Source organism: Pieris napi, chromosome 14 (genome assembly GCF_905475465.1).
Source record: "Pieris napi chromosome 14, ilPieNapi1.2, whole genome shotgun sequence".
Taxonomy (NCBI): Eukaryota; Metazoa; Arthropoda; class Insecta; order Lepidoptera; family Pieridae; genus Pieris; species Pieris napi.
The window spans coordinates 5,708,468-5,765,889 of NC_062247.1; the positions used below are offsets into that span (position 1 = coordinate 5,708,468).

Sequence of the window (57,422 nt, forward strand, 5' to 3'; positions counted from 1 at the left end):
AGATAAATATTCTCAGAAAACTGAATGCAGCCTAATATAGTTTTATAGTCTTCATTCTTTGTGATGTCACCTAAATCTTGGGCTATTATCGCCAAGTTTCGGGGGTAAGTATATGGATTGCGATATGAATATAAGTACATCATTAAACATAAAATAAATGGGTAAAGCTCCATTTACTGTTTGGCTACCTATCATACTATGAGGTTTATCAAAATACTTAATAAAGTCAGTGACTAGAAATGAACAAGAATAATTGATCAAATGGTTAGTGATATTTTTTTTTTAATTCATATTACAATTAGTAGCAATAGTTACAAAAATTTTAAGCTTACAGGGAGAGTCATGTAGGGGAAGGTGGGGACCCTTCGTACGGTTTTCACATTTTATTTTTTTATTTTTTTATTTTTCCATGAATCAATCACCTGATAGCTTAAATTTATAGTCTAACTATCTGAGATTCAAATAAAAAAATGACAAATGATTTCATCCGATGTTTCAACCATAATTATGATTTAAACTAAATCTGGAAAACGTACGAATCTGCCCCATCAACGGGGCACCTTCGTACAGTGTTGGGGGTACCTTCTTACGCTGTGGGGTAGTTCAAAATTCATTTATTAGCAATGAAATTAAACACAAAAATAAAGATTTAACTTCTATTAAACAAAAATAAAATACTTTTCTTATGTAAAACAAAATTTAATTAGTTAGGTATCTTAAATTTAGAATTACATTTTTTACTCTTTGGTGTGGATTACAACTTCTTATTTTCGGGTGTGGCAGTATAAATTCGTGGTTTTCCTGGCCGTCGTCGTCATTTTGTTTGTTTTATTACTTCTTACAACATGCGAATAGGGTCGAAATGCCTCTGGTGTCAAAACTGACTTCGAAGGAACTACTATTTGATGGATTGGTAAATTATTCACAGCATCTGGTTCACAAGCATCAAAATCAACCTTAGTCAAGATGCCTTAACAGTAGTGTAATATGTAGAAAGTCGAAAACTTAATTTGTATGAAAAAGACAGTTCGCGTCGACAAATTATTATACAAATTTAGTTGTACAATTCGTTCAAATGTGCCCCATCTAGTGCTGTCCGAATGTACCCCACTAACTAAATAACAACAAAATATAACTTATTTTAATATTAATAGGAAAACGTCATAAATTAAGTATTGGAGACGTATCTTAAGTATATTTTGCTAGTTACTGATAGAATACTCTACACGAAAACTTATTTTATCTACGGTAACAAGAGATAAAAACATAGATCAAAAAATTACTTACCGAGCGCGAAAACACGTCTATGCCTGTAACTTCACTCTCATCGGTGCGAATTTCACGAAACTTCGTTGATGTATAGTTGGTACCTCGACTCATGCACACATACAAAAGCAAGACTGTACTTTATTTCGTTCAAGTTTTATTTTGACTGTATCAATGTGCCCCGCGTACGAAGGGTAACTATCTTCCCCTATTTGTGATTATTCTAGGACATTGCAGGTAAAAAATGTATTTGTAGTTGACAACACTGCGTCACTATTGATTGTAAATTTTAATTCAAATAGTCTGTGGATCGTCTTTATGAGACGCCATCTTAAAATAAAGTGAAATAGTTTTGGTAGCGTAGAATAATAAAAATCTAAAGTAATCTCGATTTATAGCCTAGCATTTGAGCTTAGATATTTTAATTATTATATTACTTAGTGAAACGGACCAAGGTACTCTTCTATTTCCATTTCGTTGTTTAATTAAAAGCTATATGTATTAATTATTTACTATTTTGTACCTCTACATTAAAAGATTCTGTGTATCGCTAGTTCAAGAAAATTTGTGTCCTTAGTTGGGTTTGAGTCTAGTGTATAATTGTGAGATACTTGACCATAAAAATTGGATGTCATCGATCCAGCGTCCGTTCAACTCGCGGATGTAACACGTCAATATACTTGTGAGGGCAGGGCTCAAAATTGTTTCATCTCAGTGTTGTGAAAGTGTTATAAAGCTCAGTGGCCCACGCATGCTGATTTAAAATTGACCACAATTACTCTTGTGTTAAAAATCGCTACTTAAATAACAAATCTGGCTATTCAAGCGAACAATACATTGTGAAGGACGATTCTTTGTAGTGAATGTCAGTGAAGAAAAGTGTTAGAATTTAGTTTTTAAAGTTAATTGTGGTGGTTGCAGTTGTTGGTTGGTCCGAGGGTGTCCTCCTGATGGTGTGTACATCGCAGCATGTCTGCACTCTCGACGCCGGGCGGCGGAGGAAATACGGCGCAGAGCAAGCCGACGTCCGGCAAGCAAAAATATCAGAAATTGGACATCAATAGTCTGTATTGCGCCAACAGGGTAAGTGACCTACTTAATTTGTAGTTTGCTGCAAGATTTTCTTTTTATTGAAAATGTAATCAATAATCCAAAACAAACAATTAAATTAGTAAAGTTATATTATTACAAATAGTAGTCTATTTATTTATTATACAAATAACATAGTGAAACCTATTTTGTGCAAGCTGTGTGTTTAATTTATTTCAATCATTCAATGTAAGTTTTAATGAAAAACTATCAAATCTGAAATGGAAATTGTGTAGGTACAATACCCAATCTATGTTAAATATAAAGCATTTACTAAAGCATATGCATGCACCATACTTTTCTTTAAAAAAGAAAACAAATAGGTATTTTATACAGACTATAGACACTTACCACTTATCAAGAAAAGAAAAAATAAAGTTCATTGTCCTGTTGTAGAATACTATAAAGGTCAATAACTTCTTGTCTAGAGTAACTTAGTTCTTATCAATTAAAAAAAAACTTGATCGCACCTTGTATGAAAATAATTTTTATGTAATATTTTCAGAATGAAAATTCTGAACCGTCCTCTGTAAAATCACAACTAAGCCGCAAACATGGAATGCAAAGTCTTGGAAAAGTGCCTTCAGCTAGGCGTCCCCCAGCCAACTTGCCTTCTTTGAAAACTGAAACTGGTCAGGACCCAAGTGCAAAGTAAGTGTAAATAATAATTAGGTCTTTTTATCCTAAATATTTTTTTTTAATCTAGTACATCTATTATATTACATAATTAATGGAATTTGGTTAAATCAAATATAAACGTAATGTTACTTATATATGCATTTATAATTTGTACCTTTCAGCTCCGTTACTTCTGTTAGTACTACTGTAACAACTCCACCAACATGCACTTCACAGACTACGGTAAGTTTTTTATGAGTTGTAACAACAGCTAACATTTTGATTAAGAAAAACATTCCTTCTTATATTTTTGGTCTGCTTATAAATAATTTCTTTATTCATAAATCAACAATTGTTTTGCTATGAATCACTCTTAGTATGTTTTAATTAAATTCATTGAATAAACCACTCATAGAACCGTAACAACTGTAGATGCGGTCTTTCCTCAATGTTTTCAATGTTAATAATTAAAAAACTTTAATTCAGATGAAAAATTTTTTGTATAGTATTATTTTGCCAGCCTTAAAATATTTGAGTTTATTGTATCCAGTAAAAGATGGTGGCTGTATGTCAAATTGAGATGACCATACCCAAATTATTTCTGTTCATATTATAATGTGCTAAAAAAACCTTGACCATGAAAGTAAATATATATACATATTTTTTTCTGGGTCATGCAATTACTACAATGATTTTTGATGTCAAGGCAATATTATGTTCTGCTCATTAAGTGTACAGTTATATTCTATGTTCCTCATAAATGATTATTACATCTTTATATATATAATTCTTCTGTGAGTGTGTATGTCACTGAACTTCTCTCAAACGACTGGACCGATTTTGATGAAATTTTTTGTGTGTGTTCAAGGGGATCTGGGAATGGTTTAGATTCACAAATCAGCCCGCCAGATGGCGCTGCAGTCGGTACTTTCATACTTTGCTTTACATTAGTAAAGCAAGCGATTACGCTTGAAATATCATGCAGGACAACGTCTGTCGGGTCCACTAGTATCTCTATAATTCCTACAAAAACCTAGGAATGGGAAATATTGTTAGTGTCTGTTGATACAAGTTGTGAATGGACAGTCTAGGTCAACAGCCTTCTGTGCCTGAAAGACGTCGATTTTTGGTTTCCTGGTTACTGTCACCATATTAACATGATAAAATAAACAACAGTTAGAGAATACTGTATATACTAGTAAATAATGTTTGTGCAGACAATATCGAGCGTAGGTGCGGGTGCGGGAACAGCGTCGGCCGGCGGATGGGTGTCCCTACCGCCCCCCTCATCTCCACACTTCCGCACAGAATTCCCGTCATTAGAGGCCGCTGCTCAACCTTCACACCGTTCTACAGAACATTCTGCATCCCAGTTGCAGCTCAGACCACAAAGTACATATAAATTATTAGTATAATATGTGGGAACAACCATGATCTTCAATTATTAAAATGTTTGATTGTTGTTAATTCACACTTTAAAAATACTACCTGAGATTATATAAATTAATTTTACTATAATATATTTAACATGTAGTTGTTCATTTGCGTACCGTTGGTATAATTATTATGGAATGCATTTGGTTTTTTTTTTTTTTTAAATTCTCAAGTGCTCTAGTGATTTAAATAAAGTTTTTCGTGTCTATAGCCATAAAAAAAATAATATATAGAATAGAATTCCCGGCCACTAATTAGGGTTTGTGTTGTAGCGGAAGGCAGTTGGACGTGCGGTGGAGCTGGCGCTGCAGGGAACGGCGGCGCGCCCGCCGCACAGCCACAGCCCACACCCGCTTACCGCGCTATCGTGCCCTCCTTCGTGAGTATTTATTTTTACGACATGTAAAGAAAATAATAGATGAGTCCCTTTCACATTTAAGAAACTTACTCCACTACTTTCATATCACCGAACATTTTTTTCATTCATATTTTGAGGGATAAATAATGAATTTGAAATATTATGTTACTTTTTTTACGTTAAGAATTTGCCATACTCTTAAACTAAATGAATAAATGAAATGTAAAGAATACTGTGAATGTAAATGGTTACATAATATCTATCAAAATATTATGTAACCATTTTCAATACTTATTCCTTACAGCTGATGAAAGGTAGCCCTGGCAGTGGACTTGGAATGGGATCCTTGAACACACTTCGTGATAATAGGAGTAATGCAAGCAGTGGAGGGAATAATTCGGGGCCTCGGACTAACACGCGGCCCGCCGCTACTCCCCGAGCTGTGGAAGTGATTACAGCGAGACCCATCCTCCGCGATGAACAAATATCGTCTCTTGACGATATTTCGCGAGACGCCGGGTGGGCGCAGCACGATGATATTGATTATGAGTGAGTATACGGTCAATTACTATGATTTTCATGTAAAAATGAGTTCAATATTAATGTCAGATTTTGTCTAAAAATAAATCCAATCCAATCTTTAATTAACAAGCAAATAGTATATTACTAATGTTTGAGGCATGCCAAGTGATAGCAGATTTTATAGTTTAATCTGATTTATGAACTCTTATTTAAAAGGATGACATTTTACTCGAAGTAATCGTAAAATTATTTTAAATTTCAGTCAAAAACTGGATTTCTCTGATGGTGAATCTACACCTGCCCCTAAAACAATTAGCAAAAATAATAACCGCCCCAGTATTGAAGTAGAACGTATTGATTCAAAAATACAAGATCCCGATGAGGAGCAGCTCTGGGCCGAAAGAAGGCAGAAGCAGAGTAATGAAGTAGCTCAAGCAGTTGCCCGCGCGAGACAACGAAAGGAAGAGGAACAACGACGACAAATGAGAGATGTGTCCACACAAAAAGATTATCGGGGCAGACCTGATAGGAATCGCAATGACAGGGAACTTGATAATCGGGAAAAAGATAGACTTGACAGAGATAAAGAACAAAGGGACAAAGATAAAGAGCGCTTAGACAATAGAGATCGCGATCGTGTAGACAACAGAGATCGCGATCGCGTTGACAACAGGGATCGCGACCGCGTAGACAATAATCGCTATGAAAGAGACCGTGATCGTGAAGGACCAGTTGAACGTCGGAATGAAAGAGAACGAACTATTGAAAAGGAAAGAGAGCCACGTGATCGTAATGATAACAGAGATCGTAATGAAAATAAAGATCGTAATGATAACCGAGACAGATTTGATAGAGAAAGGGACCGCAACGAAAGAAATGATCGCGACCGAGAATTTCGTGATCGTGATAATAGAGATTACAACCGAGAACGCGACCAATCTAACCCTGCATTTTCTAAAACGTTCCAAGCAAATATACCTCCTAGATTTTTGCGACAACAGCAGAATAGGCAGCAGGATGACCAAAAGGGATGGGCGTTCACGGGCAAGTCTGCACCGAGAAGACAAGAACAGCCTGGATATAATGCGCCTAGACATACTCCGAATAATGGCCGGCGTTCATTTTCAAGGTAAACCAATTTATTTATGATATCTTAAAAATTTCATTAGTAATGTATTTGCTTTTGGTAAATATATTTTTCGAGATAAAATAAAGAGCCAAATCAATTTATTAGCTAAGGTAAAATGGTTCTCTTTGTTAATTGCCAAGTGCCAAAGATAATTTTAAATTGAACAATAATTAAGAAGTACCTAAATACTTATTTTCTTTATTTTTAGGGACTATTCTGATCGCGAAGATGAAGTTAGAAGAGACAAAGATGTTAGTTCTGGCCCACAATGGAGATCAGAAATGCAGGATCAGGAAAGAAATTCGAGAGATTTTGATCGGTCTACTTCTAAAGAGCACAATGATCAAAAGGATAGAAGAAATGATTTAGAAAGAAAACCATATGATGGTGTGTCTGAGAGTAGTAGAACGGCAGCTGAAAAGTTAAGTGAAGTCTTTGAACGTAAAAGCATAGGTCTGTTTGAGCCATTTGCCTCTTCAGACACTCCAGTACAAACAAAGGCACCTGAAAGAAGAATTACACCGCCGTCACATGGTGCTTCTCGCGAATCCTCTGAAAAAGATTTCGGTAAAACTTCATGGGCAGAAGTTGCTAAAGAAGATACAATTGCAAATACTTCTAAGGTACCAATTGATAAAAATGTGACTGTACTGAAAGAAACCGAAAAAGTATCGAGACCATCCAGTTTCGTAGAAAATAAGGACATTCAGCCTCTAACAGTGCCGGCACAAATGCCACAACAGAATGTCTCTGCACATAAAGTTGAGCCTGATGTAACACAAAACTTGGTTCATAATTACCCAAGTAATACTTCTTATAATTTAAACTATGTTCCTTCTAATCAAAATATTCCTTCTAATATTCAAAACCATAATAGTTCTGTCAACAATCCTCTTCAACCTTCTTTTACTGAAACTCAATTGTTTCCTAAGTCAATACCTGCTTTAAAGACTGACATTCTTCCTAATGTACCACAAGTACAACAATCTGTTAATGAGCATATATCACAGAATAATGTTAAGCCCAGTTTGAATCTACAAAAACCTGAGACGGAACATGAGTCTGAACCTAAATCTGTTGCAGCTGACCAAGGTAATCTCAATAATACTAAGATTATCGACCCAATATTTGCTGACGTCCAAGGAGAGCCTTTAATAAGAATCACGGATGATAAGAAAAATGAGAGGTTTAGTAATGAAAGCCTTAACAAAATTCCTCATAAAGAACCCGTTGAAAGAAAGTCTAGTGGCTCTGGATCTGAAAAAAAGGGCAGAGGCTTTGGTAGCGGTGGATATAATGTATATAATAGAGGTTGGGGCTCGAGGGAACCTCGCGGGCGTCGATCAAACCGAAGTTCGCGCTCCAACAATAGGGCCAGTGAGTCTGACGGCTCGACCGACGCAGAGCGGAAAGATCGACGTCGTGCCCCTCGTAGCCCCCGGGGACCAAAAAAGCAAGACAGAGTTGAAGATATTGCAAATGCCGCTCCTGATCCAAGTCAGATTTCTTGCGTAAATGATGTCATAGAAAACAGAGAGCCTTTTGCTCCTCGCGGTCAGCCTTCTCGTCGCGGCAGAGGAGGTTTTCAAGGCACTTCGAGACCTCCGGCGCCCGCTAAAAGGGTAACTGGCTATGGCCCTCCTAATACTAAAAGTCCCTTTAGCCAAGCTAATCGAGTTAAGGATAACGAAGATATTAAAGATGGAGTCCAGGATGATAGGGGACAAAGTAAACGTACTGGTCCATCTAAGGGACGAGATCGTCGTCCTAAAGGCTCAGGGCCTCACAGTGGAGAAGATGAGAATTGGGAAACAACTTCTGAACATTCCGAGAGCGGTGGACCGCGTAGATCCCTTGGGAGTAGACAATCTGGACTATCTCAAAGAGGAAATAGAAACCAAAATTCCAGTAACCGACAAGGGGGTCGAAACGTTCAAGGAGCTAAAAAAGAAGTTTTACCTGACAAAGGAGTTGATGTCACAGAGGCTATGTCTGATCTCAAAATTTCTAAAAACGACGAGGTAATCGATGATGGTTTTCAAGAAGTACGCAATAAGAAGAATTCGAAAGATTCTCGCGGAGCTTCTGCTAATGCAAAGGAGGAAAATCAAAACGCTTCTAAACAGCCCCGATCACGTTCTAATCAAGGTGGTGGAAGAAATGGGTCATCGACTCGAAATTCTAACGAAAAACCTAACCCACGGGGATCAGTGCCAGTATCTGGTAAACCCAATTCACAATATGATAGGCCGCGCACAGCTAATTTAGCTCCAAGGTTTGTGAAACAGAGACAGAAGCAACAAATGGGCCTAGCCTCCAGTTTTCTGCCAGATACAGGCGCAGCGCCACCTCCTCCAGCGGTTAATGCCTGGGATAAACCAATTTCGCAAACACTACGCGGAAATATTGAGGAACCCGTTGAAGTTGAAAAATCAAGTCACTCAAGTCAGAGAAGCTCCCCAGGTGATGCTCCAGTAGAGGCAAAACCATCTCCACCTACAGTCATTACTGAGAAAACTGGTGTTCTAGATGGCTCAACCCCACCAGTTGAAACAATTATATTTGAGAATACTAACTACAAAACTCCTCCAGCTGAGGCCTTAAAATCCAAGTATCAACCTAGTGTTAGCACAGTGAAATCTCAAGAAGAAGTTGCCAGTGAAATGGAATCGAGAGCTCTGCAGTTCAACGGGGATGTAAGAGCCCGACCAAGGTCCATTCAAGAGATAATGGCTGAGTCTGGTAGGCCTGTGACTGAAGCTGAAGGTTCTCTAAGTCTTCCGATGTCCTTTGATGCATCTCAGAAAGCTGAAGATTCATCTGACATGAAACTCGATTTTGCTTTTGATTCAGATCTTGGACAATTGACAGAAGACAAAGCTACAAAGTCACTAGGCTTACCGCGTGGCGTTCATATGAGTACATCGAACACAATATCTCCACTAGCAGCGGATCTGAACTTAAAAATTGCTAGTGTTAAGAAGGTTTGGGAGATGCCTGCTGTAGTTGAAGGTAGTGAAGAACTTCAGTTTGCTGGTTTTGAGGAAAATAACGCAGATACAGGAGCGCCACCTAACGTCTGCAAAGTTAAGCCAACTCAACAATTACAGTCACCACCGCCTCAACACTACAATCATGTCGGATATCCGGGAAGTTATGGTGGATTATCTGTACCTTCCCCACCGGCTGTTCTTTTTAACTCCTCCCAACAGATACTGGGTTCTTCACAGCAATTGCCACAACAAGGTGGATTATATGGAGCATTTTTGGATCAAACAAGGGGACAATTTGGTGGATTTCCGGCAACTCCCTATGGCGCGGGTTCAGCGACGCCATACAATTATCAACCACCACCAGACATGTTCCAGAGTTTACAGAGTCAATACCGAATGGTTAGTATTTCAATTATAAAAACACTAAAACCTAACGTTTACTATTCTCGTTTTCAATACTAAATTGTTAAATAATTACGTCCCTAACCACCAAATACATAAAAACTAGTTTTGTTCTTAATAACAGAAATCTTGTAATATGTATAGTAAGTAATCAATTTAATTTATTTTAGGCCGCGGCTGGCGGTGGGGCAGCTTTTGGTCAATCTGGTCAGTTGGGAAACAGTCCCAGCACAGTCCTTATATCGAGCAGTTCTAATTCTCTGATGTCTGCAACCGTCAAACCGTCTTCGCAGCAAATTGGGGCAATCGGTGGGTAGATGTTTCTTTATTATAAAATTTAACTATGAAACAAATTAGGCACAATTAATGTGACACATTGTTTAGTTATGTACTTATAATTTTTTTTTAACAATGATTTATTTATTTCAAGTAAATCAAATTTTTTTGATCATATTCGTACATTACTCAAGCGCGGAATGATTTTATAATCGTCGAAATTTATGTTTCTATTAAACTAATTGACCTCATTTTTAAGTGTATCCTTAAGTTTAATCTCCTATTGTTATAACAATTAAATAACTACAGGAAGCAAAGGAGGCGGTGTGAGCGGCGTTGGCGGAGTAGGTGGTGTCAACACCTTCCAGCAACAGTACCTGGGTTACTCGGGTCCGGTGGGCGAAGCGCCCTATTCCCTCCAGGGGCTACTGCCCAGACCTGCGCCCCCTGCAAACTCATACTACTCTCCATATCAGCCCCCAGCTGCCCCAGCCCCTACATATCCCTTACAGTTTACTCAGCCGGCCCAATCTAACGCGTTCAGCTCGCAATTCCTGTCTTCACAATTGCATGTTGCAGCTGCTGTACAACAGATGCAAGTAAGTTAAATATAGAATATTTTGCAAGGAAAAATAGTACTAATCACAGCATATTTTTTATTTACTTATTTTAGTTGTGAATTGTATACAAAATAAGAGTATATAAAGAAAATTTAGTCAAAATTAAATAGAAAATAATCCAAATAACCCCAATTCGCCCAATCCTTAATGACACGTTGTTGCGCATTGTAGTTCTATCACGTTCTCTTAACTTAGATTTATAAGAATCTCTCTACCGTACTATTCTGGCCAGCATGACTTGCATCATTATGAACACTATAATATTATTTTGTTTGAGCGGTTATGTTATTTTTTTGTTATGTTATATGTTATGTTTTTATTGAATATAATGATACGAGATTAGATAAAATAGTAATTATCTTTGCAGCAACAATACCGGGGTCCGATGCAGCAGCAGTACCCCCCACAAGCGCGCCCTCCACCACAACAACTCAAGAGCCCATTACATGAACATGCTAACGGCTTTGCCTCCCTTTGTGAGGCTGGCTCTCCTACCCCCAAGGGGGCAAAGCCAAAGCCCCCTCACTCACCCCCACATAAATACCACGCTCCACCCCCACAGCATCCTCCCCCTTCGCACACACCGCACCAGCATCATCATCAGCAACATCAACAACACCAACAGCACCCGCAACAACATCAACATCAGCAGGTAACAAACTGACTGGTACTTCTTAGTCTAAGTTTGACTAGATATTATGCTTAATAATTTTAAAGAATTTAAAATACTTGTATTACTTTCGTATATTTAAAAATACAAACCCAGTCACTTGGTGTTTGTTTCAAGTAGCCTACTTATTTATGGTGGTGGTTAGGTTTAGGTTTGCTTTATTAACAAAATAATTTTACAAGGCTTATTACAATATATTGCGTAATTCGCTACTATGTATAAGCAGAGCATCATTCTCATTCCCATAAACAGGACAATGAGTAGTTTACATAATAAGCAATCAGTATTTTCACATTTAAGCAACTCGGCAACGGCAACGGTCGGGGTTGCGGCAACAACGCCATGCGTACGATGCCGCAGCGATATCCGGCGCCCATACAGCGACCGCACGCCGCGATGCCGCTTTACCGACAACAGCCGCCGAGACACCACGCGCCACGGCATAATCTCTATTATCATCATCAGCCGCGCAGTAAGTAGTCCTGTATATCATACTGGCCTCAACCCATTCATACCATGCACCCTATTCACCTTCGAAACACAATGGATTTATGTAAGAGATAAACTCCAAACTGATGAAAAATCCTTGCATCTATTCTAAATTAGTGGTATATAATAAATAATATTTTCTTATTCTAATTATTGTTCATTATATATAACGTTTTTTATAAATTTTTAGATGGCAACGGAGGCGGCGATCAGCAGGCCCGATCTGGCGGAAACACGCCTTCTGCCACAGAGGAATCTGTGGAGGCTCCGCCCCCAGTCGACGCGCCTGCGCCGCAGCCGGCTGAAGTCAAAGCGGACTGAGCGCATTACGAACGACTTCTCACTCGACGCATGGTCACCTCTTACTTTTCATTCGATTGGCAGAATGAACGGTCCTTTAGAAAGGATTTAGTAAATGAAACGCGCTATTGGAAACTGCTACATCTGACGCACTGTAAAGGGTGTTAGTTTCTGGTCATATGATTGGCAGAATGAATGTCCAGAATTTATATATAAAACGTAACCGGGTGGTGTAAAGACTGCCACATCACAACTTTATGGATTTGTGGCATTATTTTTGGCCACGGTCACGAGTGTGTGGACTAATGAACTTTGACACTTTTATTTTATTCATATTTTTGACTTTAAATTAATATTGTGAAGTGCCGTGCACGCCGACGTTCGTACGCACGCGCTCGCATTATATAAATTCAGAGTTTCGGAGAAATCCCGGCCGGCTCCGGTGGCCAGAACGAAGGTGCTTCCTTTGTTTTCGGTTGGCAACATGGATCTTGAGCCTTGAAGAATTCTTCGGATGGTTGGAAATAGCGCAAGGCAAGCCATATGCTCTTTTTTCCAGCGCTCAGGATCCGCGCCGCTGACCTCAATGTAAATATCGGCAGGACACGGCTGTCTAATTTGACTGTTATTTTAAGTATTTTAAGTAATCGCAGGTCGGCTTCAAGATGCCGAGACCTCTCACTAGTGAATATGTAGCCACGGTTTTGCAACTGACGATGATATAAATAATGTTAATGTAATAATGGAGCAAAGCCGATTGCGCTTGGACATCAGGCCGGTGCGCTTTTGCGCTCCATGTATCATAATCGATTATTATAGTATGCGAATAAATATTATGACCGATGACATTTTATTATTTCCCCTCAGCGTTTATGTGTACTTATATTGTTATTAATTACTAGAATTAAATAAACAAAATACCTGCAAAATAGTATTTATAGTGATCAATTTTTAATTACTTTGGCACCTAAATGGTAAATGATTAATACTTTTTTTCGTCAATTTTAAGTTGTAAGACCGAAGTTCACCTATAGAAAATAGAAATCAATATTATGGAGTTATAATCTGTAATAGTCACATAAATTATGAAGAAACAAATTATAGCATAATATTGTACCTAAAACAGTACTTTTACCTGAATCCAATATTCCTTAATTATATATAGTACCATAATCAGTTGTAATTTTTATATGGACAACTTGTTGACTGGATATATGTATTTGTTTTTAAGTTGCTTGCAAATAGAATTTTCGACTTGCCTTACTAAGCAACGGAAGCTGGACCCTTAATTACAACTTAGTTTTTTATCAAGTCTACGAATCATTCTACCATTCAAATCAATTTTGAAAGCTACCATAACAAAATAAAATTCCCAGTTGGATCTTCGCCAATAAGGGAGTCCAATAACAACCCGAACGCCATAGTGGCGCCTGTTTACTATTAGTTCTTTGTTTGCGAGACAGTATTGTTGGAGTACGTTATCATTCATCTGGCATTTACTTAAATATTTTGATATCTCTCTTACAATCGTATTTCCCCCTTATAAATTGTTTTGTTTGTAGACGATTAATTCAACTTAAGCTTTACAAGCCGACTTCGACTCGAATCTTTAAAATTTACTTTCATACTTTTAATTAATAATAGGAGTTTTCTATTTAACTTATAGCCTTACAGTTTATACAGCATTTTACACCTCAATAACAATAGTAAGGCTATTCCCACGATGGCCTAACAGAACGTCATTATAAATATTATTTTCCTATTACAATTATTGGATTGGAAATATAAAGCTTTACTATGTACAAAATAATTTTAATTCTTTGACTTGATTTTCAGTAGGTATTTGATTAATTAGGCGTTATAACTGTCGACCACTGATTTACATTATTACAATCGTAAGCTAGACAAACAAGTAAATTTACTCCTCTATTTAAATTAATATCGTATCCTAAACTTGTCCTGGGTCAACAACCAGACGGGATGCAGTCGAGATCTTTGTTCATAGCCGACGCGTCGGGACGTTCACCTATAGATGCAATAGGTAATCCATAAAAGGTAATCGTTCATACTTGTTATAATGTATTTTAACCCATCACAAAAATTATTGCTTTTATTTCTAATATAATTTGATTAAACTAAATTTATCTCAAATCACTTGATAATATAATCACTTTAAATAATTTGATCATTGAAAACTGCACAATATTTTCTATTGTTCTAACTTAGAAGTTCACAGGTACCATAGTATAAGCATCTACTATACCTAACAACTAACAAGTAGTTTTATTCGTAAGGGAAAGGTTCCGCATTCTTTCAGACAAAAGAAGGGCTTTGACCGCTTCTAGGTGACCCAACCATATTTACGTCAATTGCTTTATTATAAAACGCGACTGAAATAATGCCAAAAACTTAGAACAAGTTTCAAACTATATAAAATTTAGTAGTCCAATTAATGACGTACCCACGTATTTTTACCAATATCTTGTTAGTTCTTATTTTATCCTGAAATGTAAAATTAAGAACAAAATATGTAATTTCAGTATTAGGTATATGATATGATCCAATTTTATCAGTCACCATCTAAAAAGATAAGGAGATCTAACATTGATCTTTCGTCAATTAAAACTATTTGTCACGTTATGTGACCATATCCGAAGGCCACACAATTCGTTCGTTTAAGGAGCCTATTTGTTCTCAATGCAACATGCGTCATTGTTTACTACTTTTAGCATTTTTAGACCAAAAGATATACATACATACATAATTGTAAAGTCGCGTTTGAGTAGGTACAAAAATAATGTTCACTCAGTTAAAAGTAAGTCTTAATTTTAGTAGGTTGTATATAGCACAATTATATTTAACTAAAAGTTTATGTTTACGTATAAATCAACTCAATTTCACTTAATAAAGTTTCGTTGACGGTCAAGTAGGTAACTCAAATGTTCAGTGCCCATGAAATTATATGGAAGAAAAGTTACTTCCTCAGTTTCGCTGTTCATTCGTAATAATTTCCATTGGAATCATATTTAATTAGTTTCAGTACTGACGTGAGGTAACAAGTGAAGTACATATAATTGGGCGATTGTTCAAGATTCGTCGCGGTTACTGGTTGGTCACTCAGACTGCGCGTCACAGGAACAAAAAGGACATACACATTACTAAACCAGACTCTGTATCTGTGTGCATACTAAACAACGAATCACTTGTATTATTGTAGAATGTAGATTGTCAGTAGTCAGTACTCAGTAGTTCAGTACTCGGTCCTACAAATTACATGCATCAGTCACAGCCCGGCCCTGCTCGACGTTACACGCGTTTCCGCACGATAACTTTTGCTTTCGTGAACGTAAACAATAGTTGGAAACAAAAGTTAAGATATCACTGATACAATAAGTGTTAAACTTCATAACGTCTGTGACATTTTTATTTATATTTTATCAGGTAGTTCCAAGTTAAATAAGTGAGGCGACGCGACGGTCATTTATAACTATCTCTGATTTAGTTCACTGAGTCACGGTTTCTGTGTAAATAAGATTAAAGAAAGTGCTTGGAGTACTATATGTTTTAATTGCAGTCGATACAATGGGAAAAGATTATGGTAAGCAATTTACATTGAATAGCCTTTCACTTTGCCTCTGCGTCAATGGCAAATTTTAAGTTTGAATCTTGAGGAAAAAGAGAATAGGTAACCTACTTCTGTAAATAAAGGTAAGGAATTCTATTATAGCAAAATATAAAACTAGTTATACTATTGTGTAGAAGAGTCGATTGTCTTACCGCCAAGTCATACAGAGCAAACTGTGTGTCTAGTAATTTAATTTCATTGCTAGGTATATGAAATGGGCAATTTCATACAGACCGGATTACGGATGTGGGCAGGATAACAGGATAAAGGTTATTTTTAAAAGATACCGCCACTGTGGCTTATTAGGAACACACAAGGGGTACAATTATTCATAGGTCCTGAACTTAAATGCTTATGAAATTATTAGTGTTTAGGGTTAGAAAATGCTAACTGCCAATCTTACTCAGACTTATGTGTTTGACGGGGATTGACGAATTTAACATACTTTATTTATAATACACAGATCTACCATAATACCATAAGACTGTTAACTAATTCATTTTTTTGTCGCAACTTATTAAGTATTTAAAAAAAAAAAATCGTCATCTGATTATTTTTATTGCTAGAATTATTTAAAAAAATAATAAACTTATTTTTATAATTTACTAATATATCTTACCGGAAGCAACTGATACCGTATTATATCAATTGCCTTATACCGACAATACTGTACCTACTGGGTAATTCTCAACTAATAATAATTAACCAGTAATTAAACTTTAAAAAAACTCTTTATCCTTATACAAAGTATAATTAAATCTTACCTGTGAATTTAGAATGATCCAGTGTCCCTTACAAAGTCACGTAGGTATAACGTAATACGTTGGTAGTACTAAACATCCCTTATAAATTCAGTAATAAAATAACAATGGACTATTTAAAAATCATTTATGATTCTTTATTAGTGACCAAACCTATACAAATTGTTATTTTAATTATTATGTTACGTATTGTCTTTAAAAAAAAAATAAACATTCATAATTTAAAGGCTTCTCTAGGCGTGATGCCGTTGTACCTAAAGGCCGATTTACATTATCTTAAGGCCGATTTACATTATCTTAGTGTTTATCAGAGTGCTTTAGTACAACTTGAAAGGCAAGTTCTTTAGCGTAGCATTTACTAAAGCAAGTAGCGTTTACATGTTTCAACTAAAGTACTATCCTAAAGCACTCTCCTAAACACTAAGATAATGTAAATCGGCCCTAAGACGCACCATGCCAGTAAACACGTGAACGAACGTCAAGTTTTTTTTAATGTGTGATATATCATTCTTAAATTACACAGATACACATATGTATTATATTAATTTTCTATCAAAAGCAATCTCAGACGAAACTAAACCAAAATAGTATTAGGATTAGACTGGTGAAGACTTTATTAACAAACAGTAGTGCGGTTTCTTTGTCGGTAATATTGCAAATTTCAAGAGTTTATTAGCATTCATTAAATACCACTTAGGTCTTAGTTGATGATAAGATAAAACAGTATCATGGGTTTACCTTATTGTGTCATAATTTATTTTTGATCTTTTTGTTGTGCTATAGTTAACATACCTACATATTTATTTCCTTTTTTAAAGTTGTAGTTGGAGTTGCTTTTAGAACTTTAAGCTAGTATATATATGTATATTTAAATTTGTTTGATATCTATAGATGTACGGATTCGATTTTAAAAATACTTTCACTGGTAGATTTAAACACATTCTTTCTACAGAAAATAGGTTTGTAGCATACAATGAATAAGATATTTAATTGTAAATAAAAATCGCAAACACACACTTATAATAAAACAATATCGCAGAAGATTTTTCACACAAACTGCTTACTACGGTTAAAGTATGTCCTTGGAGAACTAGATCGCAACAACACATTATGTAAACAAAACATTAAACTTAGATATGCAATTGCAACTAGCGTACAATTGCAAAACAAAAGTAGCAACGGGTTCGATTACATTATTCAAATTGTAAATAAGTTCTTGTAAGTTTTATATTTATTAAACATCTTTTGTTAAAATGACTTTGTTTGGGTATTAACTCTCATTTCTAATAAACAATGCATCGTTTTAAATACCTAATACAATTTTGACGTGTGTTTTGTTTGTCATTTTATTAGTCTACTGTGGTCTGTGTGTCAAAAGTGTATTCCGATTTGGCTATTAATTATGTATTATTATTAAGCCTTTATTCCTGACACCTAGTATAATATATTAACATTTATTTAAGTTACATAATAAACTTCATCTTATACATCATATGACCCATTTTTGGTAATCAGCGTGTTATGTGACACATACCTAGGCCTCTTCCAGCTGCTTCCATTCTTTTCTGATGTTAGCTCTTCCTGTCTTAGTTGTGCCTCCTATTCTCTTTATATCGTCTACCCATCTCTTGCTCTGTCTTCCTCTTTTCCTTATTCCATCGCGTGGTTGCCATTCTGTAACTATTTTTGTCCATTTCAACCTGCTATCTCTCGTCATGTGCCCGGTCCAGCGCCATTGCAATTGTCTTATTTTCTTTATGTCCTCTACTTTGGTCGTTGATCTTATCTCTTCTGCTCTTTTTCGATGTCTCAGTGTTACACCCCCCATGCTTCTTTCTCAACTTCGTTCTCAAGTTTAGAAGATATTTCTGAGATAATGCCCAAATCTGGCAACCGTATGTGACACATAGTAATATGCATAAGTTGAATACCTTTTTCTTAGCTACCATCGGGTCAGTCTTTTCGTCGTTTGCCCCTATTCTATAAAAAAAATATCTATCTATTAGAATATATTATTTTATTTACAATCAAGTATACAGTATTTACAATTTTCTTAACCTACAAAGTAATAATAAAAAAAACTAGTCCAATCACTAATTTCAAAGTTCAGAAATTGATTCTAAAAATAATGTGTGTAACGTATAGTAACTAAATTCATCTTGAGCTTCACGATTTTTATGATACTGGCATTAGGTCGTCGATCTTATCCTCGAAACTACAATATCGAAAGCCGTCAAGTAATAGAAAATTTTCCGCTTGTAATAAATAATAATTCTTGAAACAAACTTGAAACTTGTATCAGTTTAAAAATAATATTATGTTATAAGTGATTGATTTTACCAAACCAAATGATACAAAAATAAATAAGTTAGTTATTATATTATGCCGCTAATCTTAGTAGCTACTTAAACATCAATTAAAATCTAATACAAGGACCTAAATTTACAAGCATCACGAAATTCACGCTGAATTATAGGACTACGATAAGGACAAACCAGATATTTATTTCCTAGGGGCCTACCATGAACTTTCTTAAAACGATCCAGTTGAGATGCTGATAAGTTTAGGTACCTAAAGTCGATAGCATTTTATCGTACCATGACCGCCTATTTAAGCTGAAACGTATTGGCATCGCAAGACCGATAGTCCATTGAAATGTTACAATTTGAGGGCCAAACTGAACATTTGATAGAGGACTCAATTTTATTTATGGGACGTGTAGGAGGGGGTCAATATAAGCTTAACCCCAAGTTTGTGGGGTTGGCGCCTTTGTCCCCCGGCCGCCATGTTGGAAAAAGGGGTGAAAACACGTTTTTGGCCATATCTCCTAACCTATCCATCGTACATAAAATTTGAAAAGACACATTTTGTAGCAAATCGCTGTCCCTACAAATATGTCTATTTGAGTTTTTATTATAAATACAAAAAGTTATAAGTAAAAAAGTCCAAAAATTTCTTGCTTAATAACTTTTTTCTTTAGATTTTATCAAAAAACTATGTCAGAACAATTTTGTAGAGGATCTCTTTCAGAAGATGACAACATTCACGTATAGACAAAAATATTAAATATACAGCCCCCTACAGTTGTTTACGTAAAACTACCAAGATTCGAAATAAACCCATTTTGTTCGAGCTTAACAAAATGGGTGTGTTTGATTTTGTTTGAGAAGAAGTTTTCAGAGTTCTACGGTGTTCCTCAGAATAGTTTGTTTGTTCCGGCTATCCTACATTATGTCTATGAAAGTAAATGAAGTTGGTTTACGTAGAGACACGGCACAGACGGCTACTAGGACGGTAAAGTTCGACGATTCTAGGCCCTTTTTGTATTTTGTAATTGAAAAGACTACTGATACAATTGTTTTAAGTGGAGTCTATTCGAAGCCAACGGTTTACTAAATTTTATTTTCCATTATTAGTTTTCCTCGATTTACATGAAATAATATTTAAATTTAATGAACGTTAATTGACAACATGAATCTCTTATCAAATAGTTGGTACCTACCGAATTAATGGAATTAAATTGGGAAAAATATGCAAAATTTGTTTTCCGCATGTAAGTACTGATATCAAATTATATAACAAATTTTGATAGGAGCTTTCAATATTTTGGTGTTTACAAAATTTCAGTTTTATAAAAATAGTTTTACAAATTGTTTAACTTTGAATTGAATCAAACTCGCTGAATTGAAAGATTGAAATATATGAATATGTTTATATCCAATTTAACATTGCCTGAAGACATCTTTTTCTATCTTGACGGAGTCATCCCAACTAAATAAATACTGTTATTATAATATTTTGAAATGGCTTATTATTTTTCATTATAAATTTGAAAAATACCTTTAATTTTTTTAAACAACAAAAAGCACAGGAGAATAATACAATTCGTGAACATAATGAGGAAAAATTTAATTATAATAAATATAATAGGTACTACTGGTATGGCATTCTTATTTATTGTAAAATATGATATATTGGGGAATTATGTTTTTGTTAGACATGCCTAAATAATTAATTGAATATTATTGAACAGTTTGTGCAATTATTTGTAGGTACACTGAAATCTTCAACGAATCAAATACGATAATCTATAGCAAATTATAAACTCGATATCTACGAAGTCGGTAGAAGGGCATTGCCGTCTTGTTTCTCATCTCCCTCGATATTTTAATAATTTATGTATAATCACACTCTCTAAACTCAAAATATCCCAAAATATCCGAAATATAAAAATTATTTCCTATAGTAGATACATCTTATTATTTCAACTTTATTAACAAGTTTTAATTCAAATATTGAATTTAAAGGTTCTAAACTATTATTTGGACATTTCGTTACAAAAAAGTTGAACAAAAAGTCACTTTTTTAGAATCGCTTATTCTGTCATAGTTTGAAGGCGCAACTGTCAAATTTCGGTTCAGCCGAGCGGTCATGGTATGAATTTTCATAGAAATTGAACGAACGATATCTTATAACCGCTAAGGTCACGTGAGAACATAAACTGTCTCATTTTTTCGATGTCATGTACGAATTAGCGATGCATCTCAGGCCCCCAGTTCTTCATACGATTTACCTAAAAGAGGTGCTTGTTGATTGAAAGCATTTTTACCCTTGCAGCTTCTGGTCGTTGTTCCTTGTTCTGAAACGATTTATTTCCTATTCGTTTAGAAAAAACAGTTTAATTGTGTTTTTGTGATGTTTTGAAAAAAAATATCAAATCAGTTCTTCATACGTTTTACCTTAAAAGATGATTGCTGATTGAAAGAATATTTATACTTGCAGGTTCTGGTCGTTGTTCCCTACTTTTAAATTACATTATGCCATTAAACTTGTTAATAGGTTTCAATTGTCTTAACAGTAGGCTTAGCGATGCCTAACAAGATTAACTTCATTAAGTGCCTTTGTAGTCTTCTCACATTAACTAAAAAGATTATAGAGCATTTCCGGTAACTAATGTCCTACAAGTCCATAGACACGACACTTCACTCGCATAGACAATATTGTTATAAGTATGATTTATGAACGTCGTCATATCGTGTTACCTACTGTCGGACCTACACTTCTAAGTTATTATATCTATAATTCTATAATATCCAGTTACTGTCAAAGTCATGTTAATTTTTAAATACCAAGATTGTTAGATTCTTTTAGCACTGTAGCTACCTTAAATTCCCCGTCGTTTTTTCCACAAAGGCAGGGTCGATGGTACAATTACAATATTTGTTCAATTGTATAAAAAGTTACAGTCGAACGAAACAATTGAGTGTTCTTATTTCATAAGAACGTTTCTGCTCTAAGCTTGTTAGTTATATTTTTGCAACAAATGTTTGTTTGTTCGCTTCATTTTAACAGCCTTAATTAATCTTATTACTATATCGTTACATAGCAATAATATTAACTCCTTCAATATTATTGCTATTCTCCCTTCGAGGAGGGAAGGAAGGTTTTAAAAACAGCAAACTTTTATACAAACTATGGTGATGTCATACGAAGCTACATTTGTGTGAAACTATAGTGTACGAGATTTAATACAAAATCAAGGTAATGATACAATAAGTCCACCAGTATCGCGTGTGCCGCTCTCGTGCCAACTAACTATTGTGTAGTTTCGTAATATCCTGTATTTATTTTAGTGAAAACCAAATATTCATTAAATCTTATTGTAAACAAGAAGTTGTGTACAAAGAGATTAACACAGTGCTTATTTTCATAATGTTCCACGCCATTGTTTTAAAATTATTTTTTTTAGTAAATTTAAATTGTAATATGTTTGGGTATTTTGCCTTGCAAAGTCTGAATATTTTAAGGATATTAAGTCATTTGGTTTCAGCAAAAAGTTTACAACTTCCTTAACAATAGTTACAAAACTAATATAAGTTCGCAATGAAAGTAAAACCGTAATATCATATGATTTATACATCAGTGATCAGAGTAGATAGTGTTTGTTTTAAGCATTAAAATTTCCAGTGAGTTAAATGATTTCCTACACTTACGTAATATTCCATAGTATCGCTTATTACACAAAGTCTCAGTAGGTACCTAGTTGTTACTATTTGAACTTTGTCATAGAAACTAACATAAAAACACTGTGCTTAAGTTTTTTTTACCATCGACGCTTCAAGGCTTGGAGACCAATTGTCTTTAACTAATTATTTAGTAACTCAAGGAATTATCATTTATCAACCAAGCATGTCGACAATAATATATTGTAATTATTTTTATACTAGAGGTCTGTTCCTTTAGATGCCGATTTTATCTCCATGCTTGTATAGGTTTTGGAGAAATGATGAAATCGATTTGAAGATAAGATAGGAGATATTCAAAACTTTACCCCGAAAATAGAAATTCAAAAAGTCGTAATTTTTTCAATAGAATCAGCCTTGCTGAACTTCAAATGATTGTCGTAAGCTGCTGATAGGGGCTGGTACCCCTGAAAATGCATTACGCTGTTACTCTGCAGTATTACTTATGGCAAAGACAATTAAAGTAAAAGTTACTTTGTCTTTGGTTATTCCTTGAGCAGGGAATATCTTTGAGATTCTCTAAAATAATATAACTCGTAGATACATGGAGATTATTGTAGGATAATATTCAAACAACAAAAAAGATCTTATACAGTCGACTCTCGATAATTTGACACTCGTTAATTTGAATCTCTCGATAATTTGATTGATTTTTTTCCGGTCCCTTGAAAAACTCTCGATAAATTAAATAAAATCAATAGTAATTGGTCCCTTCGGTAATTTGAAGTTGAAAAAGTATTATCTTGCTCGCCAACATGCGATAATTTGAAATCCAGTCTTCCCTACTCTCTATAATTTGAAATCCAGTCTTCCCTACTCCCTATAATTTGAAGCGTTTATCATGCACGTACCTGTCGTTTGTTTACATACATGCACAGACTTGTCAATTGTTGCCGACACAAGTGACGATTACTTTGCAGCTCTCACCACTATCAAAAATTCTTTGGACAATGATAAACTGAAGTCACTCACTCAAAAAAAAGATTACAGACTTCTTTTTGAAATAAAAATTTGTGAATAATTGTTATATGTAATAATTATTGTTAATACATAATAAGAATATAGAAATAATAAGTAACAAATTTTGATCAAATTCTTATTTCCTTCAGTCGCCCCTCCCCCTCGTGCTTATTCAAAACACTTGTTATTTTGAACTCTTGATAATTTGAAATTTATCTATGGTCCCCTGAGTTTCAAATTATCGAGAGTCGACTGTATTTAGATACGACCTGTGCGTGTGGTCTTTGACAAACACGTATTGACTGCAACGTGTAAGTTTCCTACATGATATCACAGTTTAAACACTTTGCTACATTATCCCTTTAGAACTACCAACTCCTACAGAATGTTCCCCCACCAACTTCAAATTCCACTAAATATCGATTAAAAACCTCTAAAGTTTTTGGTGTAATCTCTCGGCTTGAGAGGTAATTTCAAATATACATATTTGCCACAAATACAGATAAATCATTAAAACTAACGCTGCAGAGGTAGCTAAATCATAAATGGAACTACAACATATATATATATCTGCATAAAAAAGTAAGAAAATAATTATTTTCATTTAAATAATAAAATGTAAATCGTATTCTCGGATTAGGCATTAAAAAGTATTATAAAATACATAGTATAAAGTTTCGATCTTGAAGTATTATAGCTCTTTGATATTTCAGTCATAGCCACGTTAAGGAGGGGCCTTAAATTAAAGTACCTCATAAAAACCTGGGGGGTTTTTAACATTCAACATTGAACATGTTGATTCTCCCTAAATTTGGAGGAAAACACCCCGAGTTGGCATGACTGCTTTAGAAGAATTTCTAAAAACACTTTCTTATCTATGTTTCTGAACGTTATCACGTTTAAACGTTCTGCGGTAATTAACAATAAATTCAATGATTGTTTTAATTAAATGTTATTCCTTCGATATTCGCCATTTTTCTTTTAAAAATATCTAAGTCTCTAAAGAACTCATACCATAGGGATTACTCGATTACGACTCAGTTAGTTACTTTTTTACAAATTAATTTCAATAATTTAAATTAAATAACTGTCCCTTATGTATGTATGTTATATACTTATCTCATAAGTACATACTCTGTTGTGTAAGGAATAGGTATATTTAATAGACAATTAAGGTGTAAACAGGAAATCTAGTTGGTTACGTCTACACGAAATTACTAATTTCCTTTTACTACTTACTCCATTAATATATCGTTGAAATAAGATAAGTAACGCAAATGATGTCATCATGATAAGGGCTCAGTCATTGATAGCACATAACATTGTGTACAAGTATATTTCTGACCATAACAAATGTTTTAAAATGTTTTTCGCCTTATAAATTAAAAAATATGGTTTGCTGTGGAGGTTCCTACGTATCACCTAGAGAATCACGTAAGTTAAAATGATATTATACTTCTATAGCTTATGAACAGAAATGTACTAGCAAAACGTATTGCGATTAACGTGTCTTTGCCCAAAACGGTGTTTTAATGATGAGGAGTAGTGTCGTCTCAAAAGAAACCAATTGCAAGTTTATGCCGTAATTAAAAACTTATATAAACTTAATATAAAATTTAAAAAAAAAAACCCTAGGTAAACGCATGTCAACTAAGCCACCAAATCGGTCGGGTTTTATTTACTGTGATGCATTTATAATTATGTTAGACAGAATTCTCATTTGAACACAGCCTGAACTCTTGATTATCGAATACTTTTAACTGAATTGATTTTAATGTTTGTATTATTATTTTTTTGTATTTGTCCTAATAGTTATCTGTGTTATCTTTCAGGAGAACCAATAAGGTATGACCCAAAATTCAACGGCCCCATTCACAATCGCTCCTGTACTGATATATTATGGCTGATTGTATTTGTGGTCTTCCTTGGAGGATGGGGCTACGTTGGATATTACGGTAAGTTGCGGCAAAAATCAAGTTTGTTTAGTACCTACTAATTAGAATTTAAATAATGTTGACCAGCCAAATTAGTATTCATTACCATGTGGTTATATGCTCTATTCTCAACCCTGAGGTCATAATATGTTAGAACCGCTTGTGCGTCAAGGGATTTTATTGCATTTTAAATAAATCGGTATGTCTAGGAACAACAATCTGCGACCACGATTAATTGGAGGGGTAAATGGTAGCTATTCGGCTTTTGTAGGTATACCTACAAAAATAATTTTGCACCTAAAAAACTAGGTTATTTGCTTTGAACCATTTATAAGACGCTTTGAATAGTTTATGTATTAAAACTACTTATAAATTCATTAAAAAATGTTTAACATTCTTGATTAGTTATCCGCGTTTGAATAGAAGAAACATTTTATAAACTTTATTCTAGAAGACGATCATACATCGCACCTAAATTGTATTCCTATTTCAGGTTTGACACGGGGTAGCATTGAAAAAATATTAGCACCAATCGACTCAAAGGGCCGGCGATGTGGGCTAGATTCTGGACTCGAAGAGAAAAAAAATCTTATATTTTTCAACATTGCCAAATGTCTTTCTCCTGGCACTCCAATTACTGGTTGTCCGACTACGCAGGTATTCTAAAAGTTTGTTTAAGCAATATAGTGTAAAAATAAAGTAAAGTCCTAACAGGGTAATCAATTGGACAGAAATTTGATACTTAACAAAATCCCCTTGATATCAATTGAGTAACTCAATTTTACTTTAAAATAACTCGGCGACAAAATAATGATCGAGAATCACGTGCGCATTTATAATGTGCACTACCGCCGGGTAGAGTTTTTTTAATTACCTAAACAAAACTAATATTAAAATAAAAATATTAAAAAATAATCCTTCCAGGTTTGCGTGGAAAATTGTCCGGACAATACAATTATTTTCGAAAAAGAATTGAGTCATACCAGTTTTGAATCGCTAAGATCCAAAATGGTCTGCACCGATGATGTCAATATAAATACAATGACAAGTTCACAGGCACTTCAATATATGAAAGAAGAAAAGTGTGCGCGATTCCTATTAGCCAGTCAACCAGGTATGTATTAATTTTAATTAATATCGAATGCGAGAATCGGACTGGCGAATGAACCACGGACTCTGTTCGCCTGTCTAGTGACATTCGTATTTGGGCACTTGATACTGAAAAGGTGGTGTCAAAGTTCAGTTCAGAACTTTATCTTTTGCCAAAATAAACCGAAAAAGTTTCAATCACTAGTCAATTTACAACTCAATATCTAATCCGAACAAACATATGGCTAAGTAATTGGTATAAATCCAATTACATATTAATAGTGGTTGTACACAGGCATTCCGTGTGTGTGTGATTGTTGTGTGAGAATGTTTTGTTTTAGTGTGTTGTCCTTAATTGACATAAAGAATGGATTTAGTAGAGACAAACAGCGCTAAGCTTATCTTTATGTCTATTGTTGGCCTGCTTTATTATAAGTACAAAAGTTGTGGCGCTTCAGTGTTGTTCCGCTGCATTGGTGACCTTTCAACCCTACAATGTCCAAAGACTAAAGACGGGATCCGAAGTGGAAACGAGGAATGTGTTCGAAACCCAGTCGAGGCCCAGAAATCTTTGCTGAATAGAGCCACAGCACTCGATTCTTACATCGGTTGGATTGCTGCAAGCTGGGTGACGTTTTTCACGAAGGAGAATGAACGAGAGGCGCATATTGTATGTAGTGCTACCTGCACGAAATTCTTCAAATGACACGTGAATGCACTACTAAACGCTTAGCATTTTACTGACTTGTGGCATGGGTCGATATTAATTCTAAAATATGCTTTTGACATTGTAACCATTTTAGTAACACAACTCGTTTAGTTTTCTAAATTTGAATGACGGTGTAAGTTTAAAACCAGCGAAGCAGAAATTTTATTTAAATGTATTTCCATGTAAGCATTGAAGAAACCTTTAAATTATGGTAATGTAAGGTTTTCTAGATGTTCTCACAATTCGTTAGTAGTTAGAACTCCTTACAGAATGAAACCTAAGCGGACTAATTGTTCTACTAACCTTATGATACTTTGCTACAAAATAGTTACTTTCGTGGAGGTGCGGGCATAAAATAACAATATATATTAAAACATTTTCAGCCTTATTATAAAAAGCTTACAGCGTTTGTTACCATAGATACCATTTTATATGGAAAAAACGTAACAAAGAACCATCTTTAGTCCGCATTTCATAAGGCCGTGATGGTGAGAGAGTAAAACGAAAGACGAAATTAATAAATCAATGGCGCTAGAACCTTTTTAGGTCTGGACCTCAGATTTCTGTATCTGTTTCATGGTCATTTGTCAATCTAATAGGCAAGTAGGTGATCAGCCATCTGTGACTGATCACACTGCGTCGACTTTTTGGATCTAAGGCATGCCGGTTTCCTCACAGTGTTCTCCTTCACCGTTCGAGCGAATGTTAAATGCGCACATAGAAATAAAGTCCATTGGTGCACAGCCGGGGGGATCTAACCTCAGGGATGAGAGTCGAACGCTGAAGCTACTAGGCCAACAATACTCTCTGCTATGTTGGACTATACGTGTATACTGTATATATAAATAAACAAGTTTCCATACAAACGGAACGAATAATCTTTTAGTTTTTCATATAGCATTCTCACCCCCGTGTTAATGACACTGTTAATTTAACACTATATAATATAGAAGTAACACATGCTTTTAACTAATGCACTGGTATCTGGCAGTTTTGGGGAGGTGCTTTATTAACGTGACGTCAGTCGTCGTGGACGTGTTAGAAGAAGTTAGCAATGGTACCTTAAATCTTGGCCAAGATGAAATAATTGACCAACTCGCCAATTTGATAAAGTTCGATCAGGTAGATAATTTTATTTTCTATATTACAAAAGTAATTTTTCCCATGAAACAAAACAACTTTTGCATATCAATTTGAAATACCGAAATACGTAATTTTTTTACTAAATCGTTTTTAGATTTTCAAATATAGTTTACTTTTTTAGTAAGCGGGTAATAATGGATATTGCTTAATTTCAGTTTTTAAAAATATGTATTTAAGCGCTCTTTCGCTTTGTAGCGTGTAGCCTGTCCGTAGCACTAGATACTATTTATTTAAATTCTAAATTCCTTGTTATTATTTTGTGCACAAATATATATTAATTGATATTGCTCTATGCGCATATTCTGTCGACCTATATACTACATTTGCATACTTCATCAACGTCATTATTATTAATGCACTGAAATCACTTTACATGAACACATGCATGACATAGAATTTCAATTTGCATGATTTAAAATGATTTTTATACATTTTTATTTAGATGTGCATTAAGAAAACTTAAAAACTATGTCATAATGCACTGAAATTAAGTTTTTATTTCAGCTTACGAGAGCCCGATCTTTTCTGTTTTATCCAGCAGATAGCAAAGCCATCTTTTTGCAAAATTCTTTAAAAACATATTGCTTGGTAGAGTTTATTATTAGGTTGACGTGCATCGGTAAAACATTTACATATTTAATCAATAAACAGCCCTACGATTCTGTAACTCACTTTTCGAACTCACACAGCGGTTTTCACATCGGCGGTCGCTCTCAAATCAGTCGTGAAGCAATCATTTTATGATTTGGCATTCTAAAAAGGTGGTCGAAAAGTGTGTTACAGAATCGCAGGGCTGATCTATACTTTAATATGGCTAAGTTACTTTGTGTATTCTGCACAGCTATCATCACAAATAGTTCAAGACCTGGTCCAGTCTAGATGGTACTTAGCAGGAGCGTTGGTTGCAGTCTTCGTGCTGTGCTTCATATACATTTTACTGCTGCGATGGGTTGTGGCTCCGGTCGTTTGGGTATCAATTGCTGGTCTATTAGCATTGCTCTGTTTCGGTAAGCATATGTTGATGTTACCATATGCAACATCCTTACCGTGGAGCATATTTTCAGTCAATATTCTAAAAAACATAAACTATACATAATTGTATGTAATAAATAAATTCGGTTTGAGTTATTAAATAACAAACCCAATTCTATTATATTATAAAGAGGAAATCTTATTGTTTGCATTGCATAAGCTCCAAACATATAAAAACTTAAAATAAAATATTGAAATTTTTTCTTTCCAGCTATGTATCTCTGTTACAAGAATTTTGAATACTATAAGGCAAATCCAGTGGGTCTATACCAAACCAACAATTTAAAGGGATATGCTCAATCTATATTTTCCAAATACCAAACGTGGCTAGTTATATTAATTGCGTTGGCGGTTATTTTCCTAATCCTACTACTAGTAGTGATATTTCTACGAAATAGGATATCGGTTGCCATTGCCCTTATACGTGAAGGCAGCAAGTGAGTTATTTTTTAACCAATATCTACCAGACGATTTGTATAAAAAAAAATTTGAAGAATGTACGTTTATTTTCTTTGATTTATATCCAATCATGTATCCACACAATATTACAAATATCTTACGTTCAATGGGCTTGTAAGATTTTACGTATTATTAATGCTCAGTCCAGTACTCTTATCATATTGCCTTATCGTATCGTTTAGTTTTACTTTGAAGTATTAGATTTTTATTACATATATTAACTAACCCCGAGTCAACGCCAAGTTTGGTTTGAAAGATCTCTAAAGTTTAATTGCGAATATTTAAATATAACTGATTTCAGGGCAGTAACAGCGATCAAGTCGACAGTATTGTTCCCAGTATTCCCATGGATCTTACAATGTGGTATTATAGCGTACGGAGTGTTGGTGCTGATGCTGCTCCTCTCGATCGGAGAATCATCATTCCAAGTAGTAAACTTACGGAATGATACTACATGTAGCTGTGCCGGCGTTTATACTCAGGTAAACAAAAGAAGGTTTTTAATAGCGTTTCTTTTTGTATAATTAACAAAAAATAAATAAATAATTAATATATTATGAATAAATAAAGATATATTTTTTTAATGAAAATATTAAGGTTTGTTTTTTACATTACAATTAAATCAAACTTTTTTATTACGTTTTCAAACTATTTATATAAAAATGAATCGCAAAATTATGGTGCTAAGCACAAAACTCGAAGACGATTGGACCTATTCATATTCAAGTAACTTCTTTTATTCCTTAAAGTTTGAGGAAGGTTTATTAGAACAAAAATTTGAAAAATAGAAAGAAAAATGAAAAATTTAGTTCTTGGTTTTTATTCCGGAAAAGCTAACAGCCTTCATGGGGTAGCATAGCGAAATGTTCCATAATATATTGCTTGCTAGCTAGCTACTATAAAAGTAGGCTAAATAAAAATCTGATTAAGGCAAAACGAAGTTCACGGTAACAACTAGTTAATAACAAGTTAGTATAAATAGGTTTGAGATTTTAGCGGGAGCGACCAAAATAACTTGATTTCCTTCGCTTTCAGGAAGGGCAATCGTGTAATCCAGCCAAATTCATAAGTGTCTGCCGTGACACTCAATCCGTAGGAGGTTTAATGCCTTGTTCTTTAGCCTCATGTCATTTTACGGGAATCGAAAATCCTAATAGTGTGATTGCGTTGCATTGTAAGTACCTATAGATTTTTTCTTTTATAAAGACATATCATACTATCTCAGTAGCCGAATACAAATGTAGCAGAGCATTTAGCCTCTATTTCTAAACTCTGAGTCGTACGTTTTGACCACGGCTCGAAATTAAATGGATTTAATATGTGTGCAATTAAATTAAATAAATAAGTAATTATATGCCGTGATTTCTGGTTTATGGTAAAAAAATATTATTCATATAATTGTCAGTAATATAAAACGATATTTAATAGGTGTTGTACATACAAAGTGCATATGACTTTTATTTTACTTTCTTTGATTTAATATTTTAATTTCAGTGGTCAATTTGCTTGGTTTCTTCTGGACAATGTTTTTCATTAGTGGTATCACTGATATGATGCTGGCGAGCACATTCTCCACTTGGTACTGGACTTTCAAAAAGAGGGAATTGCCATTCTTTACTCTCACTTCGGGAATATATAGAGTTCTTCGGTGGGTTATTCATATTTCTCCTCGTCTGATACATGCACATTAAGAAAGCATTTCATGTAGTTTAAATAACTTTAGCATTAATTATTAGCAGTTCAAACGCGAGTGGTCAATAATGACCTATTAAGTCTATAAAGACAAAACATTATATCCTCTTATTATTTAAGTGTACCTACCCCAAAACCGTACATTGTTTGTTAATTACGTTTAATACGAAAATTCACATGATTTAAATAGTTTGATTTATCTATTAAAAAGCGTTTTATAAATATATATGCCATGTAAATGATATTACGTGATAATATTTATTTTTAATTTAAAAACTAAATTTATCCTTTCATTTTTCAGCTACCATCTAGGCACGGTTGCTTTTGGGGCTTTGATTATTGCAATTGTTCGAGTAATAAGGGTTATTCTAGAATATATAGACAGTAAACTTAAGAAATTCGATAATCCATTCACTCGATGCATTATGTGTTTCTGCAAATGCTTCTTCTGGTGTTTGGAAAATTTCCTGAAGTTTATAAATAAGAATGCGTATATTATGTGCGCTGTGCACGGAAAGAACTTCTGCAGGAGTGCACACGATGCATTCTCGCTACTCATGAGAAACATTGTTAGAGTTGTTGTTTTGGATAAGGTAAGATTTTAAAAAAAATTTTTGTTTGTTATATAGGAGCAGGCGTGGCCAAAATGTTCCATGGAAAAAATATTGTAACTATTTTCTTGATCAAGTTTCTCAAGCAACACGTTCTATGCTCATCTGTATCGCTGTGTCGAACCCGAAACAAACATAAGACTAGGGATAGTACCCCGATTATACGGATTATGCGTTAGTAAACGACGAATAGTAACATATTGGAAATCTAACTATAACAACTTACCAAACGTATTTTATAACAGGCGTTTAATCATCAAAAACTTTAGCAAGTTATTTTAATCCTCTACAGGTAGCAGATTTCATATTTTTCCTATCAAAACTACTGATCTCAATCGGCGTTGGATTCGCGGTGTATTACCTACTTGAATGGAACTACGTGTACGAAATAACTAATGGCGAAAAACTGCACTACAACTACGTACCAGCCATAATACTGAGTGTAGCCACCTACCTTATTTGTACTATTTTCTTCAATGTATACTCGATGGCTGTGGACACGCTATTTCTTTGCTTTTGTAAGTTTGTATTGTTTACTTATAATATAATAATTTTTCCTAAAAAGGCTTTAAACAAATTCGAGTATTTTTTAGAATTATGAACGCTACTGTCGATATCATATACATACAATTACTGTTACCAAATAATATCACGTCTCTCAATGTTAATACCCTTTTTTAAACCAACGTCAATTGTTATTAACTAAAATACTGAAAATATGTCAAAATTTTACATACTTCAATTGGTATATTGGACTAAAGAATTAACATGTACTTAATTTTACAGTGGAAGATTGTGAGCGGAACGACGGCTCGCCCGAAAAGCCATACTTTATGTCTAAAAATCTATTGAAAATACTTGGCAAGAGAAATAAGAAACTAAACTAAGTCTAAACAACTTTAAATAGTGTTTAAATTCATCTATTATTCAAGAAATTTTAATCCAGTTTTTTAACTACCAAACATCGCGTTGAACCGGTTTTCAGATTGACCCTCTTGTCAATCTGAATGAATCGTCAGGAATCGACGACTAGACGTAGAACGCTGATATTTTGAATATTTACATTTAGAAGTATATCTCTACAGATTGATTTTCTATTGAACCTAAAATGTTATACAAAATTCATCGTAATGAACATAGTAGTAGTATTTAGTTTTAGATTTTTGGACACATCAACCGCAAGTGATGTCTATGTTAATGGATTCAAATGTTATTCCATCCACTATGTAATATCGTGCCAAAGTGTTGAAGCAGCATAGTTGTGATCTACAATAGTTTACCATTAGGTATTTTTATACTAATATTCCACCCAATTTGTACATATTTTAGAGTTTAAATATTTTGTAAGTTCTATTATTTGTTAAATACCAAATATTTACTAAGCAATATTGAAAGTCAAATTATTAATAGCATTTAGACATTTAAAATTTTATAAACATTTTAAAATCTATAAACAATTAGAAGTTTACTTTTTATAGATATTTTGAAATAAAGGTAATAAGAAAATCTAAGTCTTTTTATAACCTCAAAACCAAAGAAATCTAATAAATAAAAATAGGTTTCAATCTTCATCATAATCATTTATTCGATGTTGTGTTAAGAACGCAACATCTAGCATCGCTTCTGGGTCTAATAGATCTTTTACATTTAGGTATTTGAAACTTTCTTCATATGCATATCTTAAGCTATTGTCATCTAACATCATTTTTGAAGAGGCTAAAGCAGCTATGCAGTTCTTCATTCGAGCAATTGCTTTTCTTTCATGCTTGCTCACTTCCTGCAAAAAAATAAAATCATACTTAAACCTTGTTATTGATTTAATAGTATAGTAACAGGACTTTTCACTGCAATTAAGATGAGTGCAATATATTTTGTGAAAGGAAATAGTTTTTATACATTCCATACAGATGAAGTGAGTAATTTATATAATGTGATTTGAAATAAGGTTCAAGTAGGTACGAATTCACAGAATTGTCTTGAAATAAATATAAAAGTAGCTGATGCAGAATTGTGTATTGAGAATGCCTTATACACATTTGTCGTGTTACGGCAATATAAAAATGATCTACATCTAGACAATGTACAATTTGCTTAGGGGAAGCAGTATTGAGGCAGAGGGTGAGATCACCTCCAAAAAATAGTAAAATAAAAATTTCAACATCATATGAATAAAATTAATATTTCACACAAATCTGGGTTTAATGATAAAGGTAGGTTAATATTTGAAACATTTACTGTTACCGGTGAACTTGTATCAGCATTAACATTTCTAACTTCATTGGTAAGCTCCCTGGGGATGGGACTGATCCAAATAAAGCCATTGTTGCCTATGATCATTGATATACCGAAGGAAAAAACATGAAAGTGGTTCTTTCTTCTTCTGATCAATGATGGGAAAACTTTTACCATAACACCTTGTTGTAACTGTAACAAATTTTTGATTTTAAACATTTTAAAATTATTATTTTGTTAAACATTTTTTAAATAGCAGAGTACTAATTTTTTCAATTTAAAATATGACTACTCTGCAGAATCCTTATTATTTTAAGAAAGAAGTTTACCCATGCTCATACTCTCAATAATAGACATAATCATTGCCATCTTTGGATTTTTGTCCTGGGTTAAGTCTTGAGGAAAGGTAATGTAGAACTAATGCAACCTTAAAACTTACGGCAGTTTTGATAAAAACCTAAAGTTGGCTGTATTGATTACTATTATATTGTCTTCAACATTTTAAAGATGTTTTATGTAAATTAATTAAATGTGAAGAACTAAATAAATGGGACTTTCCTAAGCTTTTTAAGTTTAAAATTTTATTTTATATGGAAAGCAGCAATAGAATAATTGTTAAAAACATGATTACAGATAATATAACACATTTTAGGAACTAGTGTGACTATGTGGAATAATATAGAGATATATAAATTTACCTTGCCATACTTTAAACTTCTTGTATGTAAGGATAAAGAACCATCCGAGTATATACTTTGAACTTCTGCACTTATTAGATCTCCTTCTTTTAGAAGCTGTCGCATCATTTGTTCATCCTCCGCTGACCTTCTTCTCTTTAAAAGAATATATAATAGGATATTAGGATAGAAAGTATCTAATGTATACATATTATTACATTCTAATAAATATATTAATTTCTTACCAATTCACCGCCAGGCAGGTTCACAGATGACAATTGAAGTACTGAATCTAACCGGGAGTTAGTTTCCACTTTCCATCTTTTCTGTTGCACTTCAATGACACGGCCGACTACTACATCCCCAATTTCACCAACATATCTGCTTTTCAGGGGATGTATGCATATAAGTTTATTAACTTTTTGCATAACACCGGCCACTGAGGATTTTATGTTGTTATCTTCTAAGTAGGTGCCATGGCCTCTGAAATAGAAATAATACATCATAATTCACATTTTGAATCAAATCTTAATAATACTAGCAATAAATACAAGTATATAGGAACAAGCTGAATTTTTACAACCTTAACTATACATAGATACACTTCAAATGTAAACATGTATTGAGGTTATATTTCTTAGTCATAACAACTAAAAAGTTTTAAGTTATAATTTCACTGCATAGCAATTTAAATGGGAGAAACTAATAGATAAATTACGTTAACTACCGCATAAAATCTCCAAGACCACATATCACTTCTCCGGGTGTGAAAAATCGGGGTATTTCATTATTCGATGCAACGCTAGGATTAACTCTTTCAGATGCTAGTTTAATAGAAACATGGCCAGACATTTTATATTCTCAATGAAGAAGGATAAAAATAAAGTAACAGAAAAATTAAAACTCCAATGAAACTTAATGTTTTTAAACAAAAAGTAAGTTCTTAATTTTTAACAAAGACCAAAGAAAATAGAGGATATTTCCTTTTTTTTTTTTTTTGGAGTTTATGATCTTGGATATTTCTTGATTCTTCACAAAAACAGATATACCATAGATTCGTAACAAAAAAAGGCGGCGATTACAAATATTTACAACCCTTCTTTTACGTATATATATACCTGTTTAATTAGATTTCTTGAAAGTTTTATCATCTAGTACATAGCATAATCTCTTTGTGCACCGTAGCATTCATTAATCTAGTACTAAATTCTAGGCTGTTATTTAGTGTGTAGTAGCTGTGTCAGGTCTATAACATTAAAGTTTTATGTGAAACCTTTTTTTATATATTCGTGAAACCGATTTTTATGACCTTAGACCTTCAATATCTTAACCGCGTCTTAAGATTTATATATACACGAAAGCACTTGCGACTTTTGAGGCAACATTTAGAACAACAAAACAAAGGTTTATACCAATTTACAACTTTATCGTTCACTCCGAGGTGAAACCCCTAATATTACTGACGACTGGGCTATTAGGTACATACGTACATGTTCATTTGCACAAACTTGGTATCGTAACTAGGTACTAGTTACGATGCCTGTGAGTGTGGCGAGAGCTTTTCTGACCTGAATCATGTTTTCTTTTCTTGTCCTAAATATGACCATTCTTCCTTATTTGCTTCTTTAGTATCTCTCTCTGTTCCCCTTCCTACCAATATTTCTTTACTTCTTCGAGATTTAAATCCCCTTGTATATAGTATTATAAGTATATTTATTGTAAATAATAACATTAAACTATAATTTTGATTAATTTTTCCCCTTATGTAACTATTCTAATTTTGTTGTAAATTTAATGCGTTTTCAATCATCTATGTTATGTCGCGATTAGTTTCCTTCGTTTTTTATTATTTATAAACTGTACATAATTAAAACAGCGAATTATAAAAGTCTTATACTTGACGCTGGCTAATGCACAAACAGTGCTAGAGGCCAGAGCCATAAAGGAAGAAAAAAAAAAGTTTAAAATTTATCTGTCATCTGTAGGAAGTATTTTTCGAATGATATATTAATGAATTATTATTAATATTCCCAAAATTAATTATTATGAGTTTAGTGATTCCTTAAATCCTTTCAAAGGCGATTCATTAATGATTTATTATTATAATTCAATCTTGTGATGAATGTATCGTTCGTGTTCGTAGTACATTTCGCAATTTGCATTGAAAGTTGCTTATAATAAATTAGGTTTTAAAATAATTAGTAAAACATATTTAAGTAAAGTAGTTCGTTATAGTTCTTATAATGTCTGCCATAAATGCAGCTCCTATCACAGCAACTGACAGTTTGTCGCAGGCTTTAAAGGCTAATATAATACCCAACCAGGAGTATTTATTGCAGGTAATTTATGATAGTTAACTTTTGTAATTGTGTTAAGTTTTCTATTGCATTAGTATTAACTTACTGTAGGATTAAAAAATTAAGAAATAATAATATATATATACATAATGTATATGTGTCATTTGATCTCTTTTACTTCTATTGTTTACAATTAAAAAAATATGAATTATAGGGTTCAGTTCTTGATTCAGCTGTTGAAGTGTTACTCCATCGATTAAGAGGTCTTTGTGATAATGTTGATGCTGGACCAGAAACATTTGATGATCAAGAAGTTTGTTTTAGTTTGAGAGACCCAAATCAACAGGTAAATAATATAATGTTTTTGATTGCATGATTAAGATTAATTAAAGATTTAAATTTAAATTAAAGGACAGTTTTGGATAATTATGCACAGAAAAGCTATATAAGTTGTTCTGAAAATTAATCTATATCTATGTTAGATCTGTGATTGGAAACAGTAAGTTATAATTTTAAAAACTGATGAATGAAAATTTTACTATAAATATTCACAATGTAAGAAAATGTATCAACATTTTCAGTGGTTTACAAATTACTATCTCACTAAGTAGGAGATTCCATATACAAGAGTTTCAATAATGTACATCAATAGTATAGTAGATTCAGTAGACTTCATAACTCACTACATCATACAATATGTCCACAGCCACCCAATTAACATGAATTCTATTATGTTATTTAATTATTTAATACTCTACAAAGCCAGTTTAAACTCTGAATCGCTAAATTGGATTGGTAACTATATTTTTCCATTCCATTCCATTTCCATTATATTTATCAATAATTTACAACAATGTAAATTTGGCATTGAGTCTGAAACTAAAGGAAAACAATCTATAAATACTTAATTTCTTATATTTCAGGCTGTTCCTCTTATGTTGAGAGTAAGAAAGGCGTTGGATGCAAGAGATATGCCTTATCAACTACGATACATTGGTCAACCAGATTTAGGAGACAAAAATAGACCTACAGTTGTAAGATCTAGCTTAGATATTGCCTGCAGTGGAATGCTTATAGAGTTTCTAAATGAACTTGGCTGTAGAATTGAATTTGAATATAGTGTTAAAGGTAGATTTATATATTTATATCTATAATTGTTAAATTTTTTTCTTAACAACAAATGTTCATATCAAACAAACCTTATAATTTTTGCATAATATTTTTTTAAATTACCACTTTGTATCTGTTCCGTAACACCCAAAAAATATTGTCAAGGTGCCGAGTTCAGTACCCTGTAAAAAAAATATATAAATTGGAAGTGGCACATCATGATAAACAAAAGAGATGTGAAATAGTTTCCTCCATTGGGATGAGTTCAGAACAAAAATATATTTCAATTTAAATAAGAACTTTTTTCTATGCAATTCCAGGTTACATGTTTAGAAAGGGAAGAATGAAAATCACAGTTGCTAAAGTATTCAAGATTTCACAAAGCTCAATGCCACCAGAGCCAATATCTCAGAGTTATTTAGTTGAATTGTCTGTAAGTACTACAAATTATGTAACATTACATATCTGTTTTTGGGGCTTCAAAATTAAAAAAAAGCATTTTGTAATATTATTACAAAATGTGCATTTATGACTAATTGCTATTTTTGCCAAGAACCCAATCTCTATGACTATGATACCAATGGCAATATTGATTCATTATTATTTGAAATTACGTAAATGAGCCTTTTACTTTCTATGTAGAAAAATATACCTGAATGTTTCAGACTTGCTTGTAAGATGATTCAGTTACAGTACTGCTGTAAATTGTAATGAATATTACATATTTGCGCTTATTTTTTATTGTTTATTGTCAGCCAAGGAATAGCAATCTTGAAGCAAACGCTTTTAGAAATTTTAGGCATAGACAATCTGTAGAGGGTACTTAAACGTTGCTTAGGCTTTGCTTACAAGTTTAGTGCAATCTCAGGATTCAAATTTTATGTTCTTCTGGGCTAAGTATTGACTAAGTGCATGATAAAGCAAATCCTCAGGATTCTTTTCCTGTTTATTTTGATCACTTGTTAGAATTTTATTCTTTATGAATTTCAACCTAATGATAGAAAGCAATTTTATTCTTAGGTCTTGGCACCTCAAGGTCAAGATGCTATTGGAGAAGACATGCGCGCATTTGCAGATCAACTGCGACCATTAGTACAACTAGATAAGATTGATTATAAGAGATTAGGTCACATGACTGTAACATAATATAAAAAAAATATAGATTGTATGACACAATACAAATACGTTTTATTTAACTCTATTAAAATCTGGTTTTACAATTACGAATTGCGTTTTAACTCATAAATCAAAAGAACATGCAAATTGTGAGAAATAAATAATTCTTGATTCTAAAAGTTTATTGGGCACACTTTCACTAGAAACAATCTTATAGATTCGAATCTTTAAATTATGCGTAATATTTTTAAATGTTATTACAAATGCATATTTAAAAAAAAATACGGATGATTCATCGTGAATGTATTACATTATTAACTCAATATTCGAAATTCGGTGAAATTATAAATATAATAAAGTTGAAAACACCACCATTTAAAACGTCACCATCAAAATATATTTATTTCAAAATGATTAGTGTTTTCCTTATCCACTAGGGGCGCTGTGTGATTCTGTATACCCGTCACCGTAAAATTGTAAACACCGTTACAAATAGACGGTTTCACTTCGATAGATAACAATCTACCGAAAAATAATACGTTAAATTTTAAGCAGTACGTTGAGGTTCACAATCTTTCGACAGTTCATAATCTCGCGAGATAGATTACAATCTAACGGTGTTTACAATTTTACGATGACATACCAATATTTACATTATTTAATCACTTTTCGACCGGCCGCGGCGTGACACACTAAGGCTAAACTATTTGTATGGGAATGACATTGGTACACGCTTTGTCACGTAAATACCAAAGCCCAATCCGTTCGAATCGTCTTCATAAATCATAAGTCAATATTTAATAATAAATTAATATTCAAATCCTTTTAAGAAGTTTTATACTTATCAAATGCTAAATTAACACACAAAACACCATGTTACAAATAAAACTATGTGATTTAGAATACTTTTTATTCATACAAAATCTGGATTCTTTTTCGTATTTATTATAGCATACTGGTCCTCTTCATAGTCCATATCTTCTCGTTTTATTCCATGAACGTAAGCAAAGTTACCAAAGAACAAGCAATTTTCATATTTCAATGGAATAAATTCTGAAAATGGAATATTAATAATTTAACCTATGCATTCACAGGTCTAAAGATGTACCTGCATATGTACTATGTTCTTGGTCATATTATGGTAGTGTTCGAAGTACGCATGAACATTTCTCGCCTAAAATAATTTAAATCACGAAAGCATTCCCTATCGAGTAGCGCCAAACTGTTGCACCAGATCAGAATTAAGTTGACTGGATGGTACTTGGAGGCGGCTATTTTTTGACGTGATAACGTCTTTAAAATCGTTTTAGTCGGGTGACATGTTCAGAAACTTGTGTCACACCAAAACCTCACGAGCGCTATCGCAGGTATAACGAGAGAGAGACGGACCGATCTCCCGTCTCATCTCGAGCGCTGCCAGTCATTCCGTGAATGTATGAAGAAAAATGTATATCATAGTCGAATAAGTAAACTTGTCATTTTACACCCGAAATTTATCATCAAAAGTGTGAATAAAACGATAGATGTAATTTAAAATTTGAAAAAATTGTTATCTTCATTAATTCCTTACTTCCCAAAAACTTATATCACCAATAAGACGTTATCACGTAAACATCTCGATCGTAAACCTACTTTACAAACAACCAATATTTTTTTTTAGTGCTTAGATCTTTAATATCGTTAACATTTCTATACTGGCTGTAAAATGTATGTAAAAAGATTACGATTGCTAGCAATTACGAAAATCTAACTCAAGGTTCAATGAATTTACCGCCATTACATACCCGCTATTTCCATGAGCGCCATCTAGTATGTAAATTAAAAATACGTCTTTTTTATGGCAAGTTTTAACTTCATGAAATACAACTTTTTTAGTTTTTTAAGTTGAAATTAGTTATTAAAATTCATCTGAGAACGAATTCTTTGGTTTAATTTTTTATATATTTTGACCTTAACTATTTTTTACTCACATCTGCATAAATTAGAACAAAAATACAATTTATTTAATTAATACAGTTATTTACTTACCGCTACCGTGAATGCAGTTGTACAAATCCATAACACAGTGATTGTCAAAAATATATGTGGTATTTGCATCGAAGTTAAAGGCACAAATCTTTTGAAAATATGTAGGACAGATTCCGCATCTATAAACAGATGGTTTATGAAAACACGTTTGGAAAATGTTCTTCAAATCAAAACCATAAACAAATCGGTCACGTTCACAAGCTACACACAACTATAAAAGTGATATCGAATAAATCTAAGCTCATCATTTTGCCAAGTGTTCAGAGTTTAGGCTTCAATCGAAAACGCCTTTATCTAACGCCCAATAAATGTAATTACCTAGATGATTTTACATCGGTGATTGATGCTTCTATTTACACATTTTTGGTAATAATCGGGGCGTTACTTAAATCTTAGGGAAATAAGAGAAGATAATACTCTGCTACTAGCTGACAAGCTTTGAATAATAATAAGTCTAATTAGTCTTTTGATGACCCGTTTGACCCTCATTCGTTGTGCATTCGAACCATACCAATGAATTTTTCCTTCTATGTGCCCAATTAACACTTGCCCGTACGGTGAGGTAAATAATCGGGAGGAAGTTTTACATCCAAAATGGACGTGTTATAGACCGATGGTGTTAAATCCTTGCCTGCACATAAAGAAATATTATCAATGAAACAATCCATAAATAGGTGTAACGCCACTGAATAAATGAACAATACTTATATCTGTTACCTAATATTAGTAGTTTAAGGCCTTCCCCTATTTGGAGAGTTTTACTTTTTAATAATTCACCTGTGTCCATCCGGCGCAGGGTTCTGTTTATACTCAATGCCTGTATTGTCATCGTAGCTGGCGCATAAACATGTACCTAAACCAAGAACATAATATTTTTAAAATCATTTATTTGCTTATAAATTTGTTATGTGTCAATCATGAATTATAAAATTTGCATGATTTTCACACTTGCGGCGAAAGAATCATGACAGTTATTCTTGAATGCAACAACTTTATTTGAGATAAAAGAATGAAAATAAAGACCTCGAATGAAAATTTAGATCATTTATAGAATATCATAAGTGGCCGTTATAACTTTAACAAACATGTTTCCAAAATGAAACGATACTGGAGAAAGTTTCTGTGGGGGGTAGTAGCAACCTTGTTAAGTTTAACCCTACAAAGATTCAGGTTTGTTCGTTTTCTGCCAAGAAAGATCCTTTTGTCATGTCTCCTCATTTGCTCTCCTTAGCATTTCACACAGCCTCAGTATGCTTGGGGTTGGCATATCGAAAGGACTGGCTTCCAAAAGCTGGGTGCTTTGGGTAGGACTAAGCAATATTTCACTGAGGTTCCACGTATGCATCTCTACAAGTTGGTCAGATCTCTGGGCCGGTGATCCCAAATACCAGCTTCTTCCATATGACCAAATTCAGCGAAGGGCTTGTCATATTGTCAATCTCCAACGAATTACTGCTCGGCTTGATTCTCTCTCTACGCAGAGACATTGCGTCTCTTTGCGTTTTTTACAAAGTTTATTACGGAGAGTGTTCGGAAGAATTGTTTGGGTTGATCTCTCCTGCCTCTATTCAACACCGTACGAGCCGAACGACCTCTAAATTTCACCAGCATCATCTTGATGGTTGGAGGTCTTCCACTGTCCGTTTCACAGGGTATTTTCTTTTGCGAACTAGCGAACTGTGGGATCGACTCCCGGTTTGGCTCTTCCTTGAGAGAAACGATCTCCAACTTTTCAAAGTTAGATTGTAATCCTCCCTCAAAGGCCGGGAACGCACCCACTAAAAATGGGTGTCCATTGTCTACGATGACTGCCCTTTTTGGGCGTCATGTAGGCTCGTTTGCCCCCTATTATAAATTTAAAACAATATTTTAATTTTGACTTTATCTTTAAAAACATTTGGTTAGTAATGTTGTCAGTTCGGCTCATTATTTAGCAAAAAATTAAATTATCACATACGGAAACACAGCAGCAACATCTTCCATGCAATCCATGTCCTGGAGAACATTATTATTAAATCTTATCAAGGAATTAAAAAACTTATCGCTTTGTTGAACGTGTAATTCTAATAAAAACTGAAATTTTACTTATTACTTTTCCATCGTTAATTTAATTCGCGTGTAAGTAAAGATAGAGCCAGATTGTATTATTTTATATAACTTGGCAGCTATTTGCTCAAGAAAATCTATCATTTTAGTACACTAGAGGCCAAGCCTAGAGAAGTACTTAGATCGTAAAAGGAAGGCGCAGGCGCATATAAACGCGAGTAAGAACGTGGCACGCATCGCAATGCATGAGTCATGATCCAACTTATGGCTGTATATTTTTTTCCAAATATGCGGCAGACTTCTTTATCGAAACGGGAATCAAATAGTTTATGGTTATACATAAGTCTGTGAACAGGCTAGCTAACAAAAGGCGTAAATTGTCATTGTATTTTTATTCCATAGAAATACATCAGTTTTCAACTATTATTTGATAGATTTGATTAGGCTAGACATGGCGATATACGATAATGATTTTTCTTTCATTCATAAGGATTCATTTTTTTTTTAATCTTAAAAGATTTACCAAAAAGATCTCGAAACAGATATATTATGAGACACATCTATGTACAGCATACGTACCTACCGTATCTTTTATTGAGATAAATTGAGAGCACCTCAAAATCTTAATACATATATATAAAATACGCGTCACGTTGTTTGTCCGCTATGGACTCTTAAACTGCTTAACCGATTTCAATCAAATTTGCGGGTCCGGTAGTATTTTATATAAACGCTATTCGGTATAGTTTGGCACTACTTAGAGTAATAACTTTAAGGGTTTCTCCGTAAATTAAACAGACAAGATTGTTTAAAGGCAATTAGATCAGCACACTGTACCAACAAAGATATAGTTATTCGTTTGCTAGAAATCAAACATTGGCTCCCCCCTCTTGCACAAGTGTAAAACCATGGGCCATGTGAGCTAACTATGTAATAGGTTAAGGGAGGCAGCCAATTCGTATGTACGTTACCTAGCCACAAAATGACGAATAACTGAATTGACTATTGAATTATTTTTGAATTACCGAATCGTAAATATATACACCCATTCAATAGCGGCAAATATTCGGTCATCGGTTCGGTAGATTTTTTTTATAAGAAGCGCAAAGGAATATCAGAAGAGTCCTTTTTATAAATTCGCAGAGTTTTGGTATTTTAAATTACCTCAGCGTTAAATGTCACCTTCCAATTTAATAGTGGTGTACATTTCAAAAGTGACACGAATATTTTGAGCCAAGTTTCGGCGCGTCAAGGCGAACAGGTAGCGGAGCGCCACGAAGTCTGGTTGAGTCGCGGCGCCCACGACTTAACTGCTTTCTACATAATAATAATACATGGCCGCGTCCGGTCCTCATAGCCGTTATTTTATCTCTGGTTTCTAGCTTAAAATGTAAAGAAAACACGAAAGTACAGAACAAAATTCAAGGTATCATATTGTAAAGAGCTTCTTGGGTAAATGTGTAAAGAGCAAATAGTTCCGGTTTTAAATTAAAAAACAGATCCGTTGATAAAAATTTGGTATATTTTTTTATTAAACATCATTGTATAAGCAAGCGAAAAGAAGTTTTATAACAGTATACCATATACCGCAATATAGTTGAGTCTTATTCAATCAATTATTAAGGTTTGTCGTAGCATTTACTGTGTTATATTTTAAATATCACTTGTACTCTTCTGTGCATTAAAATTAACAATCGATATTTTCAAAAGAGAATGTTCCTGGTTTTATTACGTTTCGAATGTACTATTGTTTAAAATAACACCTCATCCCGAGTTTATTACTATTTTTGTAATAGAATTGCAAATATTTATTACACATTATGCTTTCATATGTTGAGTACACTGAAGCAATATTGTAGATAGGTATATAATTCAAGGTAAGCAGGGCCGCGCCGCCCATGTGTGCGAAGTGTGCGGTGCACACAGGCGCTAAGACAATAAGGGCGCCGCAACCGAAATTATTTATACTACACTACAATATTTTTACGTACGTTGTAGGTATCATTTTACGCTTTGGGTTTTAGTTTACATTAATTACTCTAAGATTAGCGAATCAAAAGAAAGGCCGCTGCGCCGTGAGTTTTTTGAGTGTGTTTATGTCTTATGATTTCAATAATATGCCGACATACCTTGATAAATCCAAAATGAACTAATTTCATTGTCAAATTAATAAATATTTTTCAATAATACTGGATTGTACTCCTGACGTTTTATACGAAGAGCAAATTAGTATGATAATAAGATTTGTCAACTTTAACATGGAAACTAGAAAGTTGGAAATAAGAGAGCATTTCCTAGCTTTCTGTCCAATCATAGATACAACTGGCGCTGGAGTAACGTCATATAATAGAATAACTAAACGAAATTAATTTGGACATAAACAACCAGGCTATGATAATGGCTCAAATATCCGCGGTAAGAATATTGCTGGATCTAAATCTCCGCGCTTTTTATGTACCGTGCGCTAGCCATAGTTTAAATTTAATAGTAAACGACGCTGCCGACGCTGCCGACCTCATACGAGAACTGGGTTTTTTTTAATATTGTGCAAGAGTTATATAAATATTTTTGTCCTCTACTAAAAGATGGGATTTATTACAAAGATATGTCATAAATCTGACCTTAAATACGGTTAGATATAACATCATAAAAAAACTATGTAACAATTTAATTCGCGTTTTATTTTTCACGGCAATTGGCAAGCGGACGTTTTACCTATTTAAGAAAATATTATTTAAGTAAGTATATTAAACTAAAGAAAATTTTACTTTCGGTCAAAATTAAAAAATAATAAAAAATACATTGAAACTTGAAGATTCGTAAAAAATAGGCCGAAAAATATAAATAGTTCCCTCAAAGGCCTGCAACACACCCGCTAAAAATGTCTATGGGCTGCGATGACTGCCATCAATGTCCGTCCCTCAGGCTCGTTTGCCCCCTATAAAAAAAAGGAGGCGCTTCATGGGTTTCGCACACAGGCGCTGCCGGGGGTCGGCGCGGCCCTGAAGGTAAGTGGAAGAAACCAACGCATATCTATATTGTAGAGTGTAGTGTATTTTAATATCACATTTGCGTTACATATTTCTTATAATCACACATTTTGATTATGGTTTAACAATTATTAAGATAAATAAACATACATCATTTAAAATCAAAAGAAAAAAAAACAGTATCGCTACAACCTTTTATGGTCTGGTCCTCAAATTACTGTATAATATGTTTCGTGATCATTTTATTTTTGTAAACAGACAAGTAGGTAATCACCCTGACTTCTAGACCTTCGTTACTAAACTTTAAATGTGTCCTTTACAAATACTGGTCTGGAGTTTACATAGTGTGAACAAACTCCATGTAAACTCCAGTACCAGTACTTATTTAACGTGAAACTAGCTTAAGCGGCGAAATTACTCGACTGGTTTGGTGGCTACTGTAATAGTAGGTCAAAAATTCGGTCCATATAACGACTACTCCCTATAACGCCGGAAGATACGCATTCCCTTTAGTGAGGCTAGGCTAGGCTTTACAATATTTGATTTCACTCCGAATTTAAAAATGACTGGCATTGACAGCTATGAAATAGAATTTTAAGTCACTTATCTTGTAACAACGGTAACATGGTTTCAAAAAGTGTAAACGTACTTTATATGATACTTGATTACAAAAGCCAGTACTTAGGTTTCCCATTTAAATACGCCTTCGAGCCACCTACACTATGTTTTGCTTGTTCTAGGCCTTTTCTGGCCACTGAATGGTTGACAGTACCGGCAAGCGACTATTAATTAACTTTGACAAGGATACTCAGTCATAAAACTATTTCTTAACTTTAATTATTGGCAAGTGATCAACGTGGTATATAATATATATATATGTCACCGTAAAATTGTAAAAACCGTTAGATTGTAATCTATCTCGCGAGATTGTAAACTGTCGAAAGATTGTGAACCTCAACGAACTGCTTACAAATTAACGTATATATTCTGTAGTTATATGAAATTGTTGGGAAGTAAAATTAATCTGTAATTGACCAAAGAAGTTTGAATGATAACTAAGTTAGTGTAGTACAATCTACCGAATAATAATACGTTAAATTGTAAGCAGTACGCTGAGGTTCACAATCTTTCGACAGTTTATAATCTCGCGAGATAGATTACAATCTAACGGTGTTTACAATTTTACGTTAACATATACATAATTTGGACTGCTCCTTGTAACAGTAAATAAGAAACTCATGAATTTAAATATTGGGTACTTTAGGGGTGCACAGAAAATTAATTTAATGAACAAGTTTAATATATTTTGCGTTCTATATCAAGTAGGTATTTTGTTGTATCGATTTACATAAACAGGTTTACAAGCTACGCTAAATCTAAAAGCTCTTTAGAATCACTTCTGAGAAATGTTATGTATAACGATGATGTAATAATTTGCGATGAAAAATAAGTTTGTAATTTTATATTAAAATAATTGAATATGTGTTTCCAATTATAAATACCTAGAGGGACCATAGAAGAAAAGTTTTGTTTTCATCTATACGACACCTTTAGAAACATACAGTCTTACCGTTCAAATGCAGTCACACCGATCATCAAAATTTTTCTCTCAGAATATTAAAAACCTCTTAAGGCCGATTTACATTATCATTAGTGTTTAGGAGAGTGCTTTAGGATAGTACTTTAGTTGAAACATGTAAACGCTACGCTAAAGAACTTGCCTTTCAAGTTGTACTAAAGCACTCTCCTAAACACTAAGATAATGTAAATCGGCCTTTAAGGCGTAGGCTAGGCTACGTATATTCTCTAACAAATAAAACCTGTCCTTTACTTCTAATTTTCTCAATCACCTCGACTTAGTTGATATTTTCGTAAAACACAATATATAAGTCCATACAAAGTGTATACATACATCTACTTAAGTGGAATACATGCGTTAGATAGGAATGTTTGCATGTTGTGTAAATCCTGCCCCATATAAAGACAAGGTCACCCCTTTACATTGCAGATTACAAGTTACTTGTAAAGAATGAGCAATTGCGCAGATATACTGCACAACAACTCTTTGTTTTAATTACTTGCAATATAGGAAAAAATCGATGAAAAGGTGAATTATTTCAGTCCTTATATGTAGATATCTGTTGCGTAGATCATAATACATACTTTGCGTTATAAATATTTTTCTTAAACAGATTTTGTTAAATTACTTTTAAATGATGTTACTGTTATAATAGTATGTTATAAATTTTGAAGAAATTTGACGAGCTTCGACGTCGGATATATTTTGGAGCCTATATGATTATTGGACGAATATGATGTTGCATTATATATAATTTTTGTAATTTGATTGGATGGTTTATTGGAGTTAATGTTTGTGTTAAGGTGTATTTAACAACGTGTATTTTGAAAGAAATCTTAAAATAAACGTATTGGATTAATAATACGGGAGTCACAGCGTAAGTTTCGTCTCTGAATCTGATGGTTGGTACTTGGTGTATTTATGATAACCTAGCCATGTCTACATGTCTACTACATGTCTTTGATTTATGCAAATTGTAATGTTGAAGCGTTGTTTCTACTAGGATACAATAGAATACAACTGTGCTCATACTTACACATACTTTTAAATTCTACTGAAAAAATTATTAGCAAAATTAATGTTAACCTACAAATTACGACGTGTTGCAACAGAATATTAATAGTTAATATGCAGTGATGTGTTCGTATAAAATTCGACCCACCTTTCTAGCGTCACCACTCACCAGAGCGAGCGGCGCTCACCAATAAATTATTTACTCACACTTCATATATCCGCTCGTTTGATGTGTGTGTTTGATAGAGTCACTTTCCGGAATATACACCTGGCTATAGTTGTGTCACTAATAAGTAATTGAATAAGGAAAAACGTTTCTTTACATCTTATTAATAACAAAATATTCTTCCTTTATAGCCATTTGGAAGACTTATGTCATTTCTCCATGTATTTTCCTGCTTAGACAAAATAATGCAGTAAGTACCTACTTCGCCTTTATCTAAGAAGTTATTAATTATAATATTATAAAACAAATGCGACGGCTTCATAAGATGCAATAATTTGAAAATAAAGCTTTAAATAATTTTACGTTTACTGTGAGACTTACATGAGACTGATGCATTACATTCTTTAATAATAAATCCATCGATTTTTAAATAAAAACTAGCTAATGATATCTCCCTCTTTTATTGTTTCATTCCCCATTTCATTTCCCATTTTAACGTTTCATCACAATGATGGACCTAGAATGCGGTATACTGTTTGGATTTTAAGTGGACCGGAAAAAAGTCAGTCAAATATTTAACTTTATAGAATTTTCTAATCTAAGACATGAGAAATTAAGTGTAAAGGTAGCTTTGTCCATACGAAGGACAACGATGTACCTACTCTTGCATCAGGGAAAGCTGGCTTGCGTTATCCTGATTGGCTGATTTATTATAGAAAATAGTTATAAACACTTTTTACGTACGTAGATATAGTAGATAATGTATTTTTATATATGTATTTTATAGTACTTGCGTCGGTAGACTGTAGGTAGGTACGTACGAACGAATGTGAATGGTGCACGCGTATAAACATAATTAATTTTAATTTTTTTGTCATAATTAAATGACGACGATGAAATAATTACGTACTACAAATGAATAAAATAGGCATAAAGAGGTGTGTCGCATTATGCCGTGAGCCACAACAGCATCGTGACAATAATTTAAGATTTCTTATTTCTATAATATTAATTTAGTTGAACATAAACTAGTATAAAATATATTATGTATGTGTGTACAATATATTTATATGTATGTGTGAGTTGGCACTTGGTTATTTGGTATCGTTCGGTGTCATTTTCTGAGAACTGCAATGGCGCGGACGCAGCGGGGGGAAGTGTAAGGGGGCAGCGCGCGTCAGGCCTATAATCTGCCGAGGACAGCGGGGGGTAACGGAGGGGTAAGGGGCAGAGGGAGGGGTAATCAGGCGCCGCTTGCTGCGCCAGACAACTTGTCGCTTAACTCACGAATGTTATTGATACATACATTGAAAATTATGTTAACAAAGTAATACATATCTGTTAAGGATTACGTAAGATAGTTTAGGTTTTCGTTATATTAAGATAGATTACATTTTAGGAACTTTAAGGCATAAAAAATAGCTAATATTATGTAAACCAAATTAGTATAAGTTTTTGTAGATGGGAAATAAGATAAAACTCTTACATTCTAAACATTCATTCTCTCTACGCAGACAATGGTATAATATTACCTATACTCTTTGTTGACTGGAAGTATAAATAAAATTGCAATACGTCATGATCTAGAATCTAAGTATTTTTCTCATAATATTCTCAATCTCACTCGATGTTGGTAAAAAATATACGTATATAAATTATGTTATAAAGCCTATCTTGTACATATTTCTACAATGACAAGGACTGACTCATTCTTTGTTCTCAATGTGGGTCATTTACTTATATGTATTTTGCAAGTTATTGATAAAATTTACTTTGGGAATTGCCTCACAATCTAGCATATTTGGAATTAGCATTAAAGGAGACATTATGCATATCTAGATAAATATGTAATAATGAATCACCTAATGAATTATGAAAAATACCAGTTGTATTAGATATTAGGTAAAGAACCTGAGCTGCAGTTTAAGAAAATTGCGGGTCTAATCGAATCACGTTGGTAAAAAAGTCATTCAATATGCGAAGTTTTCTTAGTTGAAGAATGAAATATTCTTCATGTCTATGAGAGGTTAATGGTAAGAGCGAGCATTGTTGAGACACCTTATTTATGTTCCATAATTTTATTAGTTGATTTTGCCGTCATTTTGAAAACTTTACATTAGGTAAATTATTATGTACTTATTATACGTCATCATGATGCAATATATAATTTTATTTGTGAAATCCTTTATCTGGTTCGAGCTATATTTTATCGTTTATCTAAGAAATAAGGATCAAGTGTGAGCTACTTTGCTTATCAGGGCTTAGTAAAGGATGAGCTCGTTGCGCCAGGGTTTACGAAATTACTCTGAGGTGGTCCAATCGCTCGGGTGGCCTTAATCGTGAAAAGTTTATCAAGAGGGCAACCGCCAAAACCGCAACGAAATTCGATACAGTGTGTGAAATATCAGCTCCAACAAATAAATGACAAAAGTATATATGTATTTTTAATGGAAGGAACTTTCAATTAACGCTTACTTTGTTATTTAAAATAAAGGACTTCTAGCTTGAAGCTCGCGAAATTTACAGAACGGATGTAACTTTTGCACTGTTGACAAACTGAATTTAAAGAATTTCTATCCATTAATAGTATTATTATAAGTATTTCTTTGATTTTGATTGATCATTTTACATAACGGGTAATTTAATTTTTCATAGTTTTGATAACCTCGGTAAAGCATGTTGTAAAGTCGATTGAATCCGTCAGTTACGCCAAGAATAACAACACTAATTATATTTTTTTTTAATATTTCTATTTGCACACATTTTTAAACCAGAAGGTTTTTTTAAATTCATTCTGATGTCCAGGTAAAAGAAAACACTGCAAAAGCTAGTAGCGGCATTTATATTTAGGTATTACGCCATCTTGGCAGGTAATTAGGCAGGCTACAATACTCATAGAAACTGGTTGAGTGACTTGTCACTTGACTTGCCTTGGCAATGGCTCCGCTGGCGTCATTTTCGTAAAAATCGGACGATTTATGTTACGCGCGGGAAAATGTTTCTAATGAATATAGAAATGATCTAATGAAAAACACGTTGGAACCTTTTGGTACTATTATTAAATTATATTATTCTGCCAAAAATTATATACTGTTTCATTGTTCTTCGTATCATTAAATAAACAGTTATTATAAATCTTTTCGTTAATTAAAAAACGTTAGTAAAAAATTATTTAGGCATTCATTTTAATCGTATGAAAAATTCATAATCGTCTCTTAGCACCTAAGTATTAGACGTAAAACCCTAATGTAAATGCAATACGTTTTCGACAATGACAATATATTAATTCTGTTAATGTTACTTTTACGAAATTGATGGATGGAAACGGATCAAAGTTATTCTTATTACCAAGTTTATTTTTACCACAAACTAAGAAATTATCAATATACAAATGGCTAGATATATGACCATTGCTTTGTTTAAAATTAACTAATTAGTAGTTATGATGCTTTTATGTTAAAATAGTTTTGGGACGTGTGCAACAAAAGGTGACAAGACAATTTTCATCTGAAATTCATGTAGTGATGATAGATATATTTCACGTCATGGCCGGTCGTTGTTCTTGAAATACCCTTGTATTATCATTTCGAAAGATTTCTCACAGAGAAGCTCTTTGCTTTTTATAACCTCTTTCTAGATCAGTACTTTACTTGTGCGTAAATTTTTCGTTCATCGCGAATAATAAAGATATAGAAGTAGCCTTAATCAATATTATAAATACATAGTTACTTATAAGCTCTTTACTCTTGTAAAGTTGATGAGATTGCAGGGATTTAATTTTCTAACTCAAAGCTGTTCATTCAATACTAACACCAAAGACACTACTACCAAAGACAATTTGATTGATTGCCCAAACCTTACTAACTAAGGCATCCCATAATCCTATTTGTCCCTCCATATCCCATGTCCACCGATACCCAGATCGAGCATTCTAATAAACGAGGTTTGGATATCCATAGTTGCTCCCCTCAAACTTTGAATCAATTTTCCGTGCGTTGTTACGTGTTTGTTACTTATGTTTGCCTATACGCGCTTGTCACATTAAATCTTGTATTTTATATTTCTTTATGTATTAGTGTGCCGAACGTTAGCAAGGTTTTTAAATAAAATAAAATTAATGTGGTTGTTTATGCGGTAAGTACATTTTTATGTACACACAGGTATGTTTTGTCAAATTCCTTCGGAGTAGGTAGGGGAGTAAGTAATTACTACCTACAAGATTGAATTTAATTGAACCTATTTAAAATGTTTATTACATAAATATGTATTATACAAACCATCTGAAACAATAAAGCCGTGTCCTATCGCTCACATTGAATGATGTCAGAGGGCGCGCTGATTGTCTTGTTTACATATACGTAGATCGTTCCGTAGAAAAGATCTTTTTGATCTTGCCGAATTGCTTCTAATTAAGGTGGTGTTTACTTTTGATAATTCCTTTTTATATAAAGCGAGATACAGATTTCTTGGTAAGGATTGTGGCTATCTGCCGCATAGGTTATCGGAGTGATCAATGCTCACGTAGTGGGTTTTTCAAAGCTTATATGATGTCATGCCAAAATGTCTCTGCTTACAACGTTGTGAATTGTAATTGCCGAATTTATTTTTTTAATTGATATTATTCTTCTCTATCTGTAGCTACTAACCTCTAGTTTATTTAAAAAGCGACTTAGTATTGCAAGTTACAAAGTGGAATTTGGCGAGGGCCCAATACCATACATATAAATTTTCAATAAATTAATTTATTTCACGTTAATTTGCGATCATCATTTTTAAGAAGTATGATAGTAATTAGTAACACGTATGCGATGTTGCACATACTTAGAATTCAAAATCAAAGACAATCCGTATTTTTTTTCATCTGCTTGAAATATGTAAGCGGTCAGTGACGTACAGCATATAATTAGTCGATGCCAGCGTGAGTAATGGCGTCGGAAATAACGCTGTGTTGGCGCCAAGCGAGTGGTCATCACGCTATCGCGGCCCGGCGTCGCTCTGTCTTGTGACTTGGCTATTTATGACGCTAGCTACTAGCTGATTTAGCTCTTTGCCCTCTACTTGTTGCTTGCATTGTTAGAATGATAGTGTTATTATTATCAGTAATACATTTGCTAAAGTTGAATACATAATTAGTTCTGGTTCAATATACTAAATGTTAAAATCGCAATTCAAACTTTTCTTAAATATAATCCAGAACGTCTAACCTCTAAACCCACGAAAGCCAGACTAACAAGAGGATTCGAAGATAGTTTTAAACATCTAAAATTTTAGATACCTATTATAGGTATATAAAATTTCCTAGTTACAATTTTATATAAGGACATGAACATTATATATATGTAAGTAAGCATTGTGAGCATAATAGTTAATCACGCGCTTTTGACCTTGAAGTCGTGCGTTGGAACCCCGGCTATACACCAATGAATTTCTCTAATAACACTTATTCGTACGGTGAAGGCAAACGTCGCGAGGAAACCGAAATGTATTGGCAAGGCACAGAAGATCATTAACTGGAATGGAAAAATAATCTATTAAGTACATCTACAAACATTTTCATATATGTATATAGATAAACTATATATCTATGACAAGTACAAAATTAAACATTATAATAATAAATATGTGTCAGTTTTTATGTACATGTATGTATATTTCTAAAATAAAACCCGTTTCTTAGAATTTCCCTTGCAGCACTTGTAAGGTTTCGTCGTGGGAGCCTTTAACGTGCTTTAATCTAATAAAGAAAATGTTTTATACTAAATTTAGCCACAGAACTGAAATATCATTTATAATGTATGATTCAGAAACGATAATCCAATACATTTTTACATACGTGTGTGTTGTTTCTATAGCTTACCGTAAGATAACCCGAAACAATAAAGAAATATAAAATTATTTAATCTAAATCACAAGTGCCTGAAATGTTATTTCCATTAAGAATACTTGTAGTCCCTAACTTGGCGACCTTCTTTATGAGAATCCGTTTAGTAGCCTTGACGGTCTAAAACGGTTGCGCATTGAGATGGCTGCAGACGGTTATTCTTTACAGTAAGGAGCTTCTTATCACTTGGCTACGCCCTCGCGAGCCCAACCATTATGACAAGGCGATAATACTGTATGTTTACCCAAAATAATTCCGTTTCTGACACTTATAAAGAGTACCACTGAATTATAAATATTAATCTCTGTTACAAATTTATGGGACTTCATTCATTGGACGTTTGTTACATCAAGGGCAATAATCAATGTGTCCTCAACTAGTAGGCCTTAGCCTCAGGTAGCTTTATGTTTGTTCAGGCATGAAGTTTTTCCTGAGTGCCATTGTTTCCGGCTGAATGGAGCTTATATTTAAGTGCACTTATTCAAATTCTAACAACGAGATAACGGATTTTGTTCTCTGACAAAACACGTAATTATGGCATTTATTTTTATTATAGACACAACCCTACGCATTCTCTCCTGCATATGTAATAGTCGATTCAGATTTTATATTATAATTAGTTGATATCAAGACATATTTTTTTATTAAAAGTAAATTGTGAGACTTTACTATAGATAAGGAAATCCTACGCTGTCGGTTACACCTTTGTGGCTCTGTATTTGGTTATGCACTTGTTCTCGGTATAGTTAGGTTCATGTATGTAACAATACTACCGAACTTGTAGTCTTGTGCTAAACGTTATAAAAAGCGCAGATATGTGTATGACTCGGTTATAGGACTTCAGTCATAGCGACGCTATGTTGGTTACACAATACATTTTTAAAAGGTTAGTCGATATCTTATGAATCAGAAATTTAAAACATGTTGGTAACATAATATCTAAACTAGTTCTACAATACGTTACAACAAAATTCGTCGCATAGGGTAAAAATAAATGTGACATCAGTGCTCAAAATTTAAACTTTATGAACCATATCGCTCGTCCGGCAGAAGCTCGTAAATTTCATGTAAACCATCTGCAAATGCAGCCACTGTGCAATACTACACATGTGCTCCTATAATGCTTAATGTCTTTGGTACTTATCTATTTAGGTTCACACTTTATTATCACTACGTTTAATGCGTGACATTTTACAACCAATCAAGAATGATCGATATAGGCTGACAGAGGCTCCTTTTAAAAGCTAATTTATTCATTGGGATTTTGTTCCTAGGAAATTTGGTGGTTTGAACGTCAAATTACTGCTTATAATTAGTACCTTAATTACTTAACCTGTTACGAATAAAGACTTGGAAATATATGTTTGGTAAACATAACCATAAGTCAGAATAAGGCTCTTATCATTGAAATCAAACAATAGAAATGTAGTAGCAACTAAAAGTTATAAAATAAACAAAGAAAGTAACACGATACTAAAAATAGAAGCAAATATGAACTAAGAAGTTCAGTTGACAAAACAAAGCTAAAACAAATGTTCAATACGAATAGCAAGCAATGCATGAGACTTCGCCACGCCAGACTGCGCGACGCCATTCGTACGCGGTACGTACACAAGCATAACCATTAGTTATTGCCTTTATTATCATTTGCTGCCATAACAGCAACCTTTTTTGAGCATCATAGTGCATACAGACGAGACTATGTTTTTTATTTTTTACCGCCTTATTCGGCAAACGACAATAGACACTTCAATTGACTGCAAATAAAAAGAAAAAAGCAAGTTTGGTAACGTTGAACTTCTAAAAGACCAACAAGGTCAATCATAATATTGTTATTATATAAAAATTGATGAAAAACAAAAAAATATTCTTGTTTTGAGTCTTGTGACTAACAAGTCATCAGCAGAATTATCAAATATAATTTACAAATCTTTTGAAATGTAAGCAATTAATAGTCGATTGTAAACTATTTATTGCGAACACGTCATATAACCGATAGTTTATAGATACGTGTTATATATATACCTAACTAGCATTCCATCCATATCTATGCGAATACACTTGTCTTACACTTGTGCAATC

The 57,422-nt window shown here is 33.6% G+C and overlaps 4 protein-coding genes and 1 long non-coding RNA gene across 11 annotated transcripts; 3 read left to right on the forward strand and 2 right to left on the reverse strand.

Annotated features, from left to right (window-relative positions):
* Positions 1 to 1,554: 1,554 nt before the first annotated feature.
* Positions 1,555 to 13,010, forward strand: LOC125056212 (protein PRRC2B-like). Of its 2 annotated transcripts, XM_047659220.1 has the most exons (14): positions 1,555 to 1,721; positions 2,188 to 2,349; positions 2,861 to 3,006; positions 3,156 to 3,216; positions 4,191 to 4,365; positions 4,680 to 4,786; positions 5,070 to 5,314; positions 5,550 to 6,416; positions 6,625 to 9,808; positions 9,982 to 10,120; positions 10,397 to 10,686; positions 11,075 to 11,359; positions 11,678 to 11,849; positions 12,057 to 13,010. In XM_047659220.1, exons 2-14 carry the CDS (start codon positions 2,236 to 2,238, stop codon positions 12,185 to 12,187), a joined length of 5,916 nt encoding a protein of 1,971 aa, XP_047515176.1. In that variant the 5' UTR covers positions 1,555 to 1,721; positions 2,188 to 2,235; the 3' UTR covers positions 12,188 to 13,010. The 2 variants fall into 2 exon arrangements, with proteins under 2 accessions (XP_047515176.1, XP_047515177.1); XM_047659221.1 differs by lacking the exon at positions 12,057 to 13,010 and having other exon boundaries at positions 11,662 to 11,799.
* A 2,414-nt stretch (positions 13,011 to 15,424) lies between these two features.
* On the forward strand, positions 15,425 to 33,708 carry LOC125055819 (choline transporter-like 2). 4 transcript variants are annotated; one of them, XM_047658440.1, is made up of 14 exons: positions 15,425 to 15,607; positions 15,669 to 15,764; positions 25,368 to 25,490; positions 25,963 to 26,126; positions 26,394 to 26,583; positions 27,017 to 27,228; positions 29,252 to 29,417; positions 29,654 to 29,879; positions 30,203 to 30,383; positions 30,937 to 31,075; positions 31,396 to 31,549; positions 31,895 to 32,186; positions 32,497 to 32,722; positions 32,991 to 33,708. In XM_047658440.1, the coding sequence occupies exons 2-14, from the start codon at positions 15,749 to 15,751 to the stop codon at positions 33,089 to 33,091; spliced, it is 2,190 nt and encodes a 729-aa protein (XP_047514396.1). In that variant the 5' UTR covers positions 15,425 to 15,607; positions 15,669 to 15,748; the 3' UTR covers positions 33,092 to 33,708. The 4 variants fall into 4 exon arrangements, with proteins under 4 accessions (XP_047514396.1, XP_047514395.1, XP_047514397.1 ...); XM_047658439.1 differs by lacking the exon at positions 15,425 to 15,607 and having other exon boundaries at positions 15,628 to 15,764; XM_047658441.1 differs by lacking the exons at positions 15,425 to 15,607; positions 15,669 to 15,764; positions 27,017 to 27,228 and adding exons at positions 24,726 to 24,969; positions 28,259 to 28,389.
* Positions 33,709 to 33,763: 55 nt separating this feature from the next.
* On the reverse strand, positions 33,764 to 36,092 carry LOC125055820 (exosome complex component RRP4). 3 transcript variants are annotated; one of them, XM_047658443.1, is made up of 5 exons: positions 35,841 to 36,092; positions 35,359 to 35,596; positions 35,135 to 35,269; positions 34,440 to 34,628; positions 33,764 to 33,981 (listed from the first exon to the last, which is right to left on the reverse strand). In XM_047658443.1, exons 1-5 carry the CDS (start codon positions 35,963 to 35,965, stop codon positions 33,766 to 33,768), a joined length of 903 nt encoding a protein of 300 aa, XP_047514399.1. In that variant the 5' UTR covers positions 35,966 to 36,092; the 3' UTR covers positions 33,764 to 33,765. The 3 variants fall into 3 exon arrangements, with proteins under 3 accessions (XP_047514399.1, XP_047514400.1, XP_047514401.1); XM_047658444.1 differs by having other exon boundaries at positions 34,446 to 34,628; positions 35,841 to 36,091; XM_047658445.1 differs by having other exon boundaries at positions 35,832 to 35,949.
* A 990-nt stretch (positions 36,093 to 37,082) lies between these two features.
* Positions 37,083 to 39,698, forward strand: LOC125056217 (mediator of RNA polymerase II transcription subunit 18). The gene is made up of 5 exons (XM_047659233.1): positions 37,083 to 37,452; positions 37,625 to 37,756; positions 38,334 to 38,538; positions 38,841 to 38,953; positions 39,541 to 39,698. Exons 1-5 carry the CDS (start codon positions 37,357 to 37,359, stop codon positions 39,664 to 39,666), a joined length of 672 nt encoding a protein of 223 aa, XP_047515189.1. The 5' UTR covers positions 37,083 to 37,356; the 3' UTR covers positions 39,667 to 39,698.
* A 2,018-nt stretch (positions 39,699 to 41,716) lies between these two features.
* Positions 41,717 to 43,932, reverse strand: LOC125056106. Its single transcript, XR_007118005.1, has 3 exons — positions 43,622 to 43,932; positions 42,442 to 42,517; positions 41,717 to 41,783 (listed from the first exon to the last, which is right to left on the reverse strand). It is a non-coding gene; the product is annotated as an uncharacterized LOC125056106 (long non-coding RNA).
* Between the last annotated feature and the right edge of the window lie 13,490 nt (positions 43,933 to 57,422).

What these genes read in the sequence shown, in the direction of transcription:
- LOC125056212 (XM_047659220.1), top strand. Translation starts at nt 2,236, where the DNA reads ATGTCTGCACTCTCGACGCCGGGCGGCGGAGGAAATACGGCGCAGAGC. An exon ending in CTGCTGTACAACAGATGCAA is followed by an intron (nt 10,687 to 11,074) that starts GTAAGTTAAATA and finishes TTATCTTTGCAG; the next exon opens with CAACAATACCGGGGTCCGAT. An exon ending in TTATCATCATCAGCCGCGCA is followed by an intron (nt 11,850 to 12,056) that starts GTAAGTAGTCCT and finishes ATAAATTTTTAG; the next exon opens with ATGGCAACGGAGGCGGCGAT.
- LOC125055819 (XM_047658438.1), top strand. Translation starts at nt 24,927, where the DNA reads ATGGTTTGCTGTGGAGGTTCCTACGTATCACCTAGAGAATCAC. An exon ending in CTGGTTGTCCGACTACGCAG is followed by an intron (nt 26,127 to 26,393) that starts GTATTCTAAAAG and finishes TAATCCTTCCAG; the next exon opens with GTTTGCGTGGAAAATTGTCC. An exon ending in GGAATATATAGAGTTCTTCG is followed by an intron (nt 31,550 to 31,894) that starts GTGGGTTATTCA and finishes TTCATTTTTCAG; the next exon opens with CTACCATCTAGGCACGGTTG.
- LOC125055820 (XM_047658443.1), bottom strand. Translation starts at nt 35,965, where the DNA reads ATGTCTGGCCATGTTTCTATTAAACTAGCATCTGAAAGAGTTAATCCT. An exon ending in GAAGTTTAAAGTATGGCAAG is followed by an intron (nt 34,629 to 35,134) that starts GTAAATTTATAT and finishes AATTTGTTACAG; the next exon opens with TTACAACAAGGTGTTATGGT. An exon ending in ATACAAGTTCACCGGTAACA is followed by an intron (nt 33,982 to 34,439) that starts GTAAATGTTTCA and finishes ATTTTTTTGCAG; the next exon opens with GAAGTGAGCAAGCATGAAAG.
- LOC125056217 (XM_047659233.1), top strand. Translation starts at nt 37,357, where the DNA reads ATGTCTGCCATAAATGCAGCTCCTATCACAGCAACTGACAGTTTGTCG. An exon ending in TGAGAGACCCAAATCAACAG is followed by an intron (nt 37,757 to 38,333) that starts GTAAATAATATA and finishes CTTATATTTCAG; the next exon opens with GCTGTTCCTCTTATGTTGAG. An exon ending in ATTTGAATATAGTGTTAAAG is followed by an intron (nt 38,539 to 38,840) that starts GTAGATTTATAT and finishes ATGCAATTCCAG; the next exon opens with GTTACATGTTTAGAAAGGGA.